The sequence below is a fragment of the Dasypus novemcinctus genome, chromosome 10 (assembly GCF_030445035.2).
Source record: "Dasypus novemcinctus isolate mDasNov1 chromosome 10, mDasNov1.1.hap2, whole genome shotgun sequence".
Lineage (NCBI taxonomy): Eukaryota > Metazoa > Chordata > Mammalia > Cingulata > Dasypodidae > Dasypus > Dasypus novemcinctus.
The window spans coordinates 30,981,556-31,053,644 of record NC_080682.1 but is presented as its reverse complement, the minus strand read 5'-3'; the positions used below and the strand labels follow the sequence as shown (position 1 = coordinate 31,053,644).

Sequence of the window (72,089 nt, the reverse complement as noted above, 5' to 3'; positions counted from 1 at the left end):
CAATCAAGTAAAAAATGGTAAATAAATCCAGTTCATTGACTTGCATATCAGAACATGAGAGAAGGTAAAGAGGAGGTAAATCATAGAAGAAATGATTGATCTCATTTAACCCACAGATACATAAGTAGAATGTTAGTGTCATGTGCCAGTGCATCCACCATTCCCAGCAAGTAAACTCCAGCCATGAGCATGGAGCAAACCCTGCTGGACATGTTGACTATATAGAGCAAGGTGTGGCTAATGGCCTTGTTCCTATCAAAAGCTATCACTGCCAGCAGGAGACATTCAGAATCAACAAAGATACAGAGATACAGAAGATGAAGAATTACAGAACACAACTAACAAAAGAAATTGATTTGTTCTTTGCAAAGAAATCTGCAAGCATCTTGGGCCCAATTGCAGTACTTTTTTAACTCAGCAAATTAATTTAATGTTAAGCCATATTTTGATGCATGTGTCAACAGTCCACTCTTCTCTATTGCTCAATATCATTCCATTGTCTGGGCACACCATAATATGTTCATTCATTCACCTATTAATTGACATTTAAATCATTTCCAATTTGGGTCCTATTAAATATAAAGTCTTTGTAAGAATGTATGCTTTCATTTTTCTTGGTTGAATAACAAGAAGTGGAATGGCTAGATTTTATAGTACATGTAGGTTTAACATTTCAAGAAATTGCCAAACTATCTCCAAACATGGTTGTAACACTTGGCATTCCCTCCAGCAATATATGACAGTTTTAGGTTTTAGACTTTTGCTAGTTCTTTGGAAGGTAACTTTCTTAGAGATCACTGACCTTTGTCCCTTAATGCCCATTGTTTTGAAAATCCTTCATAAAATGTTTTATGCTTTCATAAATTTTATTTATTATTTTTAGTTTGTTTCAGGCAAGAAGGTAAATTCTTGTTAGAGGCAGAATCTAAAATATTGAGTTTGATTTACCTGATTAGCAGAGAGGAAGGGGATCAGTTTTAGGAGGTCACAATTTCCTTATTGGAGTAACTTTTTCTCTACAGGTCAAGGGAATTCTACACTTGGCAAATACATCTTTTAATTAAATTTCTGAGAATTGAGACTTGATACCAGTTTCCTTCATAGACACTAGACATGTTGTTAAATATATAAATAAACTAGAATTCCAGTTATTTTTTTTTTATTTCCATGGATCTCTACTCTACTTACAGGCCCATGAAGACTGGTCATCTGTTTGAAAAATAGCCACAAGAATTCTTTCTGTTTCTTTCAATTTATCTGTTGTCAGTATAGCCTTTCCTCTCCTCGCAGCAATAATATAAGTGTATCTTTTGTAATAAACTTTATTTTAGAAAAGTTTTAGATTTATTTTTCTCTACTTCTTGAATCTGAGATGGATTTGTGGGTTTCTCTAATCAACAGAATGAATTGCATGTAACATTGTGCAATTTTTGAACCTAGTCTAAAAAGTCCCTCACAGTTTCCCTTTTAGATATTGCCATGATGGTATGAAAATACCCATTCTATAAAAGATGGGTACATATAATGAAAGACCCAGCTACCAAGATATCCCTGCTATCACAAACATAAGTAAGCATCTATCTATTTTCTATTAGAAAATCATGTTCTATAAATTATTTTCATAATATCAACCTTAATCTAAAGAGGATAGATTTCATTTAGTTTATCAAAGACTTAGTGACAACTTTCACCAGTACACTCCTTCTGCTTTGATAAACAGACTGTTTTTTTGGCTCTCACAAGGACCACAGTTAACTATAGTTTTCTTGTCTTATACACGAGAATCATTATATTCAATTCTCTAAATCTTTTTATCCCTTTCTATTTAGTATGCCATGGTAGTTCTTACATATTTATTTTTTTTAATATAAGCAATAAATTTGTACCATGTTTACACAGGTTATTCCATGAAGAATGACCTTGGGAACTCTTGTCAGTACATTAATACTTGTTATAGAATGTCTCTATACATATAAACCCTTCATTATCCACTTCCATATTCTACCCTGTTGATCCAGTACCCTCGATTTTCACTCTTAAGCATACTCTCTCAGTTTCTGCTAGTACGTGTAAAAATGTTTCTTTGACATATGATCTCCTTCCTCTCATATCAGTCAACTAATGTTAACTGTCTTAGTTTCCTAGGAGTGTTATAATAAGGTACCACACACTAGGTGAATTAAAACAATAGAAATTTATTATTTTATAGTTCTGGTCCCTAGAAGTCTAAAATCAAGGTGTCAGTAGTCTCATTCTTACTCTGAAATTTGCAGGGGAAGATAATTTTTTTGCTACTCCTTAGCTTCTGGTAGCTTGCCAGAAATTCTTGGGTTTTTCGATTTGCAGCTGAATCACTCCTGCTGTGCCTCCATCATTACAGGACATTCTCTCCTCCTATAACTCTGCCTTTTCTCCCCTTCTTCTAAGGGCACTAGTCATATTGGATTAGGATCCACTTTAATTCAGTTCGGCCTCATCTTACCTAATCGTTTCATCAGAGTGTTTCCAAACAATATCATATTCCTGAATCCAGGGTTTAGAACTTGGACATAACTTTTGGGGACACAATTCAATCAATAATACTAATTATGGTTCTGGGGACTAGAAGTGTCATAAGAATGTGTTAGTTTTGTCTTGTAATGCAACTATTTTTGAGGTCTCAACATAGTTTTCTAGCAAAGCTAGAGGGTGGAGTGAGAGTCTCTCAAACAACAAACAACGGGGATTGTACCACTTCTTTCAGTGTAGAGATAGCATAGGGATCTGGGGACTCAAGGTTCTCAAGTGCATCTGCTACAAATCCTCAGTCCCAGACCTCCATGCCATGGACCATATTTAGGTTTAGGAGATTTTCTTAGACTAAGAATGTTTGGTTATCTGAAGTTATCAAACTTATAAAATTACTCATCATTAATTGATTCTGGGAGGCAAGATGAATACCAAAAATGAATAATACCAAACAAATTTTTCCTATAAGGAATAATGTAAATAAATTTAATGAATTCTCAAACCAAAGACAATGCACATTTTAAGGCAATATATAAAATGATAGGGGTGTATATCATTATTTTACATGATAAATAAACCTAAAAATTAATATTTAAATAAAATAAAATAAAAACTTTACTTTGCCTGTAATGAGAAGAGTCCATGGCCTAATGGGATAGTGAGAGGAGATTGGTGAGGAGAGGTTACATGGAGTGGTTGCTTTGAAGGAGAGTCCCCTGCCAATAGAACATCACACATTGCAGTCCAATTGTTCTTTCTCTTTTTTGCCTTTTGTTAAACTTGCACCACAGGCTCTGAAATACTCTTTGTCACCTTCACTAAAAACTTATCCAATGAGGACTGCTTCTGTCTTCTTTCCAGAATCTTTCAAAAGTGTGAAATTGTCTGGCCATTCAATAAATTCAAATTTCTGCTTGTCAGAGCTTTGTCTAAATGGTACTTCTCCAGAAAGTTTTGAACTTCTGCTGATTTTGCACACTTTTCTTTTTTCAAGGAACTAGGGACATCTTCCCTTATCCTTTCCTTACCTAAAAAAACTTCGGTCTCATCACAACTAAAATCCTCAATCTTTACAGAGTCTTGAAATCCACTGATGAATTCATTAGCCACCTTTCTATTAGCACTTGCTGCCTCGCCATGTCTCACAACACTATGGATAGTGGTCGTCTTTGTAAAATTATCAAACCAGCTGTAATTGGTCTTAAAAACTTCAACACTCTCATCACTTGGGGTTCCAGTTAGTTTTGCAAAAGATCAGCATGAATGTAACTTGCACTTCTTCACGTATCATGGCTTCTGATACAGTCACCCACTAACTTCTTCTCATTTCCCAAAACAGCCTTTCAACTTTCTTGAGCGTTTGGAAATGCTGCTTTGCTACTGCTTTAACTCCTTTCACAGCATCAGCTTTTTAATTTAATTCTCTTTATTAAATTGTCTTTTTTTAAAGATACATAGATCACAAAAAATGTTACATTAAAAAATGAGGTTCCCATTTACCCATATTCCACCCCCTACTCCTCCCATATCAACATGTCTTTCATTAATGTGGCACATTCATTGCATTTGGTGAATAAATTTTGAAGGCCTCCTGCACCACAAAGATTATAGTTTACATTGTAGTTTACACTCTCCCCAAGAATATTCAGTGGGTTATGGTAGGATATATAATGTCTAGTATCTGTCCTTGCAATATCATTTGGGACAAGTCTAAGTCCCCCAAATGCCCATGCATCTCATCTCTTCTTCCCTCTCCCTGCCCTTAGCAACTACTGTGCCCACTTTCTCCAGATCAATACCACAGTTTCTTCCATTGCTAGTCACAATAGTTCTATAGTAGAATACCAGTAAATTCACACAAATCCATATTTTATTCCTTCATCCTGTGGACCCTGGGTTGATGATGTCCATTTCACATCTATATTGAGAGGGGACTTAGATCCCACAGAGTTGATGGATGAAATTCTCCTGATTGGAGTTCCCTGGTGTGGCAGTTAATCATCTTCACCTCCCTGTTAACCAACCTGTGGAAGTCCAACAAACAAGAGATTAGGAACTGCAATTCTGCTGAGGCTCAGGACCCAGCTGACACATGGCCAGTTCAGAGATTGAAGTCTCCTGGGCATATACCAACCCCAGTGCCAAACACAGGTACAGTAAAAGTGACAGAAGAGTCATGTGTAGAAAGGTCACATCTGAGTTCAACTCCATCACACTCAAGAACACAAATTGCAAAGTAGGGCCCACTAACAAGGCACTGAACTCCAGAACCAACTGCCATGATTGTAGAACCTGTGTGTCTCCATAACCTTCAGGATTTCAGGTACCTAGGGTTGTATTTACTTTGACTGTCTCTGGGATCCTGCTGAGGCATGCATAAACATGACCCCTCTGATGACCTTCCAACAATTTCAAAGACTCATTGCCATATAAACTCATGTTTCCATTTCCCCCTTTTATTCAAGGACATTTTCTAGTTGCATCACCAGTTAGTGATTAGTAGTAATCTCTCAGCACCAGGGAGACTTATCCCTGGGAGTCATGTCCCACAGTGGGGGAGGAGGTAATGCATTTATACACTGAGTTTGACTTAGAGAGTGACCGCATTTGGGCAACATGAAGACTCTCAGGAGGTAACTCTTAAGCACCCTACAGCTCTAGTCCTAGTTCAAATTTCAAGCACACAGGCTCATAAGCATAGTCATCAGTATCAAAAGCTCATCATTGGTGCATACTTCTTCACTGGTCTTTGCCCTTGTACTTGGGGGTTTGTTGCTATATTCTTAATGATGGTGGCGACCATTATTCTAGGCATGCCATGTTCCCTAGCAAGATCAGTAACATGAATACTGCTTTCATGTTTACCTATTATTTCTTTTTTTTTTTTTTCTCATTGATGATGTGTAGTAGTTTTCTTTTCTGCTCAGTGATGACACTGCTCACTTTCCTAGAACCCATGATGGAAAAAATAAAAAAGCAAAATGCATGAAATGACCACAGAAGCTAAGACTGCAATGGGATGTGCACAGGGCAAGAGCCACTGCATGACTAATGCCTGACCCTTTATTTAGGCTGGAAAGGGTAGTGACACATAAGGCAACTGACACCAAGAAGTTCTAGCTTGCACATCAAGTACCAAAAATTATGAGTACTAGGACAAAACTTTTATATCAAAATGCTGTAAGTATCAAATGTGATGAATTTCAAAGTGGTCAAGTACCACAGTATATCTGTAACTCCTCTGTTTTACAGCTTATTTTTAGATCAGGACTTATACTAGGAACTGTTTATTTTTATTTTTAACTTATTTTTATTTTTTATAACTGAGTTTCTTGATAGCAATAGAGATGATTTGGTCATGATATAACAAACACAGGATTACAGTACCTAGTCCATCAGAAGCTAAAGGGTGTAATTATAATATGTGGCAAATTGGAATAGGTAAATGGGAGAGGGGTTTGGCATTGTAGAAAACTATGGAAATGGAAAGTAGAATCCCTAGGGACAAGATAGATGGGAACCAACATAGGAATTGCTTAATCAATAAAATCAAAAGAAATCAAGGATGTAGAATGAAGAAAGTTAGGACAGCCACCCTCCCCACCCAAAATAAATTATTCCCAATAAAAATTCCAGATTTTGGAGGTTACCATTTTGCAAAATCTGTGACTCAAAGAAGAAAGGAGAGAGATGTCAAGTCCTCAAGGGGAATGTCCCAGCAACACCATATATTAATGTCTGTGGCAATGATTCTCCCACTCTCCATTCAAAGGACCTCAGGCCATCTACTCAAGAAACTATAAATTCAGTAAAAAGGAACACTCAAACATTTCAAGGACTGTAGGGAACAGTGTTTACTCTGACACTAACCTAAGGATTGTAAGTATCCTTATAGCAATCCAGCCAAGAAATACATAGAATTCTACCTTGTATCTGGCTCATGGTAGGCCATTGGTCATAGAATTATTTTATTCCCTGTTTCTGAACAGATGATAAAACTTAACATAATTTGTAGTTGATACAAATTGCAAAATTTTCCCTTGGTTTGTGAAGTGGCAGAAGTAATTAAGACCAGGTGAATGGTTTTGTAATTGCCCCTACCACACCATCTAAGATAGTAAAAATATCTTCTCATCATGTGGAAAATAACATCAATGAAGATCACCCTTAAATAACAAAAGGAAAGAGTAGTGGTGGAATCTACTTTATCTCCTTTTAATTTACCAGTCTGGTACCTACAAAATACAAAGCAATCCTAGAATATGACTGGATTACAGAATGACTGAAAATTAAGTAATTGCTAGTACCTATTCCAGCTGCTATGACAATGTGCTATCTTTGCTAGAGCAGGTTAACATGTCCTCAATTATATGATATGGGATCATTGATCTACAGAATGGATTATTTTTCATTCCTATTAAGAAGGGAGGGTTAAAGACAGTTTGCAATCCCTAGGGATAGGTAATAGTGTACTTTTCCAATTTAGCCTCAGAAATATAATAACACTTCACCATTTAACAAAATCCAATCCAAAGTGGTCTGAGCTGTCACAATATCAAGAGAATAGTGCACAGGCCCACTATTTTGATGAAATCATGTTAATTGTATTTGAAGAAAAGTAATGGTAACTATGTTGGAGGCTTTCATAAAACATATTCTAGTGAGAAGAAGACAAAACCTATAAAAATTGATGGACCTACTGGGCTCAGTAAAGTTTTTAAAGAGCCAACAATCCACAGCATTTGGAATATACCCTCCAAAGCACATGATAAATTATTCCATATTGTACTTCTCACAACTAAGACCACCACTGGTATACCTTCCTAAATTCATTTGTTGTATTTTATGAATTAGTATTTTATTCTATTTTAGTTTAGAATAGTATTTCATTGTATGAACATATCACAATTTATTTATGTTCACTGGATGATAGATATTTGAATTGTTTCACTTTAAGGACAATATAAATAAAGCTACTATAAATGTTTGTACACTACTCTCTTTCATATATGGGATCATTTTATAAGTAAATAGAAATAATTTTTTTTCTTTCCATATGCGCACATTCTACTTAGTTTTCTGGCCTAATTTCTCTGACCAGAAATTACAATACAATGTTGAACAGAAGTGGTAAAATCAGGGATCTTTTCCTCACTCTTGACTTTGGGTTGATAACTTCCATCTTTTCTCAATTGAGTGTGATAGTTGTGGGTTTTTAAAAATGGCCTTGATCATGTAAAGGTTCCCTCAATTTCCAAGTTTTTGAGTGTTTGGCTGTTGTTTGTTTAGTACCTGTTTTAGTACCCAGCTGTGATAACAAGTACCACACAAAGGGCTGGCTTAACAATTGGAATTTATGGCCCTTAGGTTTAGATCTAGAAGGCTTGCTTTCTTCCAAGGTTGGTTTCATTCTGACTGGCTATTAATCTTTGTGTTACTTAGCTTTTCTGTCACATGGAAATATCCTCTACTTTCTTTTCTGGGTTCTGTTGATTTAGAGGTTCTTCTCCTCCAAGTGACTTTCAATTCACAAAACTGCAACCATAAGATTAAGGTCCAACCTTATTCTATTGGGCCACACCCAAAAGAAAATGACATCTTCAAAAGGTCCTATTAACTAATCCTATTTTTCTAGGATTAGTAATTTGAACTTCCATGGTGACTTGCTGGATTATCAAGTCTATTTCCTCTGGGTTTGGGCTCAGTTAACTCAGTAGTCAGCTAAAGATTAGTCAGAGATTTTCCTAAATGCTTTGGGCCAGTAAATTTTCTATCACTTAACTAAGTAGGTTTATGTGTGTTTATGGGGGTCTAGTAGGTCTCTAGTAGGTTTCCCTCCCTAAGGAAAATTCAGCCCAGCAGCAGCACATAGTCACCTGCATGCCCCAGACCACATGTTAACATGTAACAGATCTTCCACAGGGAAACAATGTGCAGAAGGTATTGTAAATTGTACTCTTCTGAAGATGATATACTCCCATTCTAGACAACATCATTAGAATCTTTCTGTTTCATATAACTCTAACAGAATCTCTACTCTCATACCCTATGGAATGCCTTTGACTTGAAACCTTATATTGCCCCTCTTTTTCCCCCTTTTTGCAAATTGCTACTTTCATTCTCTGAAATGCCACATTGGGAGACTGTCTTCTATTTGTAAGTCCCAATAAAGTTCATGTCTGATCCAGTGCCAAGTGTGTTTTATGGTCTTGCTGTTGCACTGACCTGTGTATCCAGGAACTAGGTTGGAATAAATGGCAAGCCAGTCAGGAGGTCTTAGGACCACTGGAAGTGACAAGTATTAGCTCCAGAAAGAGAAAATCTGTGGGGAAAATCCTTGGGGAATCCCAATTGGGGAGGGGTGGCTACCCTTACGGACTATTGGGGATTGAATTTATGGGGATGCCCTAAGAACTCTAGCAGTTATACTGGCTGTGCTACAGTGGGTCACAGAACAGTTGCCCTTAAAAAGGAGACTGCCAAACAGCAGCAGCTATAACATGGCCCTTGTTAGGAGCCTTGCAAATGGCTGCTGAGGGTGAACAAGTGGTAACATCTCCCTAAACTGCCTAGAAGATGAATTAAAGCTAGAAATAGATATGCATTTGGTACAGGCAGAAATGAAAGATTGTCTAACCAATCTACTTTACAAAGTTGATAGCCAGTTAGAAACCCTAGCCTGTAAATATGTTCAGGCTAAGGGCAGCAGGTTGCCCTGAGCTCAGTTCTGAAGAATATTGATCATTCCAGGATGAGACTCTAAAATACGGAACTCTATGGACTCCTCCACAGATGAGGAGGAAGAAGAAGAATGAGAAGTAGAAGAGGAGGAAGAACACTCATGCTTGTGCCGCTTAATACAATATAAGTGGAAGTCCTAACAAGATCAGCACCCGGGATCCAGCATCTCAGACCATCAGAACAGAAGTTACATGTAACTATGAGGGACAATACTGCGGCTGAGTTCGGAGACTTGGGGTAAATTTGCAGGCAGTAATCTAGAGAGACCTTGCTTAACTGGTCTCTAAGCTTATGGGACACTGAAGCAGAAGGAGTTGTAATATTTGGGGGTGGAAATAAGTAAATTACAATCTTTGACCAGCCATCCTTCTTTACACCAGTCTTTATATACCACCTCTGGTGAAACAAGGACAGCATCATAATTAGTATGGTTGGTTGCTGGATGCAAAGCTGCCTGGCTTAATGAAGGAGATATACACCTTACCATCCAACATTGGAAATCTATGGAAGAGTTACAGGATGATTTGTGGAAGGTGGGAATAAAACATGTCTGTTATGCTGCCAAATTTGTAGGGCCTGATGCCAAATTCTTTTATTGGAAGAATGAAAGATATATTGCACACTGTCTCAATCATTATTATGGGACTTTGGTGTCAATTTTAAGTCCTCTCATAGGGTAAATTGTGTTGTGAGCTGTACAGGCTATAGTAGAATTAGGAGAATCAGAAAGGCTGCCAAAAAGGGGGCAGTAGTTCAGGTGGTTGGAAAAGTACCCCAAGGACATGAAGGACCTAATTGTTTGTTCTGTAAGCAAATGTGGGTAGACCTTACTGCTCCGGGTACTGAGCTAGAAACAATAAAGTGACAGCCCAATGAGATTGTAGTGAAGCTGTGAAACAAGCTTCAAAAAAGAATTTAAAAAATTAAAAATTAACAAATCACCCCTCAGAGTACTGGGGGAAAAGGAAAATAAAGAGTGAGCTGCAGCTCCAAATCCAGGAACCTTTTAGAATCTTGGCAGGTACCCTCCCTCTACCCCAGGAGAAGGGTCAAGATCCCTGGGTAAGAACAATACCAGAGACCCAGGGGATCGGAGGCCACATGTAGAATTAACCAATTATTGGTCCCTGCCAACCAACAAAAGGTGCTAGCCTTAGTAGATATGGGAGCTAAATGTACCTTAATTCATGGCAAAGTGTGGTGATTCCATGGGCCAGAACCTGTTTATGCTAAAAAATGAAATTTAGTTTTACAAACTGGAAGTTAATGTCCCAAAAAACATATTATATTGTTGTAGCAAAGAGAAGTTGGGTGTATGCAGTATTAAAGGCCAGGACATAAGAAGCTGAAAAGGAAGATTTATTAACAGCCAGCCTTGCTCAGTAGACTCCTGTCCTAATAAAAAAACAGAACCTCAAATAAGATTTTTGAGTTCCTTTTATACAGAGGATGTAGGAGTGGGAAGTCAAATGGTGCTTATATGCAAAATGACTTTTTTTTTTGTTAGTTTCTTAGAGTTTCAAGTATTTTTTCTGAAGAAAAGAATGGTCTTGAATTAACACATATCCTCTAGGTAAACTTGAATTAACACATACCCCACACATTCCAGGTAAGCTTGAATTACCACACATAGTTTGCATCCTCCCTGAATATCCAATACCCATAGAGCTTATACCTCTCAATTGGCTTTCTGGGAACTAGGCATACTTGGATATAGAATAAATTTGGTTTTATGCAGAGGCCATATTACTTCCCCCCTTTGATGCCTGCTTAAGGTTATTAAGTTTGGTATTACTATTTTCAGAGTCTCTCTAGACTGACTGATATGTATATAGAGTCATGAGATGGGGAGCTATCTGCATTTTACTACACCATTTATTAAGGCACATATTCTGTTTACAATGAAAGGGAGGCGGCAAGGAAGTATGGCACATCCTCTTATGAGGAAGGCAATTATTCCCACTAGAAGCTTGAAATTGTCTGTTTTTGACTGCCAGTTTCCAAAGGGATTACTTAAATTCCAGCCATTCAAGGTCTACACTGGAACATGAGCGATTTTTACCATTTTGCTTGTAATTTCATCGATAGCCTTTCCAGTGCTGTCTAGTTCAAGGCAGCAATTAGAGAGATTGAATTTTCTGCAAACTCCCCCTTCAGCTACCAGGAGATAGTCTAGAGCAAGACAGTTTTGATAGATAGTGTTTCTGAATTTAGTTTGTTGTTGGGCTAGTAAGTTTAGAGCATGGGTGGTTTCATAGTTATTATTTCTACTATGGCTTGTAAGTGAATGATTCGGTTTAGCATATAGATAGGAGTTCAATAACCTCACATGCCATCCTCTGCCCAAGTTGCTGGCTCATAGTACTGGATTATACACTCAGGGGGCCATTCTTCACCTCCTCAGATAATGACAGCCCTTTTTTCTCTTATGTTTTGAAACACTGGCTGGCTTAGCTCTTTTTCTTCTGCTAAGGGAATGAGGAAGAAGGAGGATTTTATTGTACCAAGCATAAAACTACCACACCAGTTTTGGAGAAGTTCTCAGAATGCAAATTTCCACAAATCCAGTACAGACCATTTGGGGCAGTAAAGGTGCCCTTTGCAGTGGAGTTTCAAGCTGTGATTAATTTGGGGAAAGTACAATTTATGAGAATGAAGTCAGATATAGAGGAGTTTAGGCAGGCCCTTGAAGAACAATATTTTCATATGGCAGATGTTTGCAAGGGCCTCATGCTATCTCAGGGGGTGGTCAGAAGGCCAGTTTCATTATACAGATGGCTATAATTGTATTCTTTACTTTCCCAGGGCCATTGTTCTTCCATATTAGTACCTTCACATACATAGCACAAGGAGATATTTAAGGCTGACCTTACTACTTCAGCTATGTTTATAAAGAAGTTTTTGCTGCTTGCCGAATGGAAAAAGACTTTTCCATTTCTTCATAAAAGGAGCGGAACACAGAGTGGGCTTTACTTGTGAGTGAGTGTTCCTGATACCCAAACCAGATGTAGACTCCTGGATCTATTCCTTTACCATCAATGCAGAGCCCCATTTGGACTCCCTGAGTCTGCCAGGATTCAGGGCTTAGGATGGTGAGGTTTAAGAAGTCACATCGGCCACATGGACTGCTACTTAGGGCCATTCTTTTGGGGAGGATGGCTGTTTGTTTGTCTGTGTCTGTATTTCAGGTGGTTCAGGTGCACAGGACCAGTAGGGACAAATACTTATGTATTTGCATCAGAAGCTCCCTCCTAGAGCTGCATTTTTCATTTCTGGAGTGCACAGATACTTATTGTTATGAGTATATTTCTGCTCCCAGCTAAGCCCTTAACATTAGATGTTCCATGGTATCCTGGAGTGTATAGCTTGATATGCATCACATAGGAGGGACACTTGTTGTTTCTGGCTAGTGACTGGAGTGGAGTTAAGTAGCTCCCTATTTTTATTAAACACTCTTATTTCCCATTTATGGGAGACTGTTGGGGGCTGGTGGTCATAGCAGGTTATTTGGCTGGATATGTTACAGACACTATAGGAGATTCCCTGAAACTAGAAGGTGGTTATATGACGTTTACAGGTGGAATGGCTATGGTATATTAATGTGGTACTGTCATGGGTACCCATTCACACTTGGATATGTGGCTTACACTCTGTGATGCCAACCTGGGACCAGGGAAGGGTCAGGGCTTGGAGTAGAGAAAATAACCGAAGAAGCATTGTAACTGGGATTAAACTAGATTCTTATTCATTGACTATGCATAGACCAATCAGCTTCTAGGGTGTGATTGGAGCAGAGCATGGTGTTCTGTCCCCAACCTTTGGCCATGTATGGACAAGTCAGCTTCTGGGATGTGACTGGAGTAGGGCTTGGTGTTGCATCCTCAATCTTCAGCTGTGCATGAACCAGTCAGTTTCTGGGGTGTGACTGGAGCAGTTTTGTTCTTTTGCAAGATGAGTTTGGTTGAATTGTGGGTATCTGGAAAACAGGTCCAGGACTCTGGGGCAGCTTGCTTGACCCAGCTATGTTGTATCCACCCGGTGATTTCAGCTACTTTAACTGCACTGGGGGTGGATAAAATGACAAGATAGAGTCATTGTCATTGAGGGGTTAGTGGAGCTGATTTCCAGTCTTTGACCCAGACTGCATCTCCTGGCTTTTACAGGTGTATGGAGCTGCTTAAGCTAATGGGGTCACTTTCCTGGACCCAGTGATGCATGTTTTGTAAGGTTTTTCCTAAGCTGATCATTTTGCTGAACTACTGATAACTTTCCTCTTTGTCTGAGATCCCCTTCTATATTTCAGATTAAGGGAGGGCCTCCCAAAGAAAATTTCATGAGGGTTTAGTCTTAGCTTTCAGCTTGGGCTGGCCTGAATTTGGAGGAGAGCACTTGGGAGTACTTGCACCCACGTTAGTCCAGTTTCTTGACAAATCTTGGCAATGTAAGTTTTTACTGTATGGTTCATTTGCTCTACTTTTCCTGAGATTTGAGGATGTAAGTGGTAGGCAGTTTCCACTGGATGCACAGTTCTTTGGCAATCTTTTGAGTGATTTCAAAGATGAAGGTGGGTCAGTTGTCAGAGCCAATTGAGAAGGGTAACCGATATTGAGGAATGATTTCCTTAGGAAGAACTTTGGCAACTTCTTCAGCCTTTTTGGTCTGAGTGGGGAAGGCTTCCACCTGACCAAGAAAAGGTGCAAACAGGGAATAAGAGGTATTTGTAGTTTCTGAATTGTGACATTTTGGAGAAATCAACTACCAGATTTTTGAGATGCATATTGCCAATTCTTTGGACTCCTGGGGCTCCTGTGTGTCCCTGGCAAGTGTTATTATTTGCATATGTCACTCATATGGCATGAGTGATAGCGGCTAGACTTGGGATGTAGGAGAATCTTTCTAACAATTCTTTAAGATGGGTTTTTCCCAAGTGTGTGCTTTTGTGGTAGTCCTGAACTATGGTTGTGGCTAATATTTGAAGCACAACTATTCTGTGATTGGGCAATGTCCACTACTTATTTGCTCCTTGTGTCCCCCTCTCAGAGAATATCCATTCTCTTCAGCTTGAGTATATTGCAGTTTCCAGTGATTCAGAGGCTGTAGGATGACAGCAGGCAGTGTATACTGGAGTTTCTGATAATTAAGAGGTTGTAGAATGAGGGCAGTGGTCAGATTTTCAGATAGGGATCCTTCCCATGCCACTCTTTTGCTTCACCATCTGCCTTCCAATTTCCTTGAGCAATGGGGCTGTTGCTTGTCTGGTGTCCCTTGCAGTGCATCACAGCAACTTTTATGGGCTCCCAAACTTCTAGTAATTCCAGAATCTGTACCATAGTTAATGCTCTTTCCTCCCAAGTTAATGAGTCCCTTTTGTTTGTAGGCTCATGCATGTGCAGGGTTAAGAAGGCATATTTGCAGTCTGTGTAGATGTTAACCTTGGCCCCAGCCACAAGTTGTAGGGCTCAGGTGAGGGCAAAGAGTTAGACTTTTTATACTGAGGTGTTATCAGGGAGGCACTAGGCCTCCACTGTGCTTTCAGAGGTTACTACAGTATATCCTTCTTGCCAGTCACTGCCCTGAATGAAGCTACATCCATGAAAAACTCCATGTCAGGACTTGGTAGTGGCTCTTCTTGGAGGTCCAGCCAGCTGGAATACACTTCTTGCTATGTTTCCAGGCAATTAGGGTTGGAACCCCCAGCTCTATGAGTAGCAGGGTAGCAGGATTCAGTGTTTTTAAATTCCAAATGGACAGGTGGATTTTCATGTAATAGGGTTTGATATTTAACCAGGTGGTTGTTAGTAAGCCAGTGTGTCTTTTGACTTCTAAGATTGTGATTACTTCATGCAGTTCCCAAAAAATTATAGGCTGCCCAAGAGTTAATTTTACGGCTTCTAGTGTTAGCATTGCTGCAGCTACTACAGATTGCAGGCATGAGGGTCATCCCTGGGCTACAGTGTCCAGTTGTTTGGATAGATAGGTTACAGGTCTTTGCCAGGAACCCAGGTATTGAGTGAGTATTCCTACTATGATACCTTGATGATTATGAACATATAGGTAGAATGGTTTACTGAGATCTTAAAGCCTGAGGCCTAGTGCTCCCATCAGCCTGCTTGAAAGCAGTGAAAGCACCTTTCTGTGGTCTTTCCCAGAGCAGGGGATCATGATCTCCCCCCTTTGTAGTTCCATACAAATGACGCGTGAGGATCCCAAAATTGGGGATCCAAATGAGGCAGAACCCAGCTGCTCTGAGGAATTCTCACACCTTTCGGTAAATGCTAGGTTCAGGGAAGCTACAGATTTCCTCCTTTGTTTCCAGTCCCAATTCACTGAGTCCCTGTGCTACTTTTTAATCTAGACTTTTGACCTGAGGTAGGCAGATTTGAATTTTTCTCTTGGACACACAATACCCCCTTTGTTTTAAGATGGCATGGGTTCTGCTAACACAATCTTGGTAGGTGGGACTTCCAAGGATGAGATCATTTACATATTGGAGGAGAAAACAATTATGGCTTTCTGATTTAAAGGATTTGGGATCACTGGCCAGGGCTGGTCTAAAAATAGTGGGCACATTTTGAAATCTCTGAGGGAGTAGTGTCCAGGTTAACTTTTGCTTTTTGCCAGAGCTTGGATTATCCCACATAAAGGGGAAAATCAGTTGACTCCAGAGGGCTATCTGAATGCAGAAGAAGGCATCTTTAAGATCCAGGCATGAAAAGTAGACTGCCAATGAGGGTATTAAGTTGAGGAGAGTATAAGTGTTGGTGACCACGAGATGTAGGGTTATTACTGCTGAGTTGACTGCTTGCAAGTCCTGGACTGGGAAATAATCCCCAACAGCCTTTTTAACTGGGGAATTCCATGGAGACTGGCATGGCTTTAGTATGCCTTCATTCAGCAATCTCTGAATATGTAGCTGGATTTTTTCTTGCACTTCATGTGGAACTGGATATTGCTCTATGCTCACTATTTCAATAATTCAATAATTTCAATAATAATTTCAATAATAATTGGAGGAATGGCATGTGCCATCCCTGTTGCATTGCCCTGTGCCCATACTTCTGTTATACCTATGAAGGGGAGCTGTGTGGCCATAGATTGGCCAGCTTCGCTGAGGCAGAACAGTCTCCATTCTTCCTGTACAGGAAGGGTTAGCACTATTTTTGTAGGGTTTGGTGGTCCCGGTGTTAATGTGGATTGCCCTGGGACATCAAAGGTAATTTGAGCCTGTAGTTTAGGCAGTAGGTCCCACCCAGGAGGGGGACTGGGCATTCTGGGAGATACAGGGACTTGTGAGTGACTTCTTTACCCACAATGTTATTACAGGTCCTGGCTTGAAGGCAGGGCTGCTAGGTGTTTTTACAAGTTACCCCTACGATAATGGCTTGTCTTTTTGATAATAGCCTGACTGGATTGGTCATTACAGAGTGTTGAGTCCCAGTGTTGACCATCATATGCGTGGTGCAGCCCCCAATTTGGACTCCGACCATAGGTTCCATGAGGCTGAGTGAATAGGAGCCCGATCTGTCCTCATAATCTCCAGCAGAGTCCTCTCTTCCTGCAAGTTTGATGAGCTGATTTGCAGGTTTTCCTTCTGAATTTTTGCAAACACAGGGTTTAGTTTGCGATGCTCTGCTTGCTTTCCTGGCTAATGCTTTAGTCACTGATGTGGGGGCAACAGGGTCGAGTGGCCTGTTGGGGCAGTCCTGCTTGCAGTGACCCTCCTCCCTCCAGTACTCACACTGATTTCGCCCTAGGGGTGGGCCCCCTCCTTGAGACAGGGGCTTCCCTGTTTATTTTCTTTGACACAGTATTGCTTCTTTTGACTATTACTGCTGTGAGAAGGTCTGGGTTTTTTTCTTTTTTTTCATTTTCCGGTTTTCTTCTCTCCTGGTTTCTACATCGCAGTTGACGTAAACCTTGGTGGCTACCTCCATGAGCTGGAAAATATTCATACCTGTGAAACCATCTAACTTCTTTAACTTTCTTTGGATGTCAGCCTGTGATTGGGCAATGAATGTTGCATTGACCATTGTTTGGCTTTCAGGAGCATCTGGGTTAAAGGGCATGTATACATGAAATGCCTCACACAGTCTCTCATAGAACTCAGCAGGACTTTCATCAAGAGTCTGTACTTGGGTGGTCTTTGCCATGTTTACTGCTTTTTGACTCCCAGCTCTGAACCCTTCAACTAAGGCCCTATGGAAAATTTCTAGTCCTTGTTGAACCTGGTTGTGTCATTGGGATCCTGTTGGGGCTCCTTGTCTGGGAACTGTGTGCAGGTATGTTGGTTACTGTCCAGGGTTCCTTCAGATGGGTGCTTTTTGAGCCAGCTTAGAGTCCCTTGTGTGAGTGGCATTCTTTCCTTGAAGCTGAGTAAGGTCATGAGAAACTGTTTACAATCAGCCTAGGTGGGCTTGTGGGTCTGTTTGATTGAGTGAAAAAGGTTTGTCATGGCCTGAGTCATCTCTGAGTATGGTGGGGTGTGGCTTTTACAGTTAAAGAGGTCAGTGGTATTGAAGGGCTGGTATATAAATATTCGGTTTCTTCCTTGAATCTGGCCATCTGTATCATAATAAATTGGAGCTCAGACTTCTCAGGGAGGTACCTATAGGGTGACCCTTCTCCCTGCTCCACCTGTCCCCAGGGTTCCCCATGATCTGAGTTGTCATCTGTCAGGCACTCCTTCCTGACTGAAGGTCGGCATTATGCTGCTAGGGTAGATGGCTATGGGGGTAGCTGGCATGCACTTCCAAGTCTGGATGGTGTCAGACAGCTGTTGGGATGGTGTAATGCACTTCCCAGGGATGGTGGTGGCAAAGACAGCTGCTAGGACAGTGTGGATGCACTTCCCATGGGGCTGGCAGCAAAAACAGCTGCTGGGATGGTGTGGATGCACTTCCTAGGGGCAATGGTGATGGGGAAGCATGCCCATTCCTCAGCACTGGCGTGGTAGGAGCAATCTCATAGGCAGAGGGAGGTCATTTTTGTCTGGCCCTGCTAGAATGGGTGAGTTGGCACTGGATCTGGGACTCACTTTTTCTGGACCCTTTGCGCTTGTTTGGCCTGGTTCCTGGGACAACACTGATGGTTTTTTAATATTTTTTAAGATTTATTTTTATTTATTTCTCTCCCTCACCCCCCAGTGTCTGTACTCTGTGTCCATTTGCTGTGTGTTCTTCTTGTGTTCATTTGCATTCTTGTCTTGTGGCACTGGGAAACTGTCACTTTTTTTGGTTGCGTCATCTTGCTGCATCACCTCTCTGTGTGTGTGGTGCCACTCCTGGGTGGTCTGCTCTTTTTTCACATGGGGTGGCTCTCCTAGTGGGGTACACTCCTTGTGTGTGGGGTACCCCTACATGAGGGACACCCCTGCATGGCATGGCACTCCTTGTGCATGGCAGCATTGCATGTGGGCCAGCTCACCACACAGGTCAGGAGACCCCTGGGTACTGAACCATGGACCTCTTATATGATAGTTGGATGCTCTATCAGTTGAGCTACAGCTGCTTCCCACTTCTGGGCTTTTGTATCAGGCAAATCCTGGCTTGTTTAGTTGTACATTTTCCTAACCAGGACAAACTTTGACTTATAGTATCCTGCTAGGCATCAATGTAGGGGAACTGCTTAGGGTGCCCTGGTTTTCCAATTACTACATTGTGGACCTTACAGATGATCTGGGGGTCAAAGGTGCCCTCCTGGGGCCAGCCCACACTGAAAATCAGCCATCTTATTCACAAAACATTCTATGCTTTCCTGACTGGAACTTTATACTCTATACATCTCCATGAAATGCTCAGGGAAAGTGTTTCAGCATACAACCTAACAGGGTCCTAGTTTGAGTGTTTCCCATGTTTCCACCCTGTGTTGATGCTATACAACACTAAGCCAGCCTTTTGCTTCATTCATTTCTGGCTATGTCCCTCATGGGAACTTATGGCACCTCTTAGTCTTAGGTGGTCAGTAGAGGACTCAGAAGTGGGTCCCTTTTCAGAGAGGCCCTCCAGACTGCCCTTGACCAGATGAGGTCTCTATGGAACTGTGGATCAGGACTCCACACTCACCCCACAGAAGTGTGTCTCTGCATCTCACACAGTCTCCACAATTGCACGAACACAACCACCCTCCCTCCTATCCTTTCTTGGACCTAGAGAAGATGGCTTCCTCATTTTTCCTCAGAAGTACTGGGGTCTTCTTCGAAGCTGATCAGGCTTCTATCCTTATTTTTCAGAATTAGGCTTTTCCTAAGCTATGCCCCTGTGTGGTTTTACACATCTGGCATATGGAGTTCCTTGTTTTGTTCTCAGGGTCTCTTTTGAACACTCCGGTGCCTCTGGTTTCTCTGGGAGGACTCTGACAGAGTCCACAACCTCTTTCTGGACTAAGGGATGTTCAGTGGTGCCCAAGGGTGGGGTTTGCCTGGGCCCTTTCAACCTTTTTGGAGATTGCCAGGATTGGCAATCAACTGTTGCTGCCTCTGGTCTTCTCAGTGTATTCTGGACAAGCCCCCAGAGATGTTGTAGGATAGAAGTTGGGTGTAAGTGGTATTGAAGGCCAGGACATGAGAAGTTGAGAAGGAAGATTTATTAATAGTGTGCCTTTCTCAGCAGACTCCTGTCCTAATAAAAATACCAAGTCCCAAATAGGATTTTTGAGTCCCTTTTATACAGAGGATGTAGGAGTGGGGAGTCAAATGGTGCTTATATGCAAAAGGACCTTTTTTAAAAAATTAATTTTCTTAGTTTCAAGTGTTTATCTGAGTACCAGACAGGTCTTGAATTAACACATATCCTTCAGGTAAGCTTGAATTAACACATACCCTACTCATTCCAGGTAAGCTTGAATTAACATATATCCTCCAGGTAAGCTTCAATTAACACATATCCCACACATTTCAGGTAAGCTTGAATTAACACATTTATCCAAAGCCTGTAGAGCTTATGCCTCTCAATTGGCTTTCTGGTAACTAGGCATACTTGGATATAGAATAAGTTTGATTTTATGCACAGGCCATATTAGTATATTTCCTCTATACCTGATTTTAGCTCAGGAATTGACATTCTCCAATATATCACATTACAAACTACCATAAGGTAATTCTGGCTTCAATGAGCAGTAATAAAGAAGGTGCTAAAAGTAAAATCTAAGTGGTCCCTGGTAAAGGTGCCTTCACCCTGAAGAATTATAGCAACTAAACTGTACGTATTCCTGGGAGACCACCAAGGAATTAGGCTACATTCAAAGAATTGGAAAGGGTGGGAATAATAATAACTACCCACAGCCCTTTTAATAGCTCTATATGACCAGTATGAAAGCCTGATGAAATATGGCACAAGACAGTAATTATCATGAATTAAATAAAGTAACTCCACCACTATATTCAGTGGTCCCAAACATTGCTGGTTTATTACAAGAAATCAGTATTGGTTATGTCACTATAATTTTATTTGAATCTTGCTTTACTTAGTGTCTCCTTAGACAAGTCAAACCAACATACTTTTGCCTTCATATGGGAAAGCCAGCAATGGGCTTTCACAGCACTTCCCCAAGGCTATGTGCACACCCAACCATGTCATGGCCTCCTGGCAAAAGACCTGGCCATGTTTAAGAAAACTGTAACGTTATTTCATTATATTGATAATACTATGTTTACTAGTAACTCTTTTCCAGAATTGAAAAAGAATATATAGATGTTACCACAGACTGTAGTTTTCTCCTGGCTGCACCCCTCCTTCTTACAGTAACATCATGAGACCCTATTTACATGCTTCATGTGACCTTAGCAGAAAGTCTGTTATGCAATGCCTTTGTTCTGAGACCCTTTGTATTGCCCCTTATGGTGGAGCACTACTTTCATTGCTCAGTCTGCCACTGCCAGATCCTCTCCCACTCATAAATCCCAGTAAAGCTCATATCTGACTCTTTGCTGGGTATGGTCTTTGGTCTTGCAGCTGCCCTGACCCATGCCTTCCAGAAGCTGGGTTGGGAAAATTTGTGTGTTTGGGCATACTTTCTATGCTCAGGCAGTTCACAACTCAACTTGAATGCTCTCCCTCTGCATGTGCAGAGCTTTAGGACAGGCAAGGATGAGAGACTGGGGTTTTCTCAGGTCTTCCCTGGGCAAGTGCACATCCCTGTACATGGGCAAGCTTCATAGATCTCAAGGGATATTCTCTGACTTTTCTAAATCCCCAAGACCATCTAATTCTTAAGATCTTCCATTTAAGTTTAGGGCCAGGCTCTTGCTTTCTCCATTGGGTATTGCAGAAGCAGACAGTTGTGATGTTAAAAAACGCTGCTGTCTTTCTTAGACAATTACCCTGGGAACAGGATTATTCACACAAACTGAGCTCTGACTGAAAGTAATAACAACACCCTGTAACTGAAATTTCCCATGGATTTGCCAGACAGGTCAAGTAATATCAGTGCTGTGCTGGGTAGCTAGGATAGACATCCTTGAGTACTTCAAACTCAGTTGCAACCCTTGAGTGATTGCAAGGATGTTGTGTTAAATTGCTTCCATTGTTGTGAAATGGGTGATTTTCAAGGATTCTGCATAACTGTGGGAAGGGAATGGACCAAGTTACAACATCATACACTAGTTCATCTCAATGAATTTCAGAAACTTTTCCTCAGATAAATTCTAATCAGGTTGTTTCAAATATTTGATTGTTTTAAGGAATTCTATGCAAGTTGATTTTGACAATTTTCCTCAGTGTTTGCTTTATCAAAAGGATGGAATCACAGACATATTCAAAACATTACAAAAGTTCCTCACATTTCTATTTTCCTTCATCAAAAAGTAGGGATTACTAATTAGGATAATAAGGAAATATCACATTGACAATGGCATAGTTAAAAATAAACTTATTGCATGTTGCTCTGCATCTGATTTCTATTTTTACTGTCTTATAATTCCACATTATGTGACTCTCTTGGGCACTAAAATTGAGGAATGAAGCTATGTCATTACAGTTAGTCATCAATATATTTAAAAGCAATAAATTATACAAAAATAAAGAACAAATGATTGCATTTCTGCTTTCTGACGCCTCACATTCCATTTGATATCTAGTTTATGTTTTCATTACAGCTATGACATCCTTTCTGTATTCCTAACCTAAACATTAAATATCCTCATATCATCTCAAATATTTTGCATTTTATCTTTTTTTTAAGAAGCATAAACATTTTGGGTACTATCTTCTTGACATAATATTGTTCATCTCTATTCTCCAAAACACATTGACTAAGAATTAACATGCTATCTTTGATTTTATTTGATCAGTTTGAACTAAGTGGGATTGTTACTTCAATTGAAACCTGAGGCTTAGCTTTATATTGTTACTGTTTAGAGAACATATGACTTACAATAACATGATAATTATTTGGTAGATTTTAGTTGACATTTAACAAAGTAATTAAAAAACTATTTTTATGTATTAGTAGTGAGCAATTTGTACACGTTTCAGTTTAAATGCAGCACTTCATTTCTAAATAATATCATCATATTGTGTTCAGTTTATTTCTTGGATCCTAGTCATTCTCTGGTCTTGATTCTTTGCAATTTGCTAGCTTATTTCCCAGCTTTGTGATGTTCACAAGTTTTGTAAACAAGTATCTTTTGAAATTAATGACCATAACAGAGCTTAGCTGTAGAGAGTTCAAAGTCATATCATTAATTTTGATGAGATAATTATTTAAAAAGTCATTGGGCAGGAAGTCAATGAGTGCCCACCTCCCATGTCAGAGATCCTGGGTTTGGTTCCTAGTGGCTCCTGAGAAACAAAACAAACAAGCAAAACAAAACGAAAAACCAACTCAGGGAAGCCACTGTGGTTCTGTGGTTGAGCACCAGCTTCCCACATACAAGGTCCTAAGTTCAAACCCAGGCCTCCAGTACCTCAAAAAAATAAAAAATAAAAAAGTCATTGAGCAAAGACAAAACATTGTATATATTCTGGAAATACAGTAATTTCAAACACCCAAGTGAAAGAAAAGACTGGGGAAACTAAAAAGAGAGAAAGTATAAAAATAAACAAAAATAATACTTCATTTTAAAAGGAGAGTTAATAAATATTGTCATATGTTAAGGGAAGAAGTAGATGAAGAAAACACATACTCTATAATAATTAACAGTTTCTTATTACTTTTAAGAGTAAATTGCTTTTGCATTAAATAAATAAGCAAAAACATTTGAAACACTTTTCATATAAATGCATTGTGCAATAAGCAAGAAAATGTGAAGATTAAAAATACTATTTTACAAGTGATGATGAGTTAACAAACCATTAAAATTTCCTTAAAAACACATACATTTGATGAATTAAAAAAAGAATCAATGTCACTAAGTAAGACATGTCAAAACCCCAAATTAATTAGACCTAGGAGAGCTAAACTAGAGAGCAGAAAATATGTCTCAAAGTAAGACATGTCAAAACCCCAAATCTCAAAATAACTGATTTTCTTTACAAAGCCCTTTCTCTCCCTAAGTTTTACAAAGGAATGGATATATTAATATATAATGGTACACTATTTTGGTCATTTCATTTAAACATACAATGTAAGTGAAATTTCTTTATGTACCTCAATATTAATACTGCTTTGCTTTGATATTGAGATGGATTTCCATTATTCTTTACTACCAACTGCTGGAAGGCTTCTACAAAGAGGGAAAACCATATGCCAGAAAACATGAGTCAGAGTCAGCCTTTGAAAATTGATCTACCTCCTTTGGAAATACATACCAATTAATTCTTTGAAGCAGCTGAGTGTGTGTTCGCATGGCTCTGTGTGGGTCTGAAGGTGGCTTTGTTTGTATGTGTTTGACAGTCTGAGAAAAAGGGAGAAGAGAGACTGGGAAGTTTTGAGGGGAAGAAAATAGAATGAAAGGGGAATTTTAAGTGGTACTTTCTAAATAGGAAGCGATTTTCCTGGTAGAATATTTTGCAAAAACTCACATTTATTCTTTAATGAATGTATATGTGTGTTGTTGGGGAAAGAGAAATAAGAGCTGAGAAGTTTAGAGTTGTAATAAAACCAAAGTCCTGAAATTTTATTTAACCATCCCCCTCCAGAAGATATATCAACAAATTAAAATGGAAAAACACATATTACTATAAAGCATGTCTGGTTTATTTTACATATGTGATAAACTTATAAAAGGTGAAAAGAAATACATAAGGAAAAAAGTAAGTGGCTTATCTAAAATCTCCTAAATGATTAATTTCATGTGACTTTGCAACTTTTTCTCTAAATCTTTATTCCTCTTATTTTTGCAGGCAAGATTGCATTACAAATATGCCCTAATTTTTGAAGGTCCCTGGAAGATACAGAATAATTATAAGGGAAGTACCCTTGATCATATATTAGCCTGGCAATCTACTTTAGCAATAATTGGATGCAGATACTTGAGTATTAATAGAATGTGTTTACTTTGAAAATATTATTATAAAAAGCTGCATGCTTAAACTAGGCTTTGAAAGTTAATTAAACACATTAGTTAATTCAGAAAATTAATCCCAAAAAATCACAGAAATAAAGGGATTTTCCTGATAATTATATTCCATAAAGCTTTATTTACTTCTTTATTCCTAATGCTATAGATCAGGAGATTCAACATGGGAATACCCATTGTGTAGAACACAGAAATCACCTTGTCCTGAGTCAGGGAATAACTGGAACTAGGTCTCAGATATGTATAGATGGGGGTGGAATAGAACAGAATTCTAGCCATCAGGTGGGAGGCACAAGTTGGCAATATTTTATGCGTCCCTTCTCCTGAATGCATATGAAAGATACTTAAATGTGTGTAAGAGTAGGTGGTAAGAATCACTAGGAAAGACCCAACCATATTCACACCAGTGAAAGTGAAAACAATTCTTTCACTCAAGCTGGTGTCAGAACAACAGAGCTTAAAAAGTGGGGGCTGTCACAGAAGAAACGATGGATAACATTGGAACTGTTGTAGAAGTTGAGAGAAGTTTTATTATTTGTGTATAGAAAAGCCAGGACTCAGAAATAATTTTGGGAAGGAAAAAGGATTTATTTACAACGAGCTGGGCTCAGAGATTTTCATTTAAAATCTGAGCCCCGAACAAGTTTTTTGAGTTCCTTTTATACAGAAGAAGGGCCAAATGGTTTTTTGTTTCAGTGTTTAATAAGCTTGAATTAATATATATTTTTCAGGTCTTGGTAAACTTTTAGCATGGACTTCATATATTCTAGATAAGCTTTTAGCATATTTGGTTTGCATTTTTCCTGAATATTTAAAGTTTATAGGGTTTGCATTCCTAAACTATTTCTCTGGGGCTGGAGTTGTTGTCATGGTTACCAAGGGCAGGGCTGCAGTTCTCATGTCCCAAATGCATAGCTCAGTCAGGTTATCTATGAAGAGATGAACAGTCCCCCACCCATAGCCTACATTATTACCCCCCTTTATGACAGTTTATTTTGGTAAGTTTTGGCATAATTATTGTTGGAGTTATAAGGTGGGTGGCTGTTTGTTAGATTAACCATTTTAGTTATTAATTTTTCAGTGAGGGCCCAAAGACAAAGTTTCTGGGTAACATTTGGGGTTTATTTTGTTTTTAGAAGAATTTTTTATTCTGGACAGTAGAGTTCTGGGGGTGGGGCCCCTCAGCAGTTATTCTGGGGGTTATTGATGCTTATGTAGATTTTTTTGTTAGGCTTTAGACTTATTTATTGATTTTATTTTACCCATAAAGAATTTGCACTTTTAATTTCAAAGGGGTGCTGAAGGGAGATGATTTTTTTTTCATAACTATTTTTTTTTTTGTTATAGGTTGTAGTTTTTACTTAACAAGGTGTAAAAACTTTGTTATTTTATTTTGGCTGGAGGATAATGGATCTGGCATTTTGTACGAAGCTGGATGAAGTTTTGATATAATTAGTAAGATGTTTATTTTGAAAGAAAAAAACAATTAAAAATTTGGAATACCTGTTTTTAAAAGAGGACATTGGATTACAGAGATAGATAAGGTTTGGTATTTATAAAGATGGCACTCTTTTTAAAAGTTAGTGGAGAACAATATATATATACATTTTAAAAATTATTTATTTTTAGAGACAAATTGTAATAGATAACAGTAATTAGGTACTTAGCTTTGTTTTGCAGATATATTTTAGGCTGTTTAATGATTGGCACTTACATGCTTTGCTAGGTGTTTTTCATGAATTGGCACATTTTGGGCCGTTGGTTTTATTTAGGATTAGTGCACTGAGTTGGAAATTTTTTAGATTTTTTTTAGCTGCGGGAGCGATCAAAAATAGAATAAAGTTTTTTTTTATACTTTGGTTTTAATTGTATAGTTTTTGGTAATTTTGACTGTTTAACAAATGACCCATTACTAGCAAGCAAACAATGTTTTTGCTATACAGTAGCATACAGTAGAGTAGTAGGGTGGTTGAGCTTGGCACCAATTAGCTGGCTATCTGCAAGTCATTGGTGGCCTTATTGTTTTTAGCTAAGATTGTACTTTATTTTATAGATGTTGGAGAAAAACGACATTCATTGGTACACAGAGACTGATTGACAACAGGCAGAAAATGTACTTATTGAGAAGCTCTCCCAACAGAGGTGATCTGAAGAACAGACTTCAGCTCCCCTGCCTAGCATGGTGGGTGTCTGAAGAGAGACTTAGCCCACTCCTGAAAGGGGGAACTTGATTTATACAGAACTTTCCTAGGTGGGGAAATGATAGTTAGTGGGAGGGGGGTTGAGGGTCCAAGTGAGGTAGTAGGAGGGGGTTGAGGGAGTTTATGGCTTTTGGGAATGCTACAGGAGCAGATGATTTTTTCATCTGTAGGGATTAAAGGACATGTAAATAGCGAAAGTTTTCATCTGTTTCCTTCTGATATGCAGGTAGAATAAAGATCTCCATCTCCCTCTGATATGTAGGTGATGAAGATCTCTATCTCCCTTTATAACTCTCTATGAGGTTTCTTTGTTTAACCTGTGGGAAAGTGCCTGCCATGCCCTCAGACACAGAGGAGAGGTTTTGCCTTTTCCCAATGCATATCAGGGGAAATTGAGCTACAATTTGTTAATTATTGCAAACCTCTAACAATAGACGTGTTTATTAATTATTTAGAAAATAAAGTTACCAGGAATTTAACATGTTTAATGTATTATTGTACCTGATTTAGAGTAGAAAAGATAATATAATTATTAGGCATATATTTAAAACAGGATAAAAGCACAGTACTTAATATTAATTAATGTATTATTTAATGCATAAGGATTTTGTGTTGCAATTAATAGTTTTAAGTTTTAGGTTTGTAATACCTTACATGTTATTTTTTCATGGGAGCAGGCCATAATGCCAATTGTGTTTCCATTTTATTTACAGTAACTTGGTAATTATGGTTTTTAGCATGTTTTTTACATGTTTTAGCATGTTTTTTACACAGTGAGAAAGTTGCAGCATTGTTGATTTTAGGGAGAGTTTTTAGTATTTTACTGTCCTGGTACACAGTGCTCTCTGGCACTGTGGAATAGTGCCAATTTGGAGGCAATATTTATTGTACACTTGGCTGTACCAAGCTATTAATGGCTGCTTGCAGGACCCTGAAACTACAATGCAGTTTTTGTTAACTTTAGGAGCATAACCAGAGGCTGATATAGTAAATATTTTTATTTGAGGGGTTAGTGACCAGCTTAGCTAATAACTTACATGGAGAAGTAACTTGTAATGTATTTAAGGCTTGGTTTGAATGTACAAGAGAGTTTGACAATGTTAAAGTTTATTTTTTTATTTTATATATATTTTTAAACATTTGTAATGCAACATATTATATATTAAATGACTGTTTATTTTTTTATACTTTTACTATGAAGATACTAGCAGGTATTTTACTTTAGTAGTAGAGAAAAAACTTTTTCATTGTTAAAATTAAAATTGAAGATTTTTAATAGAATTAAGGTAATTTTTTTGTTATTTCCTTAAATATGGACCTTGCGGTGGCTTTTAGACAAGTTTTAGTATTATGAAGTTATTTTTTGCCATTAATGTTATAATTGATCACTTTATAGGCTACATACCTTAAATTATTAAATTATAATTACTAACTAAAGTTTATTTTATTTATTCATAATTTTAGCTTAATTTTATTAATATGACTTTACAATTTTTATCATTTTAAAGATTTTGAACATACAATGTTAATTTATTTAATGGGTATTTTATAAATCAAGGGAGATTACACCCAGGCTAAATAAAATTGAAACTATTATAGTTTATGCAAGGAATTTTTTTTACAGGAAGCTAATTTTTTTTTTGTTTTTGTTTAAGTTTTGAAACTGAATAATTTTTAAATTTTGGAAATACTTGGTTCCAAAATATATTACAGTTGTATAATTTATTTGTAATTTAGGAAAGATTTTTTTTTAGCTTTTATGGGCCTTTCTACTTACTGAAATTTGGTAATAGGATTATTAACTATTTATATTTTAAGGCTGTTTTAAAAAGATTTAAATTGGGGAATTACAGGGCAAACTGATTTTTAATTTTCCAACCTTTTTAGAAGATAGTTTTAATTTGACATACTGCAAAGAGAAGGCCCTTATTAGTTTTTATAATTAGATTTTTATATGACATTTTTATCCTGCTTAGCTTAATTTGGGCCTCAGGAATATTTATTTACATATATAACTGCATATTTAATTTTTAACTATTTGAATAGAGCTTTTAAAAAATTTTTACTTGTTAATTTGATAATATTATTCTGATTTATGAAGATATACACTGAGCAAATAGGCAGATATAGAGTTAGACACAGAAACCCAACTTATTGATGTTACTTATAATTTGTATTATTTTACATACTGTTTAGTTTAATTTGGGTTTTAGAAATATATATTACTTATATAACTGCATATTTAACTTTAACAATTTGAGGAAATAGGCAGACATGAATAGTTTGACACAGAAACATAATTTAGTTATTTAAAACTTTTATTTTATTTTTTTACAAAATAAGTGTGATAGCAAAACATTTGAAAGATTCCTGAAAGCTTTTTCTTTAATTTGCATTATGACCATGTAGTTTTGCACAAGAATTTTGTTTTTTAATAGCTTATAATCAAATATTTCCAATGCTTTAATACATTTTTTTTTTTTTGGTTTAGAACTTTATATTTTACTTTGAATTTAGCAGATTTTGGATGAGCAAGACTAATTTTATGTTTATTTACTGAAGCTATTGAAGTTTTGGGGACACTGGTTTCTCTCGTGAATTGCCACTTTTAGGAACCCTACAGTTAAGGCAGGAGACCTTCTTTGTTTTTTAGTTCTTAGAGATAATAAAAACTCCAGTGGATGTTTAACCCCAAGGATTAAGAATTTTATCAGGTGGCAATTCAGTTCACACTTGGAATTATGAGAGAAAGCAGAGTTACTAATACCAGTAGGACAGGAGACAGGGATGTTTCACATTTGTTTTTTCCTGGGCTATAGGGACAGAAACTGCTATGAAATAACTATAAGCAAAGGCAAGGGGTGAGGCTAGGTGTGAAGTGACCATAAACCAATGTAAGGTTAGTTTAGAATTTACATTTACAATGATAGGTTTAGGCTAAATTTACCCAGTTATAATGTTGTAGAATTTGAGAGAAGTTCAATTATTTGAGTATAGAGAGGCCAGGACTCAGGAATGATTTTGAGAAGGAAAAATGGTTTATTGACGGCCGGCCAGACTCGGGAGCTTTCTGTTTGAATCCCGAGCCCCGAACAAGATTTTCAAACGTCTTTTATACAGAGAGGAAAGGCCAAATGGTCCCTTTGTTTCAGTTCTCAATAGGCTTCAATTAGCACATATATCTTCCACATATTAGGTAAGCTTTTAGCATGGACTCCAGATATTCTAGATAAGCTTTTAGCATATTTACTTTTTGCATTTCCCCTAAATATTTAAAGTTTATAGCCCTTGCATTGTTAAACTGTTTCCTGGGACTGGAGCCTGTTGCCATTGTCCCTAAGGGCAGGACTGCAGCCTCTTACCTTTCCACACCCACAGCCTTCAGCTTAGGTTATCTCTGAAGAGACAAAGAGCCTTCCACCCATAGCCCGCATCATTCCCCCCTTTGCCAAAGTTTAACTTGCTAAGCTTTGGCATAATTATTGTTGGAGCTATGAGGTGGATGGCTGTTTGTTGTTTTGATTGATTATTTATCAGTCTTTAGTACAGTATCCAGGACTGTTTTTAGAAGTTTAGAACTTTTCATTCTGGACAGCAGAATCTTAGGCAGGGGCCTCCTGCAGTTATTCTGCTGCCACTGGCACTCACGTGGATTTCCAGTCAGGTTCCAGATCCATCTATTACTTTTATTTTACTCTTAAAGAGTTTACACCTTTAATTTAAAAGGGGTGCTGAAGGGAGACGATCTCTTTTTCTGTAACTGCTTCCTGCTGGCCATGGGCTGTAGTCATTGCCTAATAAGGTGTAAAACTCTTATTAATTTATTTTAACTGGAGGAAGATGGATCTGGCATTCTGTATGAAGTTGGATGAAGTTTTCATATGGTTAATAAGATGTTCACTCTGAAAGAAACAAACTTAATTAAAAATTTGGACCTGTTTTTAAAAGAGGACATTGGATTACAGAGGTAGACAAGGTTAGGTGCCTATAAAGATGGCACTCCTTTTAAAAGCTGGTGGGAACAGCATATATATTTCTTTTTTTTTTTTTTAAGTTATTTATCTTTAGAGAAAAATTGCAACAGACACTTAGTTTTGTCTGAACACATTCCAAGCTGTTCAATGATTGGCACTCATTCGCTCTGTCAGATGCTCCTGGTGAAATGGCACTCCTTGGGCAACTGGCTTCACCCAGGATTAGAACACTAAGTTGGAAATTCTCTTGGTTTTCACCTGTGGGGTGATTAGAACTACAGAATAAAGTTTTTTTTTTTTTACACCTTGGATTTAATTGTACAATTTCTAGCAATTTTGACTTGTTCAATAGGTGACTCAACATCAGCAAGCAAGCCTCACCTTTGCTACACAGCAGAGTACAGTAAAATATAGAACTTGACTGAGACTGGCTGAGACTGCCACCTTATTCTATAGACATGTTATTAACTGTTTAGAAAATGATTTTACCAGGAATTTAACATGTCTAATATACTTCTGCACTTGATCCAAAATAGAAAAGATAACATTACAATTATTAGGATATATTTAGTACAGGATAAAAGTACAGCACTTAATATTAACTAATGTATTACTTAATGCATAAGGATTCAAAGTTGCAATTATTAGTTTTGAGTTTCAGGTTTGTAATACCTTACATGTTATCTCTCCATGAGAGCAGGCCAAAATGCCAATTGTGTTTAAGTTTCACTTACAGTATCCTGGTATCATGGCTCCACTTAGCATGTTCTTCAACGCAGTGAGCAAGTTGCAGCATCCTTCATCTTAGAGAGATTTTCCAGTATTCCACTAGCCTGGTGCATAGTGCTCTCTAGCACTATGGAACAGTGCCAGTCTGGAGGCGATATCCATTGTACACTTGGCTGTACCGAGTCATTATTGGCTGCTGCAGGAGCTTGAAACTGCAATATAGTTTCCATCGACTTCAGGAGCAGAACCAGAGACTGATATAGCACATATTTTAATTGAGGGGTCAGTGACCAGCCTAGCCAATAACTCACATGGAGAGGCCACCTGTAATGTATTCAAGGCCTGGTTTGAATGCACAAGAGTTTGACAATGTTAAAGTTTATTCCTTGTTTTTATATATATTTTAAACAACTTAACGCAACACATATATCAAATGACTGTTTACTTACACAATTTTACTATGAAGATAACAGTAGGTACTTTAGTAATAGAGGAAAAAATATTATTTTTCATTGTTAAAATGAAAACAGAAGACTTCCAATATAATCAAGATAACTTTTTATTACCATTTACTTAAATATGTACTTTGCGGTGGCCTTCAGACAGGTTTTATTATCATTAAGTTATTTCTGCTACCAATACCAATCTAAGTTTCCGTTAACAATGACTTCTCTAGAACTAGAACTATTAAATATTTTCAGTTTGGCAGATGTTTTACAAACTCCTTATAATTGACTATAACCACGTTGACTAGACACCTCATGTTTAACTAAACTTATTAAATTACAATTACCAAAGAAATTTACTCTTTATTTAAGAGAGCATATATACAATCTTTTTCCTTTAGCCTAATTTCACCAATGTGAACTTACAATTTTCATTACTCAAAAGATTTCGTACATAATGTTAATTTAGTTTATAAATTAACTATGGGAGATTACACTCAAGTTAAATAAAATTGAAACCATAATAGTTTATGCAAGGAATGTTCTCTTTTTCCCTTACAGGAAGCTAAAAACTTCTTTTCTTTAAGTTCTGAAAATTATTAATTTAAAAGCATACTGACTACCAGGTTTTAAAACACATGCATACTGACTACCAGGTTTTAAAACACATTACACAATTACTTAATTTTTTAAAATCATAACCCAGGAAAGATCTCTCCATAATTTTTATGAACTTTCCTTTACTTACTGAAATTTGTTAATAGAGCCACTAATTACCTTTATTTTGTTGGAAAGAAATCTTCTGGAAGAAAATAACGCTCACTAGATTGTGGAGAAGAAAATAATTTATTCTCAATCTTGCAAGAAGGGGTGCAGAGCCAGATATGGCTGGTGCCACGAACAAATTAAAATGACACAATTTATACCCCTAAGCCTAGCATGCAAGCTCTTCCTCTGTTTTTCCATAGATTGGATACTTCAGAAGTTACAGCTTATCTGAGATTTAACTTTCCCATGCAAAAGTTTGATTTAACTGCTTCCTCTATCACATTCCAACCATTTTAGTTTTTACCTGCTCCCCTTTGTCAAATAAGGAATAGAATTTAGTGCTGAAATGGCACCAACTTAGTTAGCTACTTCTTGGGCATCCTTCCACTGCCCATAGGACTGGCCTAAACTGGTCTCCTCCACTGCTGTCCAACCCGGGAGTGGGAGACTGAGGCAGCAGGCCGCCAGGTTACATCAACATTTTTCTTATGTGAAAATTAACCTAATCTTTGTTTTTTTGCATTTTGTGGCTGACAAAAGGTTTAAACTGTAAATTACCAGGCAAACTGATTCTTAATTCCCTAGCCTAGTAGATAGATTTAATCTGCTACACCTAGTCTTGCCTTTAAAGCTCTTGCAAAGAGGAGGCCCTTTCCCAATTGTTTCTATAATCAGATTTCTATGACTTTTTCATCCTGCTTAGTTTAATTTGGGCTTTAAGAATATTTATTTACATATATAACTGCATATTCAATTAACAATTTGAAAAGGGCTCTTTTAAGAATTTTCATTTGTTAATTTGATATTATCCTGATGTATGAAGACATACACTGAGCAAATGGGCAGACACAAAGAGTTAGACACAGAAACAAAACTCATTGATATTATTTATAATTTGCATTATTTTATATACTTTTTAGCTTAATTTGGGGTCCTGAAATATATATTACTTATAACTGCATATTTAACCTCAACAATTTGAGCAAATAGGTAGACATGAATAGTTTGACACAACAACATGACTTTAGTTACTTTAAACTTCTAATTCTTACAAAACAAGTGTGACTGCAAAACATTTCAAAGACTCTTGAAACTCTTCTTAATTTGCACTATGACCATGCAGTTTACCACAAGAATTTTACTTCTTATTTAATGGATTGTAATAACCAAAATGTTCTCAATGCCTTAGTACCATTTTGTTTTAGAACTTTATATTTTACTTTGAAATTAGCAGAATTTTGGATAAGCAACAAGATTAATTTTATATATATTTACTGAGGCTATTTGAAGCCTCAGGGAGACAGACTGCTTTCTCTCATGAATTGCCACTTTTAGGAACACTGACCGTCAAGGCAGGAGACTTCTCCCCCTCCACCCCCCTTTTGATTTTGGAGATAATAAAATTCCAGTGGTCATTTAACCTTATTCCATCAGGCAGCAATTTATTTAGTTTACACTTGAATTCATGAGAGAAAGGGTTACTAATACCAGGAGAGGAGACAGTGATGTCCCAGCTCTTCTCAATTATGAAATAACCATAGGCAAAGGCAAAGGGTGAGGTTAGGCTTGAAGTAACCATAAACAAAGGAAAGGTTAGTTTAGAATTTACACTTAAATAGTAGTTTCAGGCTAAATTCACCCAGCTATAATTTCAGTTATTGTCTTTCCACTGTTTTATAATATAAATGCATTTATAAATGATTTTAACTCTTAGTTACAGTTTTTATTAATTTTTTAAAAACCTATTAATTTTATAACACCTTTAAATACCTTTCATTCGACTTATAACATATTAAATGAACTTAACCATTACTTTATTTCTCCTTTAAAGTAAAAGAATAAATCTCTTGCAGTTAGTTTGAAATAAGAAACTACTTTTCAGGATTTGATTTCTAGAACATAAATGTTCTTTTAAAAGAGTCTTGTAAGACTCTTCTTCAAACACTGAGGAAATGATGAAGTTAAAGCACAAAAAGCTATTTATAAAAGATTTTCTTTGTATATTGATCTTACTCAATTTTAATCATAAAAATTTTCCTTCCACAAACCTTCTACACTTTCAGTATTCATTCAGGGTTTTTTTTCCCACACTCTACTCTTTCCAATAATCAATCATTTTATCTTAGGACAAAATCATCTTCTGTTTCCTTAACAATAAAAACACATTCCATATATCCCACATACTAAGTTACCAGGCAAACTTCTTACAACATCTAATTGCCATTAATACTAAACAAGCTTGTTAAAATAATGAACTTTTCCTCACTTTAAATACTTAGTAGCAAGTAATATCAGAAACAGTTTTTTTGGAAGCAAGTTGGCAGGGGAGACTGGCTGCTGAATAAGTTTGTTATAAAATTGCCTTTTATTATTATTATTATCAATTCAGTTTTGTTAAATAATGACTTTCTGCAATTAGCCATTTAAATACCTTAATTTAAACAATGCTTTGTAAAACTTTTATAATTATTTATACCCTTAAGACAAATTTTACCTTCACAGAACACATTCTCTTACTTAAAGTTACTACGATACCTTCTAAGAGCCTGGGCAGAATGCAAACGTATTTTGGCTTTGACACCCTAAGGAGGGAACTTTACTGCATTTATTCTGATTCTGCTTTTCACCCCCTTCACTTCCCCCCCTTCCAGGCATTCGGGTGCACAACAAACAGGAATGCGGCTTATGAATAGAAGGGTGGACTCACTGGAAAGGGGCAAGGCACTCCCCCCTTTCCAGCTTTCAGCCAAAATGGGCAGACAGAACCTACTCAAATTTGGCAACTCTCCCAGGAACCCAGCCACCCTGACTGGGACATTCCCAACAAACTTGGGTGCTTGGCGTGGACACAGATGGCCTCCAAGCCCCGGCAAAGGGCCAGACCAGAGACAAGACAGCAGAGCATGCACAAACATCTAGACTCCACAAACATCCAGACTCCTCAGCTTTTGCCCCAGAATCATTTCACCCCCTTGCCAATGGCAAGGGAGGGCTCCAGCTCAGCTGTAATTCTACTTTACATAAGGACACAACTCCAACACTAGCACTGAGCTGACACAGACAGAAGCACAAAGGTCACTAATCTGGCCCACAAGTTTATATATTTATTTTCACCATGGCTGCCCCCACAGCCATCACAAACCTCAGAACACTTAACATGTGGTATAAAGTGAATTCATCCACAAATTAGCACCATAACAAAAGATTTCAGCTAGACTTTTCCACTATTTAACTTTTCACCCAGACCAAGCTCCACTAGAAAAGCCGATCCATTTTTCTGTAACCAAGTTTGTTTGTTTTTTTAAATCCAGACCAATTTCCAGGACATTAGGACTTGAACCTATAAACAACCCTTCCTATTAAAATCAAGACTCCACTCCTTTAGTGGATATAAGACCAGTACCAGATTCTAACATGCAGTTAGACAAACCCAAAACACCAGGGCTTTTCCCCGGTTTTTCTCCTTTTCCCAAGCCTAGAGAGAATGGCTTCCCCCTAACCTTCTGGGGCTACTAGGGTTCTCTCGGGAGGTGATCAGCCTCCCCTTCCTAGCAATTAAAGCTAGGGTTTTCCAGACTGTGCTCACCCGGGGAGTCTTACCTTCTTCCATGTTCGGAGTTCTTTTTCGTTCCCAGAATCTTTCTCTTCAGACCTTCCATTGCCCTCGATTTTTGTCGGGAAGATTCTGGTGGAGCCCACATCTTTTCTGGATTAAATTTAATCCAGGGGCACCCAGATTTGGGGTTCACCCAAGTCCTCCCAACTTCCTCAGGGATTTGGAAGGGGCAGCAAAATGCTACCGTCTCTGGCCTTCCTTTGTTGTCCCTTCATGGTCGCCAAAAATGTTGTAGAATTTGAGAGAAGTTCAATTATTTGAGTATAGAGAGGCCAGGACTCAGGAATGATTTTGAGAAGGAAAAATGGTTTATTGACGGCCGGCCGGACTCGGGAACTTCTGTTTGAATCCCAAGCCCTGAACAAGATTTTCAAACGTCTTTTATACAGAGAGGAAAGGCCAAATGGTCCCTTTGTTTCAGTTCTCAATAGGCTTCAATTAGCATATCTATCTTCCACATCTTAGGTAAGCTTTTAGCATGGACTCCAGATATTCTAGATAAGCTTTTAGCATATTTACTTTTTGCATTTCCCCTAAATACTTAAAGTTTATAGCCCTTGCATTGTTAAACTGTTTCCTGGGACTGGAGCCTGTTGCCATTGTTCCTAAGGGCAGGACTGCAGCCTCTTACCATTCCACACCCACAGCCTTCAGCTTGGGTTATCTCTGAAGAGACAAAGAGCCTTCCACCCATAGCCCACATCGAAAGTACGATTACAAGACCCTTATACCTACCTGGGGTTTCCTATGGCAGGAAATAAAATAACCACCCAGAAGGCCAACCTCAGACTAGATAGACTAAAAATCCTAAACGACTTCCAAAAGCTTTTAGGCAACATAAATTGGCTCCCTCCCTACTTAAAATTAACCGCAGGAGGCTTAAAACCCCTATTTAACATATTACAAGGAGACTCTAACCCTAACTCCCCTAGAAGTCTTACTCCGGAAGGACGCCAAGCCCTTAAAATAGTCGAGCAAGCTATACAATCACAATTTGTCACTACCATGGACTATAGCCAACCCTTGTTTTTTGTCATATATAAAACTTCTTTCACTCCCACGGCAGTATTCTGGCAAACAGCCCCCATAATGTGTGTGCACTTACCCACGTCACCTGCTAAAGTAATTTATCCTTACTACCAAGCTGTCACAGATATTGTCCGCCTAGGGAGAGAACAAGGCAAACGTAATTTTGGTAAGGAACCCGATACCATTATTCAGCCCTATACTAAGGAACAAATCAGCTGGCTGTTGCAGACAACTGACAGCTGGCCTATTGCTTGTGCATCTTATGCCAGACAAATAGATAACCATTACCCCAGTGATAAGCTACTACAATTTTTGAGTACGCATGACTTCATTTTCCCTTTCACCACTTCTCTCCAACCCATCACTGGAGCTCTATCAATATTCAACGATGGGTCCTCTTCAGGAATGGCTGCTTATGTCTTTAATAACAAAACTGTCTGGTTTCAAACCCACTCCAAATCTGAGCAGCTTACAGACCTACAAGCTGTCATAGCTGTATTCTCTGCATTCTGAGATGCCTCTTTCAATCTCTTCACAGATAGCGCTTATATAGCTCAGTCAGTCCCTTTGCTTGAAACTGCCGCTCAAATAAAGAATGTCTCGGAAGCGACAACCTTATTTACATAACTACAATCTCTTATTCAAAAAAGAAATCACCCATTTTTTATTGGTCACCTTAGAGCTCATTCCAATCTTCCCTGTCCCCTTACCCTAGGAAATCATTTAGCTGATCAAGCCACTAGACTACTGTGCTTTGTTAACCAGGGCATGCATAACAACTCGGATAACCTTAACAAGGCTGTTAAAGCTCACCAATTACATCATACTAATGCACATACTTTAAGGCTTATGTTCCAAATTACCAGAGAACAGGCTCGTCAGATTGTTAAAGAATGCCCTTCCTGTGTAAAAAAAAACCCTTTTTACCTACACCTCATTTAGGAGTGAATCCTTGAGGTCTCATACCCAATGCCCTCTGGCAAATGGACGTAACTCATATTCCTGAATTTGGTAATCTACAATAGGTGCATGTTACTGTTGATACCTTTAGCGGCTTTATTTTCACCACCCCACAAACAGGGGAAGCAGGAAAAAACGTTATTGCCCATGTGTTAACTGCCATGTCAGTATTAGGAATCCCACAACAAATAAAAACAGATAATGGGCCCGGTTATACCAGTCACATGTTTGCCACCTTCTGCCAACATCTGGGCATAAAACACATCACAGGCATTCCATATAACCCCCAAGGCCATGGTATAGTCGAAAGAGCACATCTGTCTCTAAAAATATCATAGAAAAATTTAAAAAGGGGGAGTGGTACCCCATCAAAGGATCACCCAAAAATCTATTATCCCACTCTCTCTTTATTCTAAATTTTTTAAGCTTAGATCAAAAAGGACATTCTGCGGCTGACCGCTTCTGGCACCCTAATACCAGCACAAAACATGCCACAGTCCTATGGAAAGACCCAATGGATAATACTTGGCATGGACCCTATCCCATCCTAATGTGGGGCAGAGGATCAGTTTGCATCTATTCCAAAGAACTAGATGCAGCCAGGTGGCTGCCGGAGCTATTGGTAAAACAAATAGATAATAACAATGTATCCAGGGTAGAGAACGCTCCCTGAATGAACTCTGCTTTCTTGCAGGAGAGCAACCAATGCTAAAACCCATGCAGCTGTACAGCCCCCTGGAATCCTTCTGTGACACCGGCACTCCGAGTCTTTAGTACAACCTAAGAGTGTATCGGCCAACGCCTCACACCACATCCGCCAGCACCAGCTGCTTGCGACTGAAGAGCCCATCCTTGCTACAGCTCCCTCATGTTTCTCTCTCTCCCTCTTGCTTTCACCTCCCCAAACCTCCATTATGAAACCACAGTAAGAGAACGCGATGCGTACCGCACCTCCCTCTGGCCTCCACACATTATAACCAAAATGGGAGCACCCTGACTGCTGGCAGCGGTTCTCAAATACATATGAACCCTGTCAGGTTCTGAGGTGATGAACTGGATAGCCAATGATGGGCAACTGGGCATGATCGGTTCCAAGGCAGAGCCACCTAAGACAGAGACGCAGCTTTTCGCCGCTGTTGCATTCTCCATGACGGATAAGGCAATCCGCCTAACCGTTTGCATGCCTCGGCCTAAAACAGGCACAGTTCCCCCGAACTCAGGGTGCTTCATAAAATATAATAATGAAGGGGAACCTGTGGGGAGCCACCCGGAGCTACGTGCATTTGCGGTCTCCAGCAACATGGCAGTTTTCATAAGTACGCCTACTCCACCCCTGTGCTTCCACCTTCTTCTTCCCCTTTACCCAGTTTCCCAGGCAAAAAGTGTCGTGCATGCACTACAAGATGTTGAAGCCATGACCAGCATTGAAGACTCACAACCTATAGCAAGTGGTGTAACAGCATTTTATTGCCTTATATGGAAGAGCCGCTTCATCAGCCTATCGCCCCCTGCTAATACCCTCCCCTTAGTATATATTCTGATGCTCTACCCTCAATAAATGGAGACTTGATCAGAATCCTGTCTTGTCTCTGTTTCTCCACCTCTTGTCCCCCAATTCCCACTCCCTCTTTCAGGTGCCGGTTCATTTGACCTGCGGGCCAGGTCAATCAATCTCTCCTCTTATGTGTTCATCATTGTCACCATCCTGTAGAAGCATTCAGTCAGTGGGTGCCACAAAGTCTACTCTACCTGTCCCTCCCACCTTACTGCCATCACTATATTCCACACATATTCCTCTTCCTCTGATGTGTGCCTAACCCCAAAGTATCCGGTTCAACTTGGCCTCTGTGGTTTACACATTGGTGGTCCTTATGTTGTGTCCTCTAACCTACAGGTATGTCAACAACACAGAATAATAGTTTGTAGAGATTATTTTCCATACGGAATGCACACATCTGCAAATTTGTTTTTCAGTTAAGGCATAGCTCTTCTTTGAAATTAACCATTTCAATCACTTATTGCCAGATGAAAGTGTTCAGTACCAGTTTTATTTTCACTTTTATATTGATGAAAATTCTGAGAAAATTTAACCATATTAGACAAAAATGCTTTTAGCCTGCATATGATACTATGTGGTAGATTGAGAGCTTAGAAGGGGTAGCTGATGTTTAATGTATGAAGAATTTTTAATAAGGTTGATTGTAAATGTATAGAAATGGATAAATTTGATGGTAACACAGTATAATGAGTTTAACACTGCTGATGTATAAAGGTGACAGTGGCTGATAGGCATGGTCTGAGGACATAAATTTAAATAGAAAGAATGAGAAAATAACTTAAAGGCAGTGTAACATAGAGAACTTGGTGGTAGATGAAGATTGTGATTAATAGTAAAAATACAAGAATAATTTTCTGTGAACTAGTGCAAATGTAACTCAATAATACATGTATTTAGAATATGACAGACAAGGATATTATAACTAATGTAACTTATGGTCTATAGTTATTAGTAATATTGAAATTTTTTACAGCAATGGCAAAGATGGTACTATACCAATATGAAGTTTCAACAATAGGTGAGTATGATGGGGTACGGGATTTTTCCTCTTGGAGCTATGAAAACTTTGTAAATTTGACAGACAACACAACTCTATGGTGAAACTGAGAGTCAATAAGTGAACATTTTGGATAGACTATAAAAGGCACAGGAGTGTATACTAGAGCAAAACCTGTTGTGGATAATGGACTGTGGTTAACTGCAAAAATATGAGAATGGGAATTCCCTATATTTTTAATGTAATATTTTTGTAACTTAAGTATCTTTAAAATATATATGTGCATGTGTGTGTGTGTATAATAAGGTTGCATTTTTGGGACATTGGAATTGTCCTGAATGATGTTGCAGTGACAGATATAAGCCAATAAATATTGTGTAATAATTTACAAAAATGTGTGGGAGAGAGTTTAAACTAAAATATAAACTATAATCTATGCTTAGTATAATCTATACTTAGTGGCAATACTCCAATAAGCATTCATCAATTGTAACAAATGTACCACACTAATGAAGCATGTTGTTATTGTGGGAAGGTGTGGGGATGGATAGGGAATGGGACATATGTGAATCCCCTACATTTTTTATGTAACATTTATGTAATATAAGTATTTTTTCAAAATTAAAAAACAAATAAATAAATATGGGAATGTTCTCACATGACCTATAACAAAAACACAATACTAATAAATGGTGTTAATAATAGAACTGTTAGTAGGAAAAGTACACCAAATGTTGCTACAGCTAACAGTAATATTTTGAAAATGTTCTTTCCACATTTGTAACAAATATTCCACAATAACGAAGGGTTGGTAGTGAGAGGATACATAGGAATCCTGTATGCTATGTATTACTGTCTTTTAAATTCACAATTTCTTTAAGAAAATGGGGAGTTATGGCAGCACTGCATTTTTTTTTTTTTTTAGGAAAATGCTGTATACCAGAGAAACAAACAACTAAATTTCCTTGTCAGGTATACTGTTGTACTCTAAGGCTTCTCTGAAAGTACATGCAAAAAATTTGCATAAGAAACAAGGCAAGTATATAATTCAAGTTCTACCTGTTTATTAACATAACCTGGTCAGAAGGTAAAGATGGATTATGGTCAAGTATGCTAACAGACAGGGTCTTTTGAACATCTTGAAAGTTATATAGCTTGATATAAGCCAAGCCCTCAATCTTAAGTGTTGTCCATATGAACCTTATTCCTGTTGATGTGGGCTATGGGTGGAAGGCTCTTTGTCTCTTCAGAGATAACCTAAGCTGAAGGCTGTGGGTGTGGAACGGTAAGAGGCTGCAGTCCTGCCCTTAGGAACAATGGCAACAGGCTCCAGTCCCAGGAAACAGTTTAACAATGCAAGGGCTATAAACTTTAAGTATTTAGGGGAAATGCAAAAAGTAAATGTGCTAAAAGCTTATCTAGAATATCTGGAGTCCATGCTAAAAGCTTACCTAAGATGGGGAAGATATATATGCTAATTGAAGCCTACTGAGAACTGAAACAAAGGGACCATTTGGCCTTTCCTCTCTGTATAAAAGACATTTGAAAATCTTGTTCAGGGCTCGGGATTCAATCAGAAGTTCCCGAGTCCGGCCGGCCATCAATAAACCATTTTTCCTTCTCAAAATCATTCCTTAGTCCTGGCCTCTCTATACTCAAATAATTGAACTTCTCTCAAATTCTACAACACTTTATCAGGGGCAATTTGAAGCCCGTGTGCCTTTAAGGCTGTTTTCATATGGTAACATGTTAGGACATCTTGTTCCTTTTTACCAACCATTAAAATGCCATCCATGTAGTGAATAACATAAAGGTCTTTCCACATTGCCCTTACTTCTCTTATGGCGGTAGCCGCAAATTTTTGACATAAGGTAGGGCTGTTTGTCATGCCTTGGGGTAAAACCTTCCAGTGATATCTCCTCATAGGTTCTTTGAAATTCACAGAGGGGAGGCTAAATGCAAAGCGTTTTTGATCCACCGGGTATAATAGGATAGTAAAGAAACAATCTTTTAGATCTATGATAATTTTATAATATCCAAAGGGGATGGCTACAGGGGTTGGAAGACCAGGCTGCAAAGCTCCCATAGGTATCATTGTTTTGTTTACTGCTTTTAAGTCTTGCAATAATCACCATTTTCCAGATTTCTTTTTAATGACAAAAATAGGAGTATTCCTGGGAGAGTCACTTTCTGTAATATGTCCTGTCACTAGCTGTTCCTGCACTAACTGCTGGGTGGCCTGTAGCTTGTCTACGGATAAAGGCCATTGATCGACCCATACAGGTTCATCTGAAAGCCAGGTGATTTGGTCTGCATGGAGTATAGGAAGATCAATGACCCCTAGGCTAAATTTCCCAGATCTTTTTTGTGGGTGTGTCCTGTGGCTGGTATGGGTTGAGTAATGCCTGTCTCAAGCTTTCCTAAGCCTTTTCCTGGCTTAAATCCCTGGGAAAGCATTTGAGCTGTGACTATATCATTGGGGCTACCCATACAGAGTCCCATTTGGGCAAGTAAGTCTCATCCCCACAGATTGACAGGGAGCCGTTGGAAGACATAGAGCTGTATTGATGTGGGCTATGGGTGGAAGGCTCTTTGTCTCTTCAGAGATAACTAAGTTGTTTGACTTGTGGGTGTGGAACGGTGGGGGGCTGCAGTCCTGCCCTTGGGGACTAGCAGCAGCTCCAGTCCCAGGAAATGTTTAACAATGCGGGGGCTATAAACTTTAAGTATTTAGGGGAAATGCAAAAACCAAATGTGCTAAAGGCTTATCTAGAATGTCTGGAGTCCATGCTAAAAGCTTACCTAAGATGTGGAAGATATATGCTAATTGAAGCCTATTGAGAACTGAAACAAAGGGACCATTTGGCCTTTCCTCTCTGTATAAAAGACGTTTGAAAATCTTGTTCAGGGCTCGGGATTCAAACAGAAAGCTCCCGAGTCTGGCCGGCCATCAATAAACCATTTTTCCTTCTCAAAATCATTCCTGAGTCCTGGCCTCTCTATACTCAAATAATTGAACTTCTCTTAAATTCCACAACATTTTTGGCGACCATGAAGGGACAACAAAGGAAGGCCAGAGACGGTAGCATTTTGCTGCCCCTTCCAAATCCCCGAGGAAGCCGGGAGGACTTGGGTGAACCCCAAATCTGGGAGCCCCTGGATTAAATTTAATCCAGAAAAGATGTGGGCTCCACCAGAATCTTCCCGACAAAAATCGAGGGCAATGGAAGGTCTGAAGAGAAAGATTCTGGGAACGAAAAAGAACTCCGAACATGGAAGAAGGTAAGACTCCCCGGGTGAGCACAGTCTGGAAGGCCCTAGTTTAATTGCTAGGAAGGGGAGGCTGATCACCTCCCGAGAGAACCCTAGTAGCCCCAGAAGGCTGGGGGGAAGCCGTTCTCTCTAGGCTTGGGAAAAGGAGGAAAACCGGGGAAAAGCCCTGGTGTTTTGGGTTTGTCTAACTGCATGTTAGAATCTGGTACTGGTCTTATATCCACTAAAGGAGTGGAGTCTCGATTTTAATAGGAAGGGTATTTATAGGTTCAAGTCCTAATATCCTGGAAATTGGTCTAGATTAAGGAAAACAAAACTTGGTTACAGGAAAATGGATCGGCTTTTCTGGTGGAGCTTGGTCTGGATGTAAAGTTTAAACAGTGGAAAAGTCTAGCTGAAATCTTTTGTTATGGTGCTAATTTGTGAATGAATTCGCTTTATACCAAATGTTAAGTGTTCTGAGGTTTGTGATGGCTGTGGGGGCAGCCGTGGTGAAAATAAATATATAAACTTGTGAGTCAGATTAGTGAGCTTTGTGCTTCTGTCTGTGTCAGCTCAATGTTAGTGTTGGAGTTGTGTCCTTACATAAAGTAGAATTACAGCTGAGCTGGCGCCCTCCCTTGCCATTGGCAAGGGGGTGAAATGATTCTGGGGCAAAAGCTGAGGAGTCTAGATGTTTGTGCATGTTCTGCTGTCTTGTCTCTGGTCTGGCCCTTTGCCGGGGCTTGGAGGCCATCTGTGTCCACGCCAAGCACCCAAGTTTGTTGGGAATGTCCCAGTCGGGGCGGCTGGGTTCCTGGGAGAGTTGCCAAATTTGAGTAGGTTCTGTCTGCCCATTTTGGCTGAAAGCTGGAAATCGGGGAGCAGCTTGCCCCTTTCCAGTGAGTCCACCCTTCTATTCATAAGCCGCATTCCTGTTTGTTGTGCACCCGACTGCCTGGAAGGGGGGGAAGTGAAGGAGGTGAAAAGCAGAATCAGAATAAATGCAGTAAAGTTCCCTCCTTAGGGTGTCAAAGCCAAAATACGTTTGCATTCTGCTCAGGTTCTTAGAAGGTATTGTAGTAACCTTAAGTGAGAGAATGTGTTCTGTGAAGGTAAAATCTGTCTTAAGGGTATAAATAATTATAAAAGTTTTACAAAGCATTGTTTAAGGTATTTAAGTGGCTAATTGCAGAAAGTCATTATTTAACAAAACTGAATTGATAATAATAATAATAAAAGGCAATTTTATAACAAACTTTTTCGGCAGCCAATCTCCCCTGCCAACTTGCTTCCAAAAAAACTGTTTCTGGTATTACATGCTACTAAGTATTTAAAGAGAAGAAAAGTTCATTATTTTAACAAACTTGTTTAGTATTAATGGCAATTATATGTTGTAAGAAGTTTGCCTGGTCACTTAATATGTGGGATATATGGAGTGTGTTTTTATTGTTAAGGCAACAGAAGATGATTTTGTCCTAAGATAAAATGATTGATTATTGGAAAGAGTAGAGTGTGGGACAGAACCTGAATGAATACTGAAAGTGTAGAAGGTTTGTGGAAGGGAAATTTTTATGATTAAATTGAGTAAGATCAATATACAAAGAAAATATTTTATCAATAGCTTCTTGTGCTTTAACCTCATCATATCCTCAATGTTTGAAGAAGAGTCTTACCTCTTTTAAAAGAACATTTTATGTTCTAGAAATCAAATCCTGAAAAGTAGCCTTTTATTTCAAACTAACTGCAAGAGATTTATTCTTTTACTTTAAAGGAAAAATTAAAGTAATGGTTAAGTTCATTTAATATGTTATAAGTTGAATGAAAGGTATTTAAAGGTGTTATAAAATTAATAGGTTTTAAAAAAAATTAATAAAAACTGTAACTAAGAGTTAAAATCATTTATAAATGCATTTATATTATAAAACAGTGGAAAGACAATAACTGAGATTATAGCTGGGTGAATTTAGCCTGAAACTATTATTTAAGTGTAAATTCTACACTAACCTTTCCTTTGTTTATGGTTACTTCAAGCCTAACCTCACCGTTTGCCTTTGCCTATGGATATTTCATAATTGAGAAGAGCTGGGACATCACTGTCTCCTCTTCTGGTATTAGTAACCCTTTCTCTCATGAATTCAAGTGTAAACTAAATAAATTGCTGCCTGATAGAATAAGTTTAAATGACCACTGGAGTTTTATTATCTCCAAAACCAAAAGGGGGGTGGAGGGGGAGAAGTCTCCTGCCTTGACGGTCAGTGTTCCTAAGAGTGGCAATTCATGAAAGAAAGCAGTCTGTCTCCCTGAGGCTTCAAATAGCCTCAGTAAATATATATAAAATTAATCATGTTGCTTATCCAAAATTCTGCTAATTTCAAGGTAAAATATAAAGTTCTAAAACAAAATTGTGCTAAGGCATTGAGAACATTTTGGTTATTACAATCCATTAAGTAAGAAAGAAAATTCTTGTGGTAAACTGCATGGTCATAGTGCAAATTAAGAAGAGTTTCAAAAGTCTTTCAAAAGTTTAAAGTAACTAAAGTCATGTTGTTGTGTCAAACTATTCATGTCTGCCTATTTGCTTGAATTGTTGAGGTTAAATATGCAGTTATATAAGTAATATGTATTTCTGGACCCCTAATTAATTAAGCTAAACAGTATATAAAATAATGCAAATTACAAGTAATATCAATGAGTTGTGTTTGTGTCTAACTCTTTGTGTCTGCCCATTTTTAAAAAAAAAGCTCAATGTATGTCTTCATACATCAGGATAATATCAAATTAAAAAATAAAAATTCTTAAAAGAGTTCTATTCAAATTGTTAAAAATTAAATATGCAGTTATATTTATAAATATTCTTAAAGCCCAAATTGAACTAAGCAGGATGAAAAAGTCATAGAAATCTGATTATAGAAACAATTGGGAAAGGGCCTCCTCTTTGCAAGAGCTTTTAAGGCAAGACTAGGTGTGGCAGATTAAACCTATCTACTAGGCTAGGGAATTAAGAATCAGTTTGCCTGGTAATCTCCCAGTTTAAACCTTTGTCAGCCATAAATTGCAAAAAAAAAAAAAAAAAAAAAACACAAAGATGAGGTTAATTTTCACATAAGAAAAATGTTGATGTAACCTGGCGGCCTGCTGCCTCAGTCTCCCACTCCCGGGTTGGACAGCAGTGGAGACCAGTTTAGGCCAGTCCTATGGGCAGTGGAAGGATGCCCAAGAAGGAGCTAACTAAGTTGGTGCCATTTCAGCACTAAATTCTATTCCTTATTTGAAAAAGGGGGGAGCAGGTAAAAACTAAAATGGTTGGAATGTGATAGAGGAAGCAGTTAAATCAAACTTTTGCGTGGGAAAGTTGAATCTCAGATAAGCTGTAACTTCTGAAGTATCCAATCTATGGAAAAACAGAGGAAGAGCTTGCATGCTAGGCTTAGGGTTATAAATTGTGTCATTTTTCTTTGTTCGGGGCACCAGCCATATCTGGCTCTGCGCCCCTTCTTGCAAGATTGAGAATAAATTATTTTCTTCTCCACAATCTGGTGAGCCTTATTTTCTTCCAGAAGATTTCTTTCCAACAAAATAAGGTAATTAGTGGCTCTATTAACAAATTTCAGTAAGTAAAGGAAAGTCCATAAAAACTATGGAGAGATCTTTCCTGGGTTATGATTTTTAAAAAATTAAGTAATTGTGTAATGTGTTTTAAAACCTGGTAGTCAGTATGCATGTGTTTTAAAACCTGGTATTCAGTTATGCTTTTAAATTAATAATTTTCATAACTTAAAGAAAAGAAGTTTTTAGCTTCCTGTAAGGGAAAAAGAGAACATTCCTTTAATAAACTATTATGGTTTCAATTTTATTTAACTTGAGTGTAATCTCCCATAGTTAATTTATAAACTAAATTAACATATGTACAAAATCTTTACAGTAATGAAAATTGTAAGTTCACATTGGTGAAATTAGGCTAAAGGAAAAAGATTGTAGATATGCTCTCTTAAATAAAGAGTAAATTTCTTTCATTAGTAATTGTAATTTAGTAAGTTTATTTAAACATGAGGTGTCTAGTCAATGCGGTTATAGTCAATTATAAGGAGTTTGTAAAACATCTTCCAAACTGAAAATGTTTAAATAGTTCTAATTGTAGAAGTCATTGTTAACTAAAGAAACTTAGATTGGTATTGGTAGCAGAAATAACTTCATGATAATAAACCTGTCTGAAGGCCACTGCAAAATACACATTTAAGTAAATGGTAATAAAAAGTTGTCTTGATTCTATTGGAAATATTCTGTTTTCATTCTAACAATGAAAAATAATATTTTTCCTCTATTACTAAAGTAAAGTACCTACTGTTATCTTCATAGTAAAATTGTGTAAGTAAATAGTCATTTGATATATGTATTGCGTTAAGTTGTTTAAAATATATATAAAACAAGGAATAAACTTTAACATTGTCAAACTCTTGTGCATTCGAACCAGGCCTTGTATACATTACAGGTGGCCTCTCCATGTGAGTTATTGGCTAGGCTGGTCACTGACCCCTCAATTAAAAATATGTGCTATATCAGTCTCTGGTTCTGCTCCTGAAGTCGATGGAAACTATATTGCAGTTTCAAGCTCCTGCAGCCAATAATGACTCGGTACAGCCAAGTGTACAATGGATATCGCCTCCAGACTGGCACTGTTCCATGGTGCCAGAGAGCACTATGCACCAGGCTAGTAGAATACTGGAAAATCTCTGGAATACTGGAAGGATGCTGCAACTTACTCACTGCGTTGAAGAACATGCTAAGTGGAGCCATGATACCAGGAGACTGTAAGTAAAACTTAAACACAATTGGCATTATGGCCTGCTCTCATGGAGAGATAACATGTAAAGTATTACAAACCTGAAACTCAAAACTAATAATGGCAACTCTGAATCCTTATGCATTAAGTAATACATTAGTTAATATTAAGTGCTGTACTTTTCTCCTGTACTAAATATATGCCTAATAATTGTAATGTTATCTTTTCTATTTTGGATCAAGTGCAGAAGTATATTAGACATGTTAAATTCCTGGTAAAATCATTTTCTAAACAGTTAATAACATGTCTATAGAATAAGGTGGCAGTCTCAGCCAATCTCAGTTAGCAAAAGTGAGGCTTGCTTGCTGATGGTGAGTCACCTATTGAACAAGTCAAAATTGCTAGAAATTGTACAATGAAAACCAAGGTGTAAAAATCTTTATTCTGTAGTTCTGATCACTCCCACAGGTGAAAACTAAGAGTATTTCCAAATTAGTGTTCTAATCCTGAGTGAAGCCAGTTGCCCAAGGAGTACCAGTTCACCAGGAGCATCTGACAGAGCGAATGAATGTCAATCATTGAACAGCTTGGAATGTGTCTTCAGACAAAGCTAAGTGTCTGTTGCAATTTCTCTCTAAAGATGGATAACTTAAAAAAGAATATATATGCTGTTCCCACCAGCTTTTAAGGAATGCCATCTTTATAGGCACCTAACCTTGTCTACCTCTGTAATCCAATGTGTCCTCTTTTAAAAACAGGTATTCCAAATTTTTAACTAAGTTTGTTTCTTTCAGAGTGAACATCTTATTAACCATATGAAAACTTCATCCAACTTCGTACAGAATGTCAGATCCATCTTCCTCCAGTTAGAATAAATTAAAGAGTTTTACACCTTATTAGGCAATGACTACAGCCCATGGCCAGCAGGAAGCAGTTACAGAAAAGAGATCGTCTCCCTTCAGCACCCCTTTTAAATTAAAGGTGTAAACTCTTTAAAAGTAAAATAAAAGTAATAGATGGATCTGGAACCTGACTGGAAATCCACGTGAGTGCCAGTGGCAGCAGAATAACTGCGGGAGGCCCCTGCCCAAGATTCTGCTGTCCAGAATGAAAAGTTCTAACCTTCTAAAAACAGTCCTGGATGCTGTACTAAAGACTGATAAATAATCAGTCAAGACAACAAACAGCCATCCACCTCATAGCTCCAACAATAATTATGCCAAAGCTTAGCAAGTAAACTTTGACAAAAGGGGGGAATGATGTGGGCTATGGGTGGAAGGCTCTTTGTCTCTTCAGAGATAACTAAGTTGTTTGACTTGTGGGTGTGGAACGGTGGGGGGCTGCAGTCCTGCCCTTGGGGACTAGCAGCAGCTCCAGTCCCAGGAAATGTTTAACAATGCGGGGGCTATAAACTTTAAGTATTTAGGGGAAATGCAAAAACCAAATGTGCTAAAGGCTTATCTAGAATGTCTGGAGTCCATGTTAAAAGCTTACCTAAGATGTGGAAGATATATGCTAATTGAAGCCTATTGAGAACTGAAACAAAGGGACCATTTGGCCTTTCCTCTCTGTATAAAAGACGTTTGAAAATCTTGTTCAGGGCTCGGGATTCAAACTGAAAGCTCCCGAGTCCGGCCGGCCGTGAATAAACCATTTTTCCTTCTCAAAATCATTCCTGAGTCCTGGCCTCTCTATACTCAAATAATTGAACTTCTCTTAAATTCCACAACAGTATAGTTCCTTGATTTCCCTCCCTATTTTTCCAAGTCAAGAGCTTTGAACTTCTTTTGGGGTTTTGGGTTTGCCCAATGCCCTGTAAGTTGGTTAAGGAGGGAGAAAGGGGCCAGATGGATAGCCAATCAGCCTTTTTTAAGATGGTAACATCTGACCCTGTATCTATTAGGCCTTCGAATTGTTTACCATCAAGCCAAAGAGACATAGTAGGTTTGTGGGTGGTGATGGGGTGTGCCCAGTATGCATCAGAGGAGCCAAATGCTCTATCCCTGCGGTCACTATCAATGGCAGTGTTGTTGGTGGGTATTAGGGGGAGTATTAGTAGTTGAGCGACCTGATGTCCGGCAGGGAAGGAAATAATGCTTTTTGGAGCGTTGTGGAATTTAAGAGAAGTTCAATTATTTGAGTATAGAGAGGCCAGGACTCAGGAATGATTTTGAGAAGGAAAAATGGTTTATTGATGGCCGGCCAGACTCGGGAGCTTTCTGTTTGAATCCCGAGCCCCAAACAAGATTTTCAAACATCTTTTATACAGAGAGGAAAGGCCAAATGGTCCCTTTGTTTCAGTTCTCAATAGGCTTCAATTAGCATATATATCTTCCCCATCTTAGGTAAGCTTTTAGCATGGACTCCAGACATTCTAGATAAGCTTTTAGCATATTTACTTTTTGCATTTCCCCTAAATACTTAAAGTTTATAGCCCTTGCATTGTTAAACATTTCCTGGGACTGGAGCCGCTGCCACTGTCCCTAAGGGCAAGACTGCAGCCTCTTACCGTTCCACACTCACAAGTCAAACAGCTTAGTTATCTCTGAAGAGACAAAGAGCCTTCCACCCATAGCCCACATCATTCCCCCCTTTCTGCCAAAGTTTAACTTGCTAAGCTTTGGCATAATTATTGTTGGAACTATGAGGTGGATGGCTGTTTGTTGTTTTGATTGATTATTTATCAGTCTTTAGTACAGCATCCAGGACTGTTTTTAGAAGGTTAGAACTTTTCATTCTGGACAGCAGAATCTTGAGCAGGGGCCTCCCGCAGTTATTCTGCTGCCACTGGCACTCACATGGATTTCCAGTCAGGTTCCAGATCCATCTATTACTTTTATTTTACTCTTAAAGAGTTTACACCTTTAATTTAAAAGGGGTGCTGAAGGGAGATGATCTCTTTTCTGTAACTGCTTCCTGCTGGCCATGGGCTGTAGTCATTGCCTAATAAGGTGTAAAACTCTTTAATTTATTCTAACTGGAGGAAGATGGATCTGGCATTCTGTACGAAGTTGGATGAAGTTTTCATATGGTTAATAAGATGTTCACTCTGAAAGAAACAAACTTAGTTAAAAATTTGGAATACCTGTTTTTAAAAGAGGACACATTGGATTACAGAGGTAGACAAGGTTAGGTGCCTATAAAGATGGCATTCCTTAAAAGCTGGTGGGAACAGCATATATATTCTTTTTTAAGTTATCCATCTTTAGAGAGAAATTGCAACAGACACTTAGCTTTGTCTGAAGACACATTCCAAGCTGTTCAATGATTGACACTCATTCACTCTGTCAGATGCTCCTGGTGAACTGGCACTCCTTGGGCAACTGGCTTCACTCAGGATTAGAACACTAATTTGGAAATACTCTTAGTCTTCACCTGTGGGAGTGATCAGAACTACAGAATAAAGATTTTTACACCTTGGTATTCATTGTACAATTTCTAGCAATTTTGACTTGTTCAATAGGTGACTCACCATCAGCAAGCAAGCCTCACTTTTGCTACACAGCAGAGTACAGCAGAATATAGAAGTTGACTGAGACTGGCTGAGACTGCCACCTTATTTTATAAACATGTTATTAATTGTTTAGAAAATGATTTTACCAGTAACTTAACATGTCTAATATACTTATGCACTTGATCCAAAATAGAAAAGATAACATTACAATTATTAGGCATATATTTAGTACAGGATAAAAGTACAGCACTTAATATTAACTAATGTATTACTTAATGCATAAGGATTCAAAGTTGCAATTATTAGTTTTGAGTTTCAGGTTTGTAATACCTTACATGTTATCTCTCCATGAGAGCAGGCCATAATGCCAATTGTGTTTAAGTTCACTTACAGTCTCCTGGTATCATGACTCCACTTAGCATGTTCTTCAATGCAGTGAGCAAGTTGCAGCATCCTTCATCTTAGAGAGATTTTCCAGTATTCCACTAGCCTGGTGCATAGTGCTCTCTGGCACTATGGAACAGTGCCAGTCTGGAGGTGATATCCATTGTACACTTGGCTGTACCGAGTCATTATTGGCTGCTGCAGGAGCTTGAAACTGCAATATAGTTTCCATCAACTTCAGGAGCAGAACCAGAGACTGATATAGCACATATTTTAATTGAGGGGTCAGTGACCAGCCTAGCCAATAACTCACATGGAGAGGCCACCTGTAATGTATTCAAGGCCTGGTTTGAATGCACAAGAGTTTGACAATGTTAAAGTTTATTCCTTGTTTTTATTTATATTTTAAACAACTTAACGCAACACATATATCAAATGACTGTTTACTTACACAATCTTACTCTGAAGATAACAGTAGGTACTTTAGTAATAAAGGAAAAAATATTTTTCATTGTTAAAATGAAAACAGAAGACTTCCAATATAATCAAGATAACATTTTATTACCATTTACTTAAATATGTACTTTGCGGTGGCCTTCAGACAGGTTTTATTATCATTAAGTTATTTCTGCTACCAATACCAATCTAAGTTTTAGTTAACAATGACTTTTCTAGAACTAGAACTGTTTAAACATTTTCAGTTGGAGGATGTTTTACAAACTCTTTATAATTGACTATAACCACATTGACTAGCCACCTCATGTTTAAATAAAATTACTAAATTACAATTACCAATGAAAGAAATTTACTCCTTATTTAAGAGAGCATATCTACAATCTTTTTCCTTTAGCCTAATTTCACTCATTAAAGATTTCATACATAATGTTAATTTAGTTTATAAATTAACTATTGGAGATTACACTCAAGTTAAATAAAATTGAAACCATAATAGTTTATGCAAGGAATGTTCTCTTTCCCTTACAGGAAGCTAAAAACTTCTTTTCTTTAAGTTATGAAAATTATTAATTTAAAAGCATACTGACTACCAGGTTTTAAAACACATGCATACTGACTACCAGGTTTTAAAACACATTACACAATTACTTAATTTTTTTTTTTTTAAATCATAACCCAGGAAAGATCTCTGCATAGTTTTTATGGACTTTCCTTTACTTACTGAAATTTGTTAATAGAGCCACTAATTACCTTTATTTTGTTGGAAAGAAATCTTCTGGAAGAAAATAAGGCTCACCAGACTGTGGAGAAGAAAATAATTTATTCTCAATCTTGCAAGAAGGGGCACAGAGCCAGATATGGCTGGTGCCCTGAACAAAGAAAAATGACACAATTTATACCCCTAAGCCTAGCATGCAAGCTCTTCCTCTGTTTTTGCATCGATTGGATACTTCAGAAGTTACAGCTTATCCGAGATTTAACTTTCCCACGCAAAAGTTTGATTTAACTGCTTCCTCTATCACATTCCAACCATTTTAGTTTTTACCTGCTCCTAACTTTGTCAAATAAGGAATAGAATTTAGTGCTGAAATGGCACTGACTTAGCTCCTTCTTGGGCATTCTTCCACTGCCCATAGGACTGGCCTAAACTGGTCTCCTCCACTGCTGTCCAACCCGGGAGTGGGAGACTGAGGCAGCAGGCCACCAGGTTACATCAACATTTTTCTTATGTGAAAATTAACCTAATCTTTGCTTTTTTTTTTTTTTTGCATTTTATGGCTGACAAAAGGTTTAAACTGGGAAATTTCCAGGCAAACTGATTCTTAATTCCCTAGCCTAGTAGATAGGTTTAATCTGCTACACCTAGTCTTGCCTTTAAAGCTCTTGCAAAGGAGGCCCTTTCCCAATTGTTTCTATAATCAGATTTCTATGACTTTTCCATCCTGCTTAGTTTAATTTGGGCCTTAAGAATATTTATTTACATATATAACTGCATATTCAATTAACAATTTGAATAGAGATCTTTTAAGAATTTTCATTTGTTAATTTGATATTATTATCCTGATATATGAAGACATACACTGAGCAAATGGGCAGACACAAAGAGTTAGACACAGAAACAAAACTCATTGATATTATTTATAATTTGCATTATTTTATATACTGTTTAGCTTAATTTGGCGTCCCAAAATATATATTACTTATAACTGCATATTTAACCTCAACAATTTGAGCAAATAGGCAGACATGAATAGTTTGACACAACAACATGACTTTAGTTACTTTAAACTTCTAATTCTTACAAAACAAGTGTGACTGCAAAACATTTCAAAGACTTTTGAAACTCTTCTTAATTTGCACTATGACCATGCAGTTTACCACAAGAATTTTCCTTCTTACTTAATGGATTGTAATAACCAAAATATTCTCAATGCCTTAGCACCATTTTGTTTTAGAAATTTATATTTTACTTTGAAATTAGCAGAATTTTGGATAAGCAACAAGATTAATTTTATATATATTTACTGAGGCTATTTGAAGCCTCAGGGAGACAGACTGCTTTCTCTCATGAATTGCCACTTTTAGGAACACTGACCGTCAAGGCAGGAGACTTCTCCCCCTCCACCCCCCTTTTTGATTCTGGAGATAATAAAACTCCAGTGGTCATTTAACCTTATTCCATCAGGCAGCCATTTATTTAGGTTACACTTGAATTCATGAGAGAAAGGGTTACTAATACCAGGAGAGGAGACAGTGATGTCCCAGCTCTTCTCAATTATGAAATAACCATAGGCAAAGGCAAAGGGTGAGGTTAGGCTTGAAGTAACCATAAACAAAGGAAAGGTTAGTGTAGAATTTACACTTAAATAGTAGTTTCAGGCTAAATTCACCCAGCTATAATCTCAGTTATTGTCTTTCCACTGTTTTATAATATAAATGCATTTATAAATGATTTTAACTCTTAGTTACAGTTTTTATTAATTTTTTTAAAACTTATTAATTTTATAACACCTTTAAATACCTTTCATTCGACTTATAGCATATTAAATGAACTTAACCATTACTTTAATTTTTCCTTTAAAGTAAAAGAATAAATCTCTTGCAGTTAGTTTGAAATAAAAGGCTACTTTTCAGGATTTGATTTCTAGAACATAAAATGTTCTTTTAAAAGAGGTAAGACTCTTCTTCAAACACTGAGGAAATGATGAGGTTAAAGCACAAGAAGCTATTGATAAAAGATTTTCTTTGTATATTGATCTTACTTAATTTTAATCATAAAAATTTTCCTTCCACAAACCTTCTACACTTTCAGTATTCATTCAGGTTCTGTCTCACACTCTACTTTTCCAATAATCAATCATTTTATCTTAGGACAAAATCATCTTCTGTTTCCTTAACAATTAAAACACACTCCATATATCCCACATATTAAGTGACCAGGCAAACTTCTTACAACATGTAATTGCCATTAATACTAAACAAGTTTGTTAAAATACTGAACCTTTTTTTCACTTTAAATACTTAGTAGCATGTAATACCAGAAACAGTTTTTTGGAAGCAAGTTGGCAGGGGAGACTGGCTGCCAAATAAGTTTGTTAAAAAATTGCCTTTTATTATTATTATTATTAATTCAGTTTTTGTTAAATAATGACCTTCAGCAATTAGCCATTTAAATACCTTCATTTAAACAATGCTTTGTAAAACTTTTATAATTATTTATACCCTTAAGACAAATTTTACCTTCAGAGAACACATTCTTTTACTTAAAGTTAATTCAATACCTTCTAAGAACCTGGGCAGAATGCAAAGGTATTTTGGCTTTTACACCCTAAGGAGGGAACTTTAATGCATTTATTCTGATTCTGCTTTTCACCCCCTTCACTTCCCCCCCTTCCAGGCAGTTGGGTGCACAACAAACAGGAATGCGGCTTATGAATAGAAGGGTGGACTCACTGGAAAGGGGCAAGGCGCTCCCCCCTTTCCAGCTTTCAGCCAAAATGGGCAGACAGAACCTACTCAAATTTGGCAACTCTCCCAGGAACCCAGCCACCCTGACTGGGACATTCCCAACAAACTTGGGTGCTTGGCACGGACACAGATGGCCTCCAAGCCCCAGCAATGGGCCAGACCAGAGACAAGACAGCAGAGCATGCACAAACATCTAGACTCTGCAAACATCCAGACTCCTCAGCTTTTGCCCCAGAATCATTCCACCCCCTTGCCAGTGGCAAGGGAGGGCTCCAGCTCAGCTGTAATTCCACTTTACATAAGGACACAACTCCAAAACTAGCATTGAGCTGACACAGACAGAAGCACAAAGGTCACTAATCTGACCCACAAATTATATATTTATTTTCACCATGGCTGCCCCCACAGCCATCACAAACCTCAGAACACTTAACATTTGGTATAAAGTGAATTCATTCACAAATTAGCACCATAACAAAAGATTTCAGCTAGACTTTTCCACTGTTTAAACTTTACACCCAGACCAAGCTCCACCAGAAAAGCCGATCCATTTTCCTATAACCAAGTTTTGTTTCCCTTAATCTAGACCAATTTCCAGGACATTAGGACTTCAACCTATAAATAGCCCTTCCTATTAAAATCGAGACTCCACTCCTTTAGTGGATATAAGACCAGTACCAGATTCTAACATGCAGTTAGACAAACCCAAAACACCAGGGCTTTTCCCCAGTTTTTCTGCTTTTCCCAAGCCTAGAGAGAACAGCTTCCCCCCAGCCTTCTGGGGCTACTAGGGTTCTCTCGGGAGGTGATCAGCCTCCCCTTCCTAGCAATTAAAGCTAGGGCCTTCCAGACTGTGCTCACCCGGGGAGTCTTACCTTCTTCCATGTTAGGAGTTCATTTTCGTTCCCAGAATCTTTCTCTTCAGACCTTCCATTGCCCTTGATTTTTGTCGGGAAGATTCTGGTGGAGCCCACATCTTTTCTGGATTAAATTTAATCCAGGGGCTCCCAGATTTGGGGTTCACCCGAGTCCTCCCAGCTTTCTCGGGGATTTGGAAGGGGCAGCAAAATGCTACCGTCTCTGGCCTTCATTTGTTGTCCCACCAGAGTCGCCAAAAATGTTGTGGAATTTAAGAGAAGTTCAATTATTTGAGTATAGAGAGGCCAGGACTCAGGAATGATTTTGAGAAGGAAAAATGGTTTATTGATGGCCGGCCGGACTCGGGAGCTTTCTGTTTGAATCCCGAGCCCTGAACAAGATTTTTAAATGTCTTTTATACAGAGAGGAAAGGCCAAATGGTCCCTTTGTTTCAGTTCTCAATAGGCTTCAATTAGCATATATCTCTTCCACAGCTTAGGTAAGCTTTTAGCATGGACTCCAGACATTCTAGATAAGCTTTTAGCATATTTACTTTTTGCATTTCCCCTAAATACTTAAAGTTTATAGCCCTTGCATTGTTAAACATTTCCTTGGACTGGAGCCGCTGCCACTGTCCCTAAGGGCAGGACTGCAGCCTCTTACCGTTCCACACTCACAAGTCAAACAGCTTAGTTATCTCTGAAGAGACAAAGAGCCTTCCACCCATAGCCTGCATCAATAATTTTAATTTTCTTACTTTTGTTTTATGATGTAAATGCACTTATTAAATGATTTTAACTTTTAGTTACAGTTTTTACTGAGTTTTAATATTAAGGTGAATTGTATAGCTTTATTAATGAAGTTACAAGAATTTTATCAGTAACAATTTTGTGAAGTTTTGCTTTTCTTAAATAATAGAACAAATGTTTAATTGTGAGTTATGCATTTAATTTACCAGCAAGAGAGTATTGGCATTTAAAGGTTTTTTAAGTTATTTTTTACCATGAATTTTTAGGCAAAAGTGATTGACAAAATCCAAACACAGATTTTAAAGTTGAGGTTTTTTGTTTTTTGTTTTTTGTTTTTGCAATTTTACAACTCTTACTGCTGATGTTTTTAGCTAGATCATTGAAAAGGCTATCAAGTGATTAGAGGTTTATTGTTTTTTAAGCAATAGCCACCTTTTTTAAGGCAAATTTACACCTTTAAAACATTTTAAAGCATTTTTACATAAATTTAGAGAGAGAGAGATTCAGAAAAGAAGAACCTGGGCAGAATGCAAATTTATTTTGGCCTTTGACACCTTAGGGAGGGAACTTTACTGCGTTTATTTTGATTTGGTTCTGCATTTCCTTTATCTCCTTCCTTCCAGGCAGTTGGATGCACAGTGATTAAATAGGAATGTGGGGAAACGGACTTTGGCCGAGTGGTTAGGGCATCCGTCTACCATATGGGAGGTCTGCGGTTCAAACCCTCAGGCCTCCTTGACCCGTGTGGAGCTGGCCATGCGCAGCGCTGATGTGTGCAAGGAGTGCCGTGCCACGCAAGGGTGTCCCCCGCGTGGGGGAGCCCCATGCGCAAGGAGTGCTCCCATGAGGAAAGCCGCCCAGCGTGAAAGAAAGAGCAGCCTGCCCAGGAATGGCGCCACCCACACTTCCCGTGCCGCTGACAACAACAGAAGCGGACCAAGAAACAAGACACAACAAATAGACACCAAGAACAGACAACCAGGGGAGGGGGGGGGGTGTGTGGAATTAAATAAATAAATAAATCTTTTTAAAAAAAATAAATAAATAAATAGGAATGTGGCTTATAAATAGAAGGTGTGGACTCACTGCAAAGGGGCAAGCCACTCCCCACTTTCCAGCTTTCTGCCAAAATGTCCTGAAAGAACTTTTTAAAATTGGTGCTTTTCCCGGGGACCCAGCCACCATGACTGGTGCCAGCCTCAACAAACCCAGATAAGTGGCACAGATACAGATGGCCCCCAATCTCCAGTAAAGGGACAGACTCAGAGACGAGACCACAGAGCATGCACAAACATTTAGATCAGTTTTGCCTTATAATCAATTCACTCCTTTGCCAATGAAAAGGGAGGGTTCCACTTTAACCACAGTTTACCACTTTACATAATTATGTGATTTAACACCAGCATTTGAATACAGACAGAAGCACAAGACTTATCTATCTGACTCACAATTTTTATATTTTCTGGACATGATTGCCCTTGCAACTATCATAAATATTAGAAAGTGAGAATGATGTGGGCTATGGGTGGAAGGCTCTTTGTCTCTTCAGAGATAACCTAAGCTGAAGGCTGTGGGTGTGGAACCGTAAGAGGCTGCAGTCCTGCCCTTAGGGACAATGGCAACAGGCTCCAGTCCCAGGAAACAGTTTAACAATGCAAGGGCTATAAACTTTAAGTATTTAGGGGAAATGCAAAAAGTAAATATGCTAAAAGCTTATCTAGAATGTCTGGAGTCCATGCTAAAAGCTTACCTAAGATGTGGAAGATAGATATGCTAATTGAAGCCTATTGAGAACTGAAACAAAGGGACCATTTGGCCTTTCCTCTCTGTATAAAAGACATTTGAAAATCTTGTTCAGGGCTCGGGATTCAAACAGAAAGCTCCCGAGTCTGGCCGGCCGTCAATAAACCATTTTTCCTTCTCAAAATCATTCCTGAGTCCTGGCCTCTCTATACGCAAATAATTGAATTTCTCTCTAATTCCACAACAAGAATACTTAAAATTAACATTTGATATAAAGTGAATTTATTCACAATTCAGCACTATAACAAAAGATTCCACCTAGACCTTTTTCACTGTTTAACTTTACATCCAGACCAAGCTTCACTAAAAAATTAAATAAAATTCATTTTCTCCTAACCAAGTTTTTTAAAATTCAGACCAATTTTTAGGATGTTAGGACTTGAACCTTTAACCATTTTTTAAAAATTATAATTAAGCCTTTACTATTTTAGTGGAGATAAGACCAGTACTGAATTTTTACATGCAATTAGACAAACTTTAAACACCAAGTTTTTTCCTTTTTCCTTTTTTTTTTTTTTTGACCTAGAGAGAACAGCTTTCCCCCAAGTTTTTGGAGGTACTGGGCCTCTCTCTTGGAACATGATTGGGCTCCCTCTCTAGCAATTAAAGCTAGGGTTTTCCCAATTATGTTCCCCCAGGGAGTATTGCTTTTTTGTGTGTTTGGAGTCTTTTTTGTTCCCAGAACTTTTTTAGACCTTTTATTGCCTTCAGTTTTCACTGGGAAGATTCTGGGGGAGCCCACATTTTTTCTGGATTAAATGTAATCCAGGGGCACCCAGATTGGGGTTCACCTGAGTCCTCCTAGCTTCCTTGAGGATCCAGAATGGGCAGCGAAATGCTACCATTTCTGGCCTTTATTTGAAAATCCAGGGAGGGTCCCCAGAAATGTTGTAGAGGTCAAGAGAAGTTTAATTATTTGTGTGTAGAAAGGCCAGGATTCAGGAATAATTTGGGGAAGGAAAAAGGATTTATTTATGACTGGCTGGCTCAGAGCTTTTCAGTTAAAATCTGAGCCCCGAACAATTTTTTTAGTTTCTTTTATACAGAGGAAGGGCCAAATGATTTTTTGTTTCAGTGTTTAATAAGCTTGAATTAATATATATATTTCAGATCCTAGGTAAGCTTTTAGCATGAATTTCATATATTCTAGATAAGCTTTTAGTACATTTGGTTTGCATTTTTCCTGAATAGTTAAAGTTATTGAGTTTAAATTACTAAACTGTTTTTGCAGAACTGAAGGGGTTGTCATGGTTACCAAGGGCAAGGCTACAGTTTTTACTGTTTCAAATGCACAGCTCAGTCAGTTTATCTATGAAGAGATGAACAGACCCCACCACTCATAGCCTACGTTAGAACCACAGAATTGCAAAATGCTTATATAGCTGATGTTAACCATGGAGTTCAGCAATTCTGCTGCAAAAGCCCAGCTGCCATTTTTTTTCCTAAAGATTTATTTATTTATTTAATTCCCCACCCCCTGGGTTGTCTGTTCTCTGTGTCTATTTGCTGTGTCTTGTTTCTTTGTCTGCTTCTGTTGTCATCAGCGGCACGGGAAGTGTGGGCAGCGCCATTCCTGGGCAGGCTGCACTTTCTTTCGGGCTGGGCTGCTCTCCTTACAGGGCGCACTCCTTGCGTGTGGGACACCCCTGCGTGGCACGGCACTCCTTGCGCGCATCAGCACTGCGCGTGGGCCAGCTCCACACGGGTCAAGGAGGCCTGGGGTTTGAACCGCCGACCTCCCATGTGGTAGACGGACGCCCTAACCACTGGGCCAAGTCCTTTTCCCCAGCTGCTATTTTAAGGCAACTGTCCTGGACATGACTAAGGTGTAAAGTAGTGGGTTACTTATGGCCACATAACAGTCACAGGCCATTAACCCAAAGAGGATGTATTCAGTTGTTGACAAGGTGATGAAAAAGTACAAATGCTGGAAGCAACTCACAAAGTAGATGCTTTTCTTCTCAGATAATAAATCTACCAGCATTTTTGGGGTGATGGTGGAGGAATAACAAGCATCCATGAAGGACAAGTTAGCCAAGAAGAAGTACTTGTGTGTGCGAAGTCAGGAGTCTGTTCTGATTAGGAGAATCATTGCAATATTCCTCAGAATTGTGAGTGTGTAAATCAGACAAAAAGGCCCAAAGAGAATAAACTGTTGCTCTATGGATTCTGCCAATCCCAACAGGATGAACTCAGACAGTGAAGTATACTTTTTTCTGACCATTTATTACAAACATATTTAACTGAAACTTTGTATTAGGTACAAATATTTCCTTCTCCAAATTTTTAGAGGTATAAGTAAAATTGTTAATAATGATATACACACATTCATGAAAACCTACATAGATTAGCATGGCATAATAAATTGAATAACTAAAGTTAGATAAAATTTAGAGAACACATGGATAATGCATTTTATTTAACAACAATATTTATATTCCAGTTGAAAAAAATATGGCTAATGTAAGCAATTCCTTGACAGTTATAAAAATGAATGTGAATAGATTAAACTCTCCAGTAAAGAGACTTGGATTGTCAGAATGCATAAGGAAATATGACCCATCTCTATGCTGTCTGCAAGAAAATAACCTTAGCCCTAGGGATGAAAGGGGACTGAAAGTGAATGGTTGGAAAACAATTTTACATGCAAATAATAGCCAAGAAAGGGTGGGGTAGCTATGCTAATATCCGACAAAATAGACTTTAAATGCAAAACTATTGTTAAGAGCCAAGCACACTATATATTAATAAAAGGGGTAATCAATCAAGAAGAAAGAACAATAATAAAATTTATGCACGTAATGAGGGCCTCTCAAAATACATGAGGCAAACATTGAAAAAACTAAGTGGAGAAATAGATGCCTTTACAATTAAAGTGGGAGACTATAATATACTATTATCAACAATAAATAGAGCATCTCAACAGAGAATTGGTAAAGAAACCAAGACCTTGAATAATGCATAAGAGGATCTGGACCTAATAGACATAATGATAATTATTTTGTGCATGTTAGTTGACATTTTGCAAAATAAATCCAATGTTATTTTTACATATTAATAGTGAACTATTTGTATACTTTTCAACCTTAATGCAGCACTTATCTCTAAATTATATCATCCTATTATTTTAGTTTATTACTTGGATCATCTGATTCTTCAGTCATGATTCTTTCATTCCTTCCAACTTGTTTGCTTACTTTCCAGGCTTTGTGATGTTCACTGATTTTGTAAATGATACTCTATTTAACTTCACCCAAACACTGATGAAGATATTGACCCTAAATAAGCCTGGCTGCACACAGATCAAAGTCACCTCATTAATTTTGATAAGTTAATTACTTAAAAGCCACTGAGCAAAGGCAAAACTTTGATTGATACCTGTATATATTCTGGATAAAGAGTGATATTAAAACCCCAGTGAAAAAATGATGGGGAAAGTAAAAAAAGAGAGAAAATATGAAAATAGATAAAAGTAATATGTCATTTCATAAAAGAGTTAATAAATATTGTCAAATGCTAAGGAAAAAGAAGGAGATGAAACTACATGCTCTACAATAATTAACAGTTTCTTATTTCTTTTAAGAGTAAATTTCTTTTGCACTAAAGAAAATAGATAAAAATATTTGGAACATTTTTCATAGACGTGCATTGAATAATAAGCAAGAAAAAGTGAAGTTTAAAAATACTTTATTACAAGTGATGATGAGTTAGGGAAATCATAAAAATTTCCATAAAAAACACATACATTTGGTAAACTAAACAGGAACCAACATCACTAATTGGGAACAGGTTCCAAAGTTGTTAATAGTTTTAGACATTGTAAATGAGGTTAATAGACCTAGGGGAGCTAAATTGGAGAGCAAAAGACATGGCTAAAGTATAACACGTCTAAAACCTCAAATCTCAGAATAATTGAATCTCATTTACAAAGTGTATTTCTAGCTCTATGTTTTACATTGGAAGGATATAATATTATTATTTAATGATACACCATTTGGTCATATATATGATACTATTAAAACACAATGTAAATGACCCTTCTATATTTATATCTGTATTAATAATGTTTTGAAATAATATTGAAAGGAATTTCAATTGTACTTTAATGGCAACTGATAGAATTCTTCTAAAAATATGCATCAGATTCATGCATTGAACATTGATCTAACTCCTTTTGAACCTTATAAAAATTTAATTCCTTGCAGCAGTTGAATATATGCTTTTGTGGTTCTGTGTATGTGTGCAGCTGGTTCTGTGTGTGTGTGAGAAAATATTCTGAGAGTGAGAAAGTAGGGAAAGGAATGGGAAGTTTTGAGAAGAAGGGAATGGAATGGAAGGGTAGTTGTAAGTAATAAACAGGCAGTAATTTTCCTGGTATCCCATTTTTGCACATGCTCACATTTACTCTTTAATGAATGTGTGTGTGTGCATTGTTGGGGAAAAAGAAATAAAAAGTGAGATGTTTAAGTTATAATAAAATTATAGACCTGCCATTTCATTTAAGTATCCCCCTCAGAAGATGTATTAATAAATTTAAAAGGAAAATTATGGATGTATCTCTGTGATTGAAGCACCTGCTTCCCAGCTTCCCATGTACAAGATTCTGGGTTTGATCCCCAATAGACCCCTAGAAAAAGAACTAAAAAAGGGAAATTCCATATTCAAGTAAAGCATTTCTGATATATGTAACATATGGCATCATTTTACTAATCCTACTAAAGTGAAAAGCAAAACGTAAGGAAAAATGAGTGGTGTGTTTATCTCCTATATGATTAATTTCATGTGACATAGCAATTTTAGTCTCCAAACATTTAATCCTCTTATTTCAGCAGGGAAGATTTTGTTACAAATAACCCTTAATTTTTGAAGGCCCTGGGAATATATGGAATAATTATTACATGAAGTTCTCTTAGTCATGTATTAGTCTGGTAATCTAACTGGTTACTAACTGGATACAGATACTTGAGGATTAACAGAACGTGTTTAACTTGAACATATCACAATGAATCTGTATGCTTGAATCAGACATTGCAAGTTAATTAAAGACGCTATTTAATTCAGAAAATTAGCTAAACAATCACTGAAATGAAGGGACTTTTTTCCTGGTAATTACATTCCATAAAGCTTTCTTTACTTCCTTATTCCTGAGGCTATAGATCAGAGGATTCAACATGGGAATGACCATGGTGTAGAACACAGAAGCCACTTTGTCCTGATTCAGGGAATAGCTGGAACTAGGTCTCAGATATGTATAGATGGAGGTGGCATAGAATAGAATTATAGCAGTCAGGTGGGAAACACAAGTTGACAATGCTTTATGCCTCCCCTCCCCTGAATGCATACGAAAAATGGAGAAAAGAATGTAAGAGTAGGAGGTGAGAATGACCAGGAGAGTCCCGACCATATTTACACCAGCGAAAATGGAGAAGATGCTTTCATTCATACTGGTGTCAGAACAAGAGAGCTTAAAAAGTGGTGGGCTGTCACAGAAGAAATGATGGATAACATTGGAACCACAAAATGGCAAACTGCTTATATAGCTGGTGTTAACCATGGAGTTCAGCAAACCCGCTACAATGGCCCCAGCTGCCATCTTAAGACACACCACCCTGGACATGACTAAGGTGTAAAGTAGGGGGTTACATATGGCCACATAACGGTCATAGGCCATTAACCCAAAGAGGATGCATTCAGTTGTTGCCAAGGCAATGAAGAAGTACAACTGCAAGAAGCAGCCGGCAAAGGAGATGGTTTTCTTCTCAGATAATAAATCTACCAGTGTTTTGGGGGTGATAGTGGAGGAATAACAAACATCCACGAAGGATAAGTTAGCCAAGAAGAAGTACATGGGTGTGTGAAGTCTGGAGTCAATTCTGATTAGGAGAATCATCACAATATTCCCCAGAATTGTAAGTGTATAAATCAGAAAAAATAGCACAAATAGTATAATCTCTTGCTCCATGGATTCTGGCAATCCCAACAGGATGAATTCAGTCAGTGATGTAAAATTTTTTCTGGACATTTATTAAAAACATATATAATTGAAACTTATTATTAAGTGCAGATATTTCCTTCTCCAAATTTTGAGGTATAAATAAAATTGTTAATAAGATTATACACAAATGAGTTATAAACCACCTAATTTAACATAGCATAGTAAATTGAATGACAGATATGATAAAATTCAAAGGACAAATGGACAGTGCATTTGATTTAGAAGCAATATTGAATTTGGGTTGTGGGCCTCTTGAATTACTTGTCAAAGTTCACGGATGCTACTTCAATTTCTGCAAATTTAACATATATTTTTCTCTTTTCCTTTGCTGAACTCCCTACCACTCTCTGAAAAAGTCTGTAGATTCAACTCAAGAATATATTTTTTCATTCTGTGAATATCACTCCATAAAATATTCACCTACAAAATTTATACATGTCCATGGAAATGTCTCATGCAAAACCCAAGCAGCAAAGTTTATGACACTTCTTAGGTAAGCAATATTTTGATGTTTATCATTAAGAATTATTTTTTTTATAAGAATCAAATAGTTGTTCTAGTTATAAGCCTGGCAGATTTACATATCAATACCATGTAATAGAAGACTTGGTATCTTCTGTCCAAGGCAGTAAAGAACAGCTCCAACTCTTTGTACCTCTCTTTTTAGATAGTGTATTCCCTCTTTGGTTTGCCTTCTTTCTTATCAGAAGTTCTCAGTTAGAGATGAAAAAATTAAAGGAAGTAAATATCACCTTCACTATCTGTAAAGTAAATTACCTATTTGTAAAGTATTGAGAGACTGTCTTTTGTTGTTTTTCAAGAGAATTGAGTTTCAATGGGAATTAGGTACTAATTATAGAGTCAATTCTCTAAAGGCAAGAGGTCCAGTCTAAAAAGAAAAAAAATTGACACTAAGCACATGAAAATATATTTCAAAGCTGATGCAATCAGAATTTATTTGGAGTATTAATCATATACCTTTTTCTTCTGTTTTTTAGGTTACTTTAAAGTCTCATTAAAGCAAGCTTTAATCATTTTAATTGGCTATTTACACTATTTCTATTAATAATTTTAGCTTATATGAAGAGAATGCATAGCCCAATACCAAATTCTTATTTTTCTGTCATTTTTGGCTCAAAGTGTTCCCTATAAATTGCATCTTGGATAACCAAATGGTAGGATGGCCAGTAAGACTCTGCCACCATATACAATTCAGGTCAACCTAAGCATTGGTACCTTGGGCCCACTTGTTGTCTGGGAAAGACTCCTATCAGAAAATAAGGAATATTTATTTGTCCTTTTATAGAACAATGTCTCATTTACTATATCGTATAAATTTATATTTGAAATAATGAATCATAGCAAATCGTATATACACTTGAAATTTGGAATGTAAAATAAATAAAATTTTCTTGTATTGTGTCCTCCATCCCTACCATGTCTTCCACCAATTTAACAATGCTACTTCTATTATGAATTTTAGGCCTTTATAGAGTATACAAGTAAGTTTAAGACTTTACTGAGTAACTGGACAAGGAAAAGAGAAAATGTGCAAGAAAAGATGTTGATGATGAGTTTCTCACTTGACACCAGTCAAGAAGTTAATCTGCCTGCTTGTAACATATTTCACCTCTAAATATGAATAAATATCTGTTCCTGAATAACTATTAGAAAGCACAGTACTTAATGCAGTGTGGACTAACCTTAATCAGCTCCTTCAAGAAATTAAGCATTTCAATCCCAAAATGTTCTATCTCCCCTCTAGTTTATTGTACCCTCAACATCACTTTGGGAAATTTGCATCCAGTTTTTGTTTCCTTTATTACTGCTGAACATTGACTACTTCCATAGATTGTCACATACTCTAAAATCCACATTGTCATGAATTACCTCTCATCTATATTTCCCAGACTCTAAATTCTTCATTTGCACAAATAACAGTGTCCCTGTTTGCTTCAAGACCCCAAGCTCTTCTTCCCACTCACAAATCTCACACAACTGAAACAATTTATATTTTCTATTTTTAGTTTCTTACTTCTCACTAATTCTTAGCTCTTTCTGTATTATTTCAGTGAATCATCCATTCTGACTTTTGTTTTTTCATAGCACAACCTAAAGGTAAAAGTTCCATTTCTCCCCTTCTCTGCTTACATTTCAGAAATTTCTAGAGGAGGGATCAAAGACCTGGAAATTTTAGGTGAAAATTTGTTCGGTGAACTGAAGTCTAGTGCACACTCTAAAATCCCCTCTTGCCTTCTCTCAGGAATTTTTTTTTTTGTTCCTCCTCTCTTCACATTTTTATAGTTATGATCCCATTTTATGTCTTCTCAGAAAATTAAAACTTTTATCATCTTCCCTCTATATATTTTTTTCCCTCTAAAAGAAATACATAATGAAATCCACTGGAACAAAATGAGAATTTGATTTCCAGGGACCCAATTATGTTTGAATGAATGTGTAACACAGTAAACCAATGTATATGTTTTAGTATATATTGTAGTTTACTAAGGGCCATGCTGTGTATAACATACTGAGTATAATAAAAGTTAAAATTATGGACTCTATTTCTGTCTTTACAGAGGTCAGGGGCCATTGGTGAGGTCAAACCTGCAAGTTATATACTAAAATTGAATGTGAAGAGTCTATTTATAAAGAAATACAATATGCATGGGAGCTCCAATAAGTATACAAGGAAGTAACATTTAATTTGAGACTGAGAGAATTAAGACTGAGTCACAGAATCACTCCTCTCTACTTTTGAGAAATGGGCACAAAATATTTATTTTCCAGGAAAATACTATCCTCATCCCCTTCTCATTCTCTTCTAAACTTGGTTTATATTCCCCCATTAGCCATCAGAAGTACTTTGGCAGTTTTGACATGGAACTTCAGTTCCTCCTATATCTTTGATGAAAAGAGAAACGTTTCCATCAAAGATATATTTTCCTTTACTAATTTTCCTATTTCAAACTCTGTTAAACCTCCAAGACTAACACAGAGTCCACACAGAGAGTGGAAATGATTGATTAATTAAAAGTATATTTTATTGCTGATAGTTTTTAAATATTATATGACAAAAACAATGTTAATAACTTTATCTGTATTATCTCATTTAATGATGTGTAAATGAAATAGGTACTGTTATTATGCACGTTTTACATGAGGAGCTAGAGGCATAGCAAAATCAAATAATATGCACAGTTTCAAGAAGCTAGTGTATGACCTCAGTAACTTACATCTGAGCAGCATAATATCATAATCCATACTGTCAATCAATATCACAGAGAATTTCATATAAATTTTCAGGAGAACATTATTTTGAATTTAATATTCTAATAATATCAGTAAGCTTCTAAGAGATATGAAACTCTTCACAAAAGCAAAATGATTTCATGTCATTTACTATCATAAAAATGAAAGACTGATTCTTTGTGGTACTGTCTGTATATTTCAAGTTCAGAAGAGTCATCTCATTAATAAATCTGATTGGATGAAGCATTATCTTTGATGGTTTTTTATTATTAGAATTAAATAAGGAGGCACTCCAATAAATAAGCAGGAAAGAATAATAAGGACTTGTCTATTAACATGGGAAGAAATCAGAGTAGGTTGCTTTTTCTATAAAGAAAATGTTCTTAAGTTATATAAATGTTTGCATTTAAATTATTTAGGTGGCAAAGCTAGTCATTCTTATTTTTCCCTGAAGCACATCCTTCACTTTTAAATCAATCAGTACTCTTTAGATGTGAAAGAGCTCCCTTATTCATTGTGGGGGTGTCTTTTCTCCTTGCTAGCTTGCATTTTCTTAAATGCAATGATCTGTTCATCATGTTGTTATTTAAAACAAAACTGAGAACTGAGGAGGTTTTTGTTTGGATTAGTGCTGTGTTGGAGTTTCTCTCTATGGAAAATGGTCTGGGAAGCATTAAACTCTCAGCCACTCCTTTGTATGATTTTTCTCATCCTCTCCACCTTTGGAGAGTACAGCAATTTTCTAATAGGGAAAGATTGTATAAGGCATTCACAGTCTTAGAATTGTTACAGAAAATAGAGTAATGCCTTATCTACAAATGAAATCTGAGGACACTAAATTTGAATTGAATAAAATTCCACTTCTTAATCACAAAGAATGTAACTTGGAAATGACGTAGAGTTTATGCATTGGCAAGGTTGTTTATTTATTAAAGGCTTCTGTTTTTGCTGAGAAAAATCAATCTTTATTTAAAGGTATTCAAATAAGAAGGGGAGGAGGGGGAAGCTGAGGAGTTTGGAAAAAGGGATGTTATATACTGGGTTTCAGAGTTTTCTATGCCTGAAAGGTGATGATGGGAAAATGACATTATGAAGGAGTAAAGACGAATAGGAGAGAGAAAAGAGTTACAATTCTTTTGGTAAGCTTATGCAAAATAATGAATGCGTTCAATTTTTCTCTATTCATTGAAGCTTCAGTAAGCATCTAAATCTATGAGGTACTGTGATAAACACACCCAGACATTTTTGAACACTATGTATTTGCCTCAATATTTGCCTGCCAAGCTTGTGTTCATCTTTTAGAATCAACTGGGTATTTGATATCTTATGAAAAGTGACCTTTTATTCCCACAGACAGAGTTAGATATTTCTAATGCAGTGTTGGCAACCCTCCTGTAAAATTTTTATTTTTACCTTTCATATATTAAGTGGAAATTTTTCTTTCCCAAAATTTGTCTCCTTATAATGAATTCCTTGAGAACAAGACATTTGTCTTGTTACAGATGCACACTCAGGTCTAAGTATGGGACTATGCACGTAGAGCACTCTGGAGTTTTTTAGGGACCCAATAATTTACACCCATATAATCTAATTTTTCTAAGTCATCATCAGATTCTTCACTTTTTCTTCCATAGGTACCCTTGAGTATTATCAGAGAAAAGATACATGAAAAAAGAACACAATATAATTCAGGTTTTATAAGAGTAGAATTAGGAAGATCAGTTGAGATGTTATTGAAATAATACATGTGGGAGAAGATATTAACTAGCCCAAACTTTTTTTTCATTTTTAATTCTCAATGTTATCACAGAAGAAGTCAACCACATTAAAATAATTGACATATTTACATTTACCATATTTTTTACAAATCTTCTCTGGCCAGTCAACATATCAGGTTGGCTATTTCTTTTTTTTTTTTAAAGATGATTTATTTATTTCTTAACCCCCCCCCCCCCCCCGGTTGTCTGTTCTCTGTGTCTATTTGCTGCGTCTTGTTTCTTTGTCCACTTCTGTTGTCATCAGTGGCTTGGGCGCCATTCCTGGGCAGGCTGTACTTTCTTTCTTGCTGGGCGGCTCTCCTTACGGGTGCACTCCTTGCGCGTGGGGCTCCCCTACGCGGGGGACACTCCTGCGTGGCATGGCACTCCTTGCATGCATCAGCACTGCACATGGGCCAGCTCCACACGGGTCAAGGAGGCCCGGGGTTTGAACCACAGACCTCCCATGTGGTAGACTGACGCCCTAACTACTGGGCCAAGTCCGTTTCCCGGCTATTTCTTAATATTAATTAATTCCACTAATTTCTTTCTATTTCCGTATGAACTTCCTTATTTCCCATCCTTAATATTTCTTTATGAACTAAAATATTCTTCTAAAATTATTTTCCATTTTTAGTGCTCCCCAACAGTAACAGTTAGATATGATTAATGAATTCCAAAAAGAAATATTGGATTATGTTTGTAAACTGATCTTTTCCTCTGGGCATATTAGATTATATTAGATTCAGAGGTTTAATTGATTAAGTAATTATGTAAACCTCTTGTGTCAGTAGGGCATTGAGTTCCCATCCTTAGGTGGGTGAATATTCACAGATAAAAGGCATGGAAAAAGGCAGAATTGGGAGTTCTTAATGTTGGAATTTTGATACTGGAGTT

General features: G+C 37.5%; 1 protein-coding gene and 1 pseudogene across 1 annotated transcript; both read right to left on the bottom strand.

Annotated features, from left to right (window-relative positions):
- Positions 1-13,818: 13,818 nt before the first annotated feature.
- LOC101439997 (olfactory receptor 5F1-like) lies at positions 13,819-62,250 on the bottom strand (annotated as a pseudogene).
- A 3,015-nt stretch (positions 62,251-65,265) lies between these two features.
- Positions 65,266-66,210, bottom strand: LOC101440432 (olfactory receptor 5F1-like). The gene has a single exon (XM_004461938.2). The coding sequence runs from the start codon at positions 66,208-66,210 to the stop codon at positions 65,266-65,268; it is 945 nt and encodes a 314-aa protein (XP_004461995.2).
- Positions 66,211-72,089: the final 5,879 nt, after the last annotated feature.

Excerpts from the sequence above, each read along its gene's own strand:
- LOC101440432 (XM_004461938.2), bottom strand. The coding sequence starts at position 66,210 with ATGTCCAGAAAAAATTTTACATCACTGACTGAATTCATCCTGTTGGGA.